Source organism: Schistocerca piceifrons, chromosome 3, assembly GCF_021461385.2.
Source record: "Schistocerca piceifrons isolate TAMUIC-IGC-003096 chromosome 3, iqSchPice1.1, whole genome shotgun sequence".
NCBI lineage: Eukaryota > Metazoa > Arthropoda > Insecta > Orthoptera > Acrididae > Schistocerca > Schistocerca piceifrons.
Window position 1 is genome coordinate 376,797,632 of NC_060140.1, and position 72,089 is coordinate 376,869,720.

Below are 72,089 nucleotides of genomic sequence, written 5' to 3' on the forward strand. Positions count from 1 at the left end.
CTCTACCATTCGCATGTAATGCTAGTTTTTACGTAAATATATTCTGAATAATTATTTCTAGGGTACAAAATTAAACGAACAGGGTGATTCGACTGCGCCCACAGTGTTATATCCCGCTTTCAAGAAGCCACATGAGAGATTTTCATATTCTCTCGCGCGCTATATGCAAAGTAGTAATCCTACAGAAAGAATGATCAGGGTCTTCTTGTAGAAAATTTAATGTAGTTAAATTTTGTGCTGGGATTCGTTTTCGCTGGAGACCACGGTTTCTGAGACATTCAAGAAAAAACCGATCTTCAAACGCATCTCTACCCCCACATTCATCCCTCAGCAGTCAGGATTTCTCCCTCCTACCACTGTACAAAAATTTCCATCACCATAAAGTATTCCCGATATTCTACTTTTTGTATCCTCTATTGACTAGTCTACTATGCCACCAGTGCAGTCGGCTATTTCGTTAACATTATTAATTTAAACGTGCCCCTGAGGGTAATGAAAGGTAAACAACTTTTATAAACATTACACTAAAATTAGTAACGTTCACAGTTCGATCCAAGCTTAACCCTTACAAACACAGTAGTTTCGCAGTCAGTAGGCCTGACGAATGCAACGATGTAACTGTTTATTTTATGCTGTTAAAATTCACAAAACTGTTAAGTAAAATTTACACAAACGTCAATTTTACAATTTGAAAGTGCTCGACTAAGACGGTGGCATAATAAGGCCCGTCAAATATGACCAAAAAAAGATCGAATGTGGGAAATAATTCGTGCAGTTGTAAATTTTTATGCACTAGTATGTGCCTCATCGGTCTAGAAAGGGCATTTGACAATGTGATTTGGGATAAGCTGGCGACTATAATGAGGGAAAAGATAGTGGACTGGAAAACCAGAAAACTTATAAACTCATTATATCTTAATCAAAAAGTTTCAATTAAAGTGAGAGGAGAAAGTACTAACTGGATCAGACTAGGAAAAGGAGTAAGACAAGGATGCTGTCTATCATCTACTCATTTCAACCTCTACTTGGAAAATATGATTGACGAATGCTCATTAGATGACAAAGGAGTAGAAATTGGAGGAAGAAGAGTAGGGTGTTTGAGGTTTGCTGATGACATGGTCCTTCTAGCCACAGGGGAAAAAGAATTACAGGTTTTAGTGGACACCATTGAAACTAACGGAAAAAAAATATGGAATGAAAATTAACACAAATAAAACAAAAGTATTGGAACTAGGAGGAAATAAGGAAATAAAAATTATGCTGAATGGAGAAATACTAGAACAGGTGCAAAATTTTAAGTTTCTTGGAAGAGGATAGACACCGACTGGAAGTGCACCACAGAAATTAAAATAAGGATAGCAATGGGAAAAGAGGCGTTTTATAAGAAAAGGAGAATTTTCTGCAATGGTCTGGACAGAGAACTCAGGAAGAGACTCATAAAATGTCTTGTATGGAGTGTTCTACTATATGGCGCTGAAACATGGACTATGAGGAAGAAAGACAGAGAAAGGCTGGAGGCTTTTGTGATCTGGACATGGCGGCGGATGGAAAGAATAAGTTGGATGGACAGAGTAAAAAATGAAGAGGTACTGAGAAGACTGGGAGAGAAAAGACAGTTACTAGATGTAATAAAGAGAAGAAAAAGAAATTGGATTGGGCATATATTAAGAAAGAATGACGGGCTGATAAAAACAGTTTTAGAAGGATATGTAGAAAGGAAAAGGAAGCGAGGAAGGAAGAGATTCCAGACACTGGATGACATGATGGACGGTACAACATACAGCAGACTTAAGAAGGAAGCAACGGGCCGCAGAAAATGGAGAGGCAAAGGACCTGCTAATGTAGCAGATAACTGATGATGATGAGTAGGAGAGAGTGCCCTGAACAACGTACTAGAAATCCTGACTGGTGGGGTTTGAGTGTGAGAGTGGGGTTGAGTTTGAAGGCCACTTGTGTATGTTTTTCTTGAGTACCTCGAAAACTGCGGCTTCCAGCGAAAACGTATCCCGGTTGACAATGTATATACGTTAATTTTCCTACGAAAAAGGCCTTGTGGGACTAATAGTCGGCGCGTAGCTAACGAGAGAATAAGAAAATCTCGCGATGGTTTTTGTAGGTCAGATATAGCATTGCCCGTTGCATACAATGACGACATCGATAGGGACAGCTGACTCACCATGTACAACGTGTTGGAACTAAATGATAACAATTGGAATTTCAGCATATAGTTTCAGAAGGCTGTGTTCTTCCGGCGATAACGAAACAGCTTAATTTGGTTGTTCCTCTGCTGAGTCACATAGGCTCTGGAATCCCAAGTTATACTTCTGATACCAGTACGGAAAATACAGGTGCAATAACGATAGCCTGTCTTAGTTATGTATCCTATGAGCAATAGATCATGAGGGTGAGCAGTTTACGAAGGTTCGCTGGAACCACATTGCTCCGCTGTGTATCCAGGAGGTGGTTTGGGTTTCCAGCTCCAGTACGGGCGTTCTTTGCCGAAGAGCGCTGCATCCTGCAGTGTTTCTGGCAATCGCTGAAGCGCAGATTCTGGCAAAAATGAGACAGCGAGCGCTGTTGCCAAGTTGAGAGCAGTGAGAACGGCGAATGGTTGGCGCTTGTCCTTCTGCAAAGAGAGAGAACGTCGATAAATGAGTTGACAATATAAAATAATAGAAATAATACTAAAATGGAGCAGAATCAAATGAAGTATAGAGAAAACGAACGATACATTATATGTATCTGACCAGTATGTCTTGTATTATTAACGAATGCAGTCGCAACTGCTGTTTTGTTCATCTTGAACATAAACAAGTTTCGGGTGATGTGTACTCAGTTGCTGAAATACAGCGACTACCCAAATGAGTTCTTATTATTTATTTGTAAATCATATTACCATAGCGTATCTAAGGCATTCGCCCGTCGTCACCTTTCAAAAAGGAGTTGTTTTTCTACTGCATTGTGAATTCTACAACTGTCCTGTATGAAATAGTAACAACTTTAGCAACAAATTTATTCGAATCGACTACTTATATTTGCATTATATATCGGACACCTTACTCGAGAGATTAATAGGCTATATAAGAATACATAATAATGCTATAACTCGTGTAAACAGACACTGATGATCGGATACATTAGGAGCACCTGCTAAATAAAAGGTAAGTCCACATCTGGAGGTCAATACAGCAGCGATTCAGTGTGGAAAGGACTCTGAAAGTCATTGGAAGGTTTCCAATGATATATAGCACCAGATACCTATGCAAATGTTACGCAATTTCGGTAAAGTATGGGCCGGTGGTTTGAAAGGCGCGGAATTGACACCTTTTGAGGTACCATATGTGATTCATCGGTTTATCATATGAATTTAGTGACCAAGACATCAACGTGAGTTCACTATCACGCTCCTCAAATGGCTTTGTGATATGGGCAGTTATCTAGCTGGCAGATTCCATAGCCACTGGGAATACATCAAGCACAACATGGCCAATAGTTTTGACGTAGTCCACAGTAGCCATGGTGCCTTAGATTACTATCACAGGTTCCATGAAAGCCCAGGTGAATGACCTCCATCGCCTATTACCGTCGCAACCAAACAGCGTCCGTGATGCGGTGCATGTTTTAAGCGTCTGTTCTCCTAAACGATGGCGTATCTAGACGCGACCCTTAACCTAGTGTAATACGAAACATGATTCACCCTGCAGGGTGACCTGTTTCCTTGATCCACCGTCCAGTCTCGATAAACCTGTGACCACTCTTCGTCGCAATTGTTGATGTCATTGGCTCAGTATGGGAATACCTAAGAACTGTCTGTTGTGATGGCCCGTGTTCAGCAGTATGTGCTGAACACTTCGAAATACTTGTGCCTGCACCAGCCCTATATTCTGCCGTGAAATGTGCTGTGCCACAGAGCGCCGCAAATCCTGCTTTACCGAGGCAGCGGGTCTCAGTGGACGTCAAACACCTTGTCGCCTAGTTGTGGTTCATCATTCTCCAGTCACTCTGTGCAGATGCTCGCGACAGACGCATGCAGGCAGCTTCACCGTCACTCAGATGCTCGTTCCCAGACACCAGGCCATAACAATCTCCCCTTTGCCAAAACCACTTATGGCAGTGGATGTCCACATTTGTGGCCCATAACATCAGTAGGGTGATTCCCCATTCCACTATCCTCCACTTATATACTTTCCTTCCCACGTTACGTGCCCGCAGTACGTCCAGTCTGCCTGTGGGTAGTGGTTATAATGGTTTGGGTCATCAGTGCATGCCGATAATGCCTTCTTTGGTCCTGATCTCCAAGGATAACAATGATACAGCGTTCCTCAAAACGGTTTATCGTCTATGGCAGAGACATCTTTCGTGATTAAAAACCAGTGGTTCCAGTACGATGTTATAGGGCCTTTTAGTGGGGATTCCATGAAAGCTGCAGTCGCAATAGAAGGGACCACGATAGCTGTTGTCTACGTGTACATTACTGCGGACCATCTGCATCTCCTCACACTTGATGGCTTTCTCCACAGCAATGCTATCTTTCAACAGGATATATGTCTGTGTCAGAATGTCATAATCTTATTACAGTGATTTGAGAAGGATGATAGTGAACTTATGTTGATTTTGTTGGTTACCAAATTCGCCAGTTTTGAACCAGGTTGAACACATACAGGACGCTAAAGGTGCAAGATCGATACCTACCAACCACTGGCTCATAATTTACGTGAATGGTGTTACCTACGCTTAGACCTCCGGTGTCATATATCTCCGGTAAACTACCAAGCACTTGTGGAATGTATGCCATACAAAGTCTCTGCTGTATTACGTTCCTTGGGTGGACCAATATGCTACTGAGCAAATTGTCATCCATCTCTTTTTTAAATCAACAGCTAGGTAATTTCATTCCTAAAAGAGGAGTAATTAGATTTATTACGCACTGCCTGGCATAAAAAAAGTGCAGCGCCCAGAAGGGGAGGAGGAAACCAAATATAACTTCACGGGCTGAGAGGGTATGTGATATTTTTTCAGTGATTACAAATTCGATTCAGATTTGCAAAGAACTTGGCAGCGGTACGTCGACGATATTCTGCGCCCCGTTTTGTTGCCTTCACAACAAGCCAACCTGAGCTTACATTTCACCGAGATAATGCCCGCCTGCACATGGCGAGAGGTTGTACTGCTTGTCATCGTCCTTGCGAAACCCTACCATGGCCAGCAAGGTCACTGGATCTCTCCACCATTGAGAACATTTGGAACATTATGGGCAGGGCCCTCGAGCCACCTTGGTATTTTGATGATCTGACTCGCCAATTGGACAGAATTTGGCACAGTAGCCCTCAGAAGGACATCCAACAACTCTGTCAATCAATGCCAAGTCGAATAACTCCTTGAATAAGGAACAGGTGGACTAATGCAGTATTGACTTGCTCAGTCTGTGAACCTCTTTCTCTTTAATAAATTATCTAATTTCTCTGAAATTGTAATCACTGCTTTGTCTGTGCATGTACAACACATATACTAATTTCCGTTCCATTTGGACAATTACTACGTGGTGCGTCGTTCTTGGTCTTAGGGTGTATACTGTGAGTCACCGAATGTTGCAGTAAATTGGCCTTTTGCGTTCAATAACCGTATAATTAGGTGACTTATCGTCTTGACGCTTGAACAATAACGTCATGAGCCACAGGCTAGAAGTTGATACCACAGCTGAAGGTAGGCATTGTCTGCCTGTTACAAGTGGATGCACGATGTGGACCATGTATGTTATTTGTTTAGCGGCCGGTGTATGGGTGTGAAACAGTTATTTGTGTTAGCAATACAGTTTTCGTGCATGTTGACATTTCCGACTGTGTCAGTGTTAGCATCTATTACATTTTTTAGGTACAAGTAAGTTAATATACGGGGTGTTCAAAAAGTCTCTGCGCAGTGCCGTATGATTGTTCGCCTGCCTGGGTTACTTCCCTTCAAGTGAACTCTCCCCAACATTCCACTGTTTCGTTTATCTCAGCCAACGTCAGTAGTATCGTTGGTGTGTGTCGTTACGTGTTGACGTGATGGTGTAAGTTTAGTTCCTTTGTTCGTTTGCTTCGTTTTTGTCATTGTTAAAATGCTAACCATTGAAGAACGCGTGTTTTTAGTCGAACAAGTGTTCAAAGCTGGCGGTAAATACACAGATTCAGTTCGTCAAAAATTTAATTCAGTTTTCTCGGAGACAACACTCCCACATAGCGATATTGTGCGACATTTGATTAACTAATTTCGGAGTACGGGTTCAGTGACAGGTGCACCGAGAAGTGGTCGTCCTAGCGTTTTGTCTGAGGATAAACTACTCGATATTTCCGATAAAATGTCCATGAGTCCGAACAAGTCAGTAAGGAAACTCGTCCAGGAAATCGATGTTAGTGTCGGAACGGCCCACACAGCTATAAGGAAAAAATTAGAACTTTTCCCATACAAAGTGACAGTCGTGCAAGAACTGAAAAATACTGATCGTGGCAAGAGACTGCATTATTGTCAATGATTCAAAAATTTCGTTCAACAAAATGGAAGGGATATTCTTAATGAAAAGTATTTCATTGATGAAGCGTGGTTTCATTTATCCGGGTACATCAACTTGCAAAATTCTCGTATGTGGAGTACTGCAAATCCATTGTGTATTCATGGTGAACCACTTCATTCTGTGAAAATAGGAGTCTGGATTGCAATTTCTAGACGTCGGATCGTGGGTCCCATATTTTTCAACGAAACAATAAACGCACAACGATACTGCAGTGATATTCTGTACCCATTCATAGAAGAACTTGTGTTAAGTGAAATACTGAACAGATATTTTCAACAAGATGGTGCAACCGCGCAAACAGTTCGCGTTTCAGTGTCACTGCTTGCTGATATTTTTGGTGATTGCATAATTTCACAGGGACTTTGGCCTCCACCATCTCCTGACCTAGCACCACTTGACTTTTTCTTCTGAGATGCAGCGAAAGCAACTGTACAAAAACCGTCCAAAACCCATCGATGAATTGAAAACTACAATATCCACTTTCTCTACTTCTGTTACAGAGGAAATGTTACAGCTTGTCTTTGGAAACATGATTAGATGAATTGAATTGTGTATTCAACAACAGGGGGAACACTTTCAACATTTGATGTGAAAATTTGTAAGTATATTCACTGCGGCATACGGCACGTGCTGCTAACAATCATACGGCCCTGCGGAGAGACTTTTTGTACACCCCGTGTCATATAGAGTTAGGTATAATAATAAAAGCAGCCTCAAAATATATGAAAAACGCCGCAGCCCTTCCCCACCCCCACCCCTCCCACCATTAAAAGAGACAACGAAGTGGAAATTTTTAAAGATATGTGTGATATCTGCAAAAGTCTTGGATTTTTCAGTCTACAAGTTAATATTAATCGAAGATCCAAAAACTTGCCAGAAAGCAAGAAACGTTTAGTAGATCGTAAGTGACATCATTGCCCAATGACACCACGTTACAATCGTTAGACAACACTACTTCTATCCAACTGCCAACAGGTCTTGGCTAGCAAAATGGCAAGAACAAGTGACTGCCATGCTGTGGCTGCTTTCAGTCACCTTCAGTCTCTGAGTTGAATTAAGAAACATAAGGCACCATTAGGTGAAACACTTATCAACACAGGGGATCATTCATCTGTTAGTCAGCACTTTGACTGTCACAAGATTAGCAACGAGTAATTAGGAGATAAGTGGAGAATATTCGGGTACACTGTATCATTTATATGACAGAGAGCTTGTGATCCTGTCAGTGGTTCTCGTGGGAATGAAATATGGCACATGATGTTTCTGCGTCGAATACCAGTGAATGAAGGAAAAAATCACAAGAAAGGATATCTTCACAATGCTTCGAAATTTATCCTAACTCATAGCTACCGAAATTTGTAAAAAAAGTCTCGAGGAACACTCGGCGATCACGAGGTTGGTTGTGTGGCTAGCAGGTCAACCCACATGATCGATGCTGTTGTGAAAATGGTGCTTCCCATGCACCCAGTTCCGAAAGTTTTGGGCAATGTTTGAGTGGACCCTGATGAGGATATCTCCCCACCATTTTGTCGAAGATCTGGGAGTTCCCTAGGTCCTCATGTACGACATTATTGTGAATCACAGAGCACCACTAGATAGCGGAGAAGTTTGTCTGTCCAAATAAGTTTTAAAGATATCCTCGTGCTGCACCGTTGCTTACAGAAAGACACAGATAATTGTCTTAACCAAACATTTTTGCGTTCATAACACTGGAAGACTTGCTCACATCTCATACAGTGACTTTCCCACATATTCACAACTTTCATACACAGTGAACATATTCGAAAACAATTTTAATTTTTGTCTCGGCCCATGTAGAGCTCTGTCCGTGAAGTAAATGAAAATAGTTTCAATCCTCCTGTTTCCAAGGACTTTGGAAGGTTTACCTTGGCTGTCAAAAAAATGCCGAAACTGTTAAGCACTTCTCATTTATTTTCACACCTAGAAGAACCACGACTCTAGAATGGGCCGCTCTACACCTTGACGTGGAGAATCAAAAAAGAAAACCTACTCATTTGTCTATCAGATTTTTGGGCCTGAGAGCGATACTGACATATAGGCCGAAACGTTATGACCATTTGATTAATAGCATTTTGGTCCACATTTGGAGCGCAACACAGCAGTGATTCTGAGTGGAAAGGATTCGACAAGTCCTTGGTGGGTTTCCAGACGTATACTGCATCATACGTTCTACGTACCGGTCACCCAATTCCCACTAATTAGTGACTGGTGGCTTGAAGACGCGGAGTTGGCGCCCGATACTGTACCAGACGTGTTCCATGGGTTTCACATCAAGCGAATATGGTGACCAATACATCAACGTGAGTTCACTGTCATGCTCCTCAACCAACTGTAGCACCATTGTGGCTTTGTGACCGATGCAGTTATCATGCTGGAATATGCCACTACCGTCGAGGAATACATCAAACACGAAGGGATGTAAGTGGTACGCTAAATCGTTCACGTAGTCGATAACTGTCATAGTGACTTCGATTACTACCATAGGTTCAGTCTGGAACTGCGCGACCGCTACGGTCGCAGGTTCGAATCCTGCCTCGGGCATGGATGTGTGTGATGTCCTTAGGTTAGTTAGGTTTAAGCAGTTCTAAGTTCTAGGGGACTGATGACCTCAGAAATTAAGTCCTATAGTGCTCAGAGCCATTTGAACTACATGTTTGAACTACTACCATAGGTCCCATGAAAGCTCATGTGAATGACCCCCATATACTACTACCTCCACTTGCCTGCACCTGTGGTGTGGTACATGCTTCGAGCAGCCGTTTCCATGGATGACGGCATATCCAGACACGACCACCAACCTGCTGAACAGGAAACAGGTGACATGCTTTGACTGATTCACAGTCCAATCTCATGATCCCATGCTCACCACAATAGTAACTGTCGTGTTGTTGAGTCATCATGAGGGCACATAAGAATGATCTGTTGCGGAGCACAACAATACGCACCGTACGACGTGCTTCAAAACACATGTGCCTGCACTAGCATCGTACTTTGTCGTCAGATCTCATACAGATCGCAAATGCTGGGATGGTTCCCTTGAAAGGGCACTGCCGATGTCCTTTCCCGTCCTTCCCTAATCCGATGAGACCGAAGACCTCGCTGTTTGGTCTCTTCCCCCAAACAACCCAACCCAACCCTCATACAGATCGCCGCTTATCCTGCTTCACACAGCGAGCAACCCTCCGACCTCCATGTTCTGTGATGAGTCGTGTGCGTCAAACATCTTGAACTCTACTCATGGTTTCACCGACGTTTAACCATTGTCCATAGATTCTCAGGACAGCAGAACATGAAGAACCAACCAGTTTTGCTGTTTATGAGGTCATTTCCAGGCGCCGAGACAAAACAGTGTGACCTTTGTCAAGGCCGCTTATTTTAGCAGATTTCCACATTTGCGCACCATATCGTTGATAGAATGATACTCCATTCGTCTTTGCTCCTTTTACGTACGAGGGTCACTCCAAAAGAAACGCACATTATTTTTTTAAAATCCATCTTTTATTCTACATGTTTGAAAGTTTTACAGTGTGTACATACATCCTTTAGGAACAATATTTTCATTTCTCCACATAATTTCCATCCCTCTCAACTGTCTTACGAAATCTTGGAACCAGCGCCTGTATACCCGCACGGTAAAATTCTGGACCAACCTGTTGGAGCCACTGTTTGGCAGCGTGCACAAGGGAGTCGTCATTTACAAACCTTGTTCCACGAAGAGAGTCTTTCAGTTTCCCAAAGAGATGATAGTCACATGGAGCCAGGTCAGGACTGTAAGGCGGGAGTTTCAGTGTTGCCCATCCGAGTTTTGTGATCGCTTCCATGGTTTTTTGACTGACATGTGACCGTGCATTGTCGTGCAACAGCAAAACATCCTGTTTTTGCCGATGTGGTCGAACACGACTCAGTCGAGCTTGAAGTTTCTTCAGTCTCGTCACATACGCATCAGAATTTATGGTGGTTCCACTTGGCATGATGTCCACAAGCAAGAGTCCTTCGGAATCGAAAAACACCATAGCCTTCCAGTAGAAGGTGTGGTTTTGAATTTTTTTTTCTTGGGTGAATTTGCATGATGCCACTCCATTGATTGCCTCTTCGTCTCTAGTGAAAAATGATGGAGCCATGTTTCATCACCTGTCACAATTCTTCCAAGAAATTCATCTCCACCATTCTCGTACTGTTCCAAAAGTTCGTTGCATACAGTTTTTCTTGTTTCTTTGTGAGCCACTGTCAACATCCTGGGAACCCCCCTGGCACAAAACTTTTTTAACGCCAATACTTTCAGTACTCTGCAACACTTCCTTCCCCTATCCCAACATAACGTGACAATTCGTTCACTGTGATGCGTCTGTCAGCAGTCACCAATTCGTTAACTCTCTGTACATTACCGAGCGAGGTGGCGCAGTGGTTAGCGCACTGAACTCACATTCGGGAGGAAAACGGTTCAATCCCGGGTCCGACCATCCTGATTTAGGTTTTCCATGATTTCCCTAAATCGCTCCAGGCAAATGCCTGGATGGTTCCTTTGAAAGGACACAGCCGACTTCATTCCCCTTCCTTCCCTAATCCGATGAGACCGATGACCTCGTAGTTTGGTCTCTTCCCCAAAACAACCCAACCTCCCTGCACAATGTCTGGAGTGTGTGCAGAACGAAGCCTACCGCTGCGAGGACAATCCTCAATATTGCCGTGCCCGCTTTCATCACGCAACCTGCTTGCACACCGACTAACTGTACTGCGATCGACAGCAGCATCTCCATAAACCTTTTTCAACCTCTTGTGGATGTTTCCCACTGTCTCGTTTTCACAGCACAGGAATTCTATGACAGCACGTTGCTTCTGACGAACAAGTGTAGCAGCCATCTTGAAGACATGCTGTGACGGCGCCACTCACGGGAACAGGTTGAATTAAGTTTGAAAACAAGCGGGAAGGATGTATCTACACACTGTAAAACTTTCACACATGCAGAATGAAAACTGTATTTTTACAAAAATAGTGAGCATATCTTTTGGAGTGACCCTCATTTCAAGTGCCCATAGTGCCATCAGATGGCAGTAATTTCGCGGTGAACAGTGCTCATAGTAATTTGGATCAGCGGTGTAAGTACTCAACACATGTCGAGCAAGTCATCAACTTTGCTCACTATATACCTACTTACAAAAAAAAAAAAATACACTTCCACACATACTAGCCTTTCGTAATTTTCCAGAATTAAACTAAAAGCAGTTCCCATCTGCGGTTGTGATAAAGGTTTTTATGGGGTTTCTGAGCCAGAACTGGAAAACCCCTTGTTCCAAAATTTGGATCCTTCAGACACCATTTCCAGCTGGCCTTATGTTTGGTTGAAAAGTTGCTGACTACTTCTCGAGCACACTACTATACTTGGACTTAGAGAATGAAAAATATTTAAAGAAAAATATTTACCTTAAAGCATAAAACTTTTTCTACGACAGCTCAATCAACTGTCAAGAGCAAAGAATGAAAGATGTGAAAAAAAGGCACTGAGGTCCACATGTACACAGTACCCACACTGAATGTTCAAATTTAAAAGAACGCAAAATCTCCAAGACTGCAAGTTTTACAGAATTTGGAAATATACTGCATACTTCAATGCGAGATGCTTTTAATAATTTCCATAACGAAACTCTGTCTCGAAATATGGAAGAAAACCCAAAGACATTCTGGTCATACATAAAGCACACCAGTGACCAGACGCAATCAATACCTCCACTGCGCGATAACAACGGGGAAGTCACTGATGACAGTGCCACTAAAGCAGAGTTATTAAACACGGTTTTCCGAAACTCCACCACCAAAGAAGACGAAGTAAATATTCCTGAATTCCAATCAAGAACAATCGCCAAGATGAGAAACGTAGAAGTAGCTATACTCGGTATTGCAAAGTAGCTTAAATCACTTAATAAAAGCAAGGCTTCTGGTCCCGATTGTATACCAGTCAGGTGCCTCTCAGAATATGCTGATACAATAGCTCCTTATTTAACAAATATTTACAATCGCTAGCCAAGAGAAAGATCCGTACCTAAAGACTGGAAAATTGTTCAAGTCACACCAAAACTCAAAAATGGAATCCGTTGAATTACAGGCCCATATCACTAACGTCGATTTGCAGTAGGGTTTTGGAACGTATACTGTATTCGAACATTTCGTATTACCTCGAAGACCAGGTAGGACTGACGGATGACATCGATAAAGTACAAAGAAGGACCGCTCGCTTTGTATTATCGCGAAATATGGGAGATAGTGCCACAGACATGATACGCGAATTCGAGTGGCAATCATTAAAACAAAGGTATTTTTCGTTGCGGGACCTTCTCATGAAATTTCAATCACCAGTTTTCTCCTCCGATTGCGGAAACATTCTGTTGGCACCCACCTACATAGGGAGAAATGATCATCACGATAAAACAAGAGAAATCAGGGCTCGCACAGAAAAATTTAAGTGGTCGTTTCTCCTGCGCGCCGTTCGAGAGTGGAACGGTAGAGAGACAGCATGAAGGTGGTTCATTGAATCCTCTTTCAGGCACGTTATTGTGAACAGCAGAGTAATCACGTAGATGTAGATGTTCAGCATCCAATATACGATAGTTAAAATTCAAAATACACACGCATCCGTACAAACACACAAAATGTTTCTTTTCTTTAGTAGACTTTCTCCAGTATTTATGGTCGAGTCAGTATAAGAATATCCCTGACAACAAGCAACACCGCTGTCAACCTTAAGCTGCGTAGTGCTCTTGGCTGTAGGCAAAAACAATAGTCGTCTGTACAGCTACGTTGCCATAGAGACGTTTCCAAAATCGTATTGCATTACTGGCTGAGATAGGCGCGCATGGTGCAGGGAATGGCAATTCAATCTCAATGTAGAAAAGTGTAATGTGCTGCGAATACATAGAAAGATATATCCCTTATCATTTAGCTACAACATAGCAGGTCAGCAACTGGAAGCAGTTAATTCCATAAATTATCTGGGAGTAGGCATTAGGAGTGATTTAAAATGGAATGATCATATAAAGTTGATCGTCGGTAAAGCAGATGCCAGACTGAGATTCATTGGAAGAATCCCAAGGAAATGCAATCCGAAAACAAAGGAAGTAGGTTACAGTATGCTTGTTCGCCCACTGCTTGAATACTGCCGCGCTCAGCCCACTGCAAATGACAAGGCTCTTCTTGTGCCGGCTCGACTGTAGATTGACACCGGACAGAGAGAGAAACGTGTCGCGCGATCTCGCACACAACATAGAGAACCAAGATTTTACGTTTCACCTAACAACAAATGCCCTTTCTAGACCTCGTCCTGACAGCAGAATTATTTCATCCAAAAGCTTATCACTAGAACTGAAAAGACAACCGACGCAGATACGGATCTTGTAAGACTGTAGACCACGCTAGTGCTAAATGGGGACCTTTAAGTTACAACAGAGGGGCCTTAGCTTTAACTTTTGTCTGCCCAGAAAAGTCTGGTTTGTTGGAAATTTATGAACACTCCAATGCTGTCAGTGTGGAATCTTACAGTGCTTGTCAGACGTGTCACACGAGGTCGAAATTTACGACACGTGTATTTACTCGTGTCCTTGAAGATAATGAAATAACTGACACAACTACTTGTTTTATCAGCACTTCACACGAAATTTGTCATTTTAAATTTATCTTTTCTGTGAAAAACAAACGTTGCACAGTTTATGCAAATACTTGTAATTACATTTTGCCGATAACAACTGTGACAACGTTAGTGTGGAATGCACTGCATTTTTAAGTGACAGCTCTATGAAACTTCAGCTTGTTCATTGCTTTGAATGAGAACCCGAACGAGGTGGGGATGTGGTTAGCAAACTGGACTCGCATTCGGGAGGACGACGGTTCATATCCTCGTCTGGCCATCCAGATTTGGGTTTTTCCGTAATTTCCTCAAACAGCTCAAGTCAAATACGGCGACGGTTCCTTTGAAAAAGGCGCGGCCAATCTAGTTCCCCATCTTTTCGTAATTCGACCTTGTGCTCCTTCTCTAATGACCTCAATGTGGACAGTACGTTAAACTCTAATCTTCCTTCCTTTGATGTATGAGAGAGAGAAGGAAAGAGGGGAGGGATGTAATTGAGATGTCGCTTGTGTGGAAAAATGGAAAAGGGTGGGGTGGGGAGAGGCGCGTGGGGAAATATTCTCGAATATGCCCTACTGATACTGTGACAATCAAGATTATGTTTTAACGATTTCGGTGAGTGAATGGAGGATAAGACTTTTCATTACGTACGTGGTGTAAAACATCTCTGAAGTCCCTGTGTGAATGAGAATGAAAAATGTTAATGATTCGTGCAATTTTAGGCAGAATGAGCACCAAAGAAGGCTGACGTAACCTCTCTGAACATTCACAGCATGTTGCTAATTTCTGTGCCACAGTTCTTCAACTTGATGCCAGTTACCTGTGCATAAGTGTGGAAATAAGCGTATTTAAAACATTGTTATAGAGCGCCAGGTGAAGACGACGTATTAATTGAGATGTGGAAACTGGGAAGGAAGCAGGCAACTGTAGCCATTTATGAGTTCATTAAAGATTTCTGGCAGAAAAAAAAGAATACCGGGAGACTGGAAACAAGTCATAATCCATCCGATACATAAGAAGGATACATAACAGACACCAACAATTACCGAGGAGTATCTCTACTTCCAGTCACCTACAAAATTGTGTTCAAAGCTCAACTGAATAAGACAGATGATCAAGCAGAACCCACAATTCATCTACATCTACATCTGCATCCATACTCCGCAAGCCACCTGACGGTGTGTGACGGAGGGTACCCTGGGTACCTCTATCTGTTCTCCCTTCTATTCCAGTCTCGTATTGTTCGTGGAAAGAAGGATTTTCGGTATGCTTCTGTGTGGGATCTAATCTCTCTAATTTTATCCTCATGGTCTCTTCGCGAGATATACTTAGGAGGGAGAAATATACTGCTTGACTCTTCGGTGAAGGTATGTTCTCGAAACTTTAACAAAAGCCCGTACCCAGCTACTGAGCGTGTCTTCTCCAGAGTCTTCCACTGGAGTTTGTCTATCATCTCCGTAACGCTTTCGCGATTACTAAATGATCCTGTAACGAAGCGCGCTGCTCTCCATTGGATCCTCTCTGTCTCTTCTATCAACCCTATCTGGTACGGATCCCACACTGCTGAGCAGTATTCAAGCAGTGGGCGAACAAGCATACTGTAACCTACTTCCTTTGTTTTCGGATTGCATTTCCTTGGGATTCTTCCAATGAATCTCAGTCTGGCATCTGCTTTACCGACGATCAACTTTATATGATCATTCCATTTTAAATCACTCCTAATGCGTACTCCCAGATAATTTATGGAATTAACTGCTTCCAGTTGCTGACCTGCTATGTTGTAGCTAAATGATAAGGGATATATCTTTCTATGTATTCGCAGCACATTACACTTTTCTACATTGAGATTGAATTGCCATTCCCTGCACCATGCGTCAATTCGTTGCAGATCCTCCTGCATTTCAGTACAATTTTGCATTGTTACAACCTCTCGATACATCACAGCATCATCTGCAAAAAGCCTCAGTGAACTTCCGATGTCATCCACAAGGTCATTTATGTATATTGTGAATAGCAACGGTCCTATGACACTCCCCTGCGGCACACCTGAAATCACTCTTACTTCGGAAGACTTCTCTCCATTGAGAATGACATGCTGCGTTCTGTTATCTAGGAACTCTTCAATCCAATCACACAAGTGGTCTGATAGTCCATATGGTCTTACTTTGTTCATTAAACGACTGTGGGGAACTGTATCGAACGCCTTGCGGAAGTCAAGAAACACGGCATCTACCTGTGAACCCGTGTCTGTGGCCCTCTGAGTCTCGTGGACGAATAGCGCGAGCTGGGTTTCACACGATCGCCCTTCTCAAAACCCATGCTGATTCCTACCGAGTAGATTTCTAGTCTCCAGAAAAGTCATTATACTCGAACATAATACGTGTTCCAAAATTCTACAACTGATCGACGTTAGAGCTATAGGTCTATAGTTCTGCACATCTGTTCGACGTCCCTTCTTGAAAACGGGGATGACCTGTGCCCTTTTCCAATCCTTTGGAACGCTACGCTCTTCTAGACACCTACGGTACATCGCTGCAAGAAGGGGGACAAGTTCCTTCACGTACTCTGTGTAAAATCGAAGTGGTATCCCATCAGGTCCAGCGGCCTTTCCTCTTTTGAGCGATTTTAATTGTTTCTCTATCCCTCTGTCGTCTATTTCGATATCTACCATTTTGTCATCCGTGCGACAATCTAGAGAAGGAACTACAGTGCAGTCTTCCTCTGTGAAACAGTTTTGGAAAAAGACATTTAGTATTTCGGCCTTTAGTCTGTCATCCTCTGTTTCAGTACCATTTTGGTCACAGAGTGTCTGGACATTTTGTTTTGATCCACCTACCGCTTTGACATAAGACCAAAATTTCTTTGGATTTTTTGCCAAGTCAGTACATAGAACTTTACTTTCGAATTCATTGAACGCCTCTCGCATAGCCCTCCTCACACTACATTTCGCTTCGCGGAATTTTTGTTTGTCTGCAAGGCTTTGGCTATGTTTATGTTTGCTGTGAAGTTCCCTTTGCTTCCGCAGTAGTTTTCTAACTCGTTTGTTGTACCACGGTGGCTCTTTTCCATCTCTTACGATCTTGCTTGGCACATACTCATCTAACGCATATTGAACGATGGTTTTGAACTTTGTCCACTGATCCTCGACACTATCTGTACTTGAGACAAAACTTTTGTGTTGAGCCGTCAGGTACTCTGTAATCTGCTTTTTGTCACTTTTGCTAAACAGAAAGATCATCCTACCTTTTTTAATATTTCTATTTACGGCTGGAATCATCGATGCAGTAACCGCTTTATGATCGCTGATTCCCTGTTCTGCGTTAACTGTTTCAAATAGTTCGGGTCTGTTTGTCACCAGAAGGTCTAATATGTTATCGCCACGAGTCGGTTCTCTGTTTAACTGCTCAAGGTAGTTTCCAGATAAAGCACTTAAAAAAATTTCACTGGATTCTTTGTCCCTGCCACCCGTTATGAACGTTTGAGTCTCCCAGTCTATATCCGGCAAATTAAAATCTCCACCCAGAACTATAACATGGTGGGGAATTCCCCACAGTACAAGTGTACTGTAACCTACTTCCTTTGTTTTCGGATTGCATTTTCTTAGCCCTATGGCTACCAGGCAGGGTTTAGAAAAAATAGATCGTGCCCAGCAAAATTTGTAACTTGAAAACTACCCTCAGGATCTGGACAAGGCGGAACCTTAACACAGTCGTTACAGTCATTGATTTCAAAAAATGCCTACCATTATGTAGGTAGATAGACAGTATTCCTAACACTGGAAGAGGCGGGTATCGACAAAACCACCAGACAATTAGTCGAACAGGCACTCACAGACTACAAAAATTAAATTTCTGGTTGGAGTTTCTGAACCCTTCACAATTAACACAGGTGTTCGGCAGGGCGATGGTCTCTCACCGATACTGTTCAATCTGGTCTTAGACAAGATCATGAGGGAGTGGGTTAAAGAACTACAAGAGAAAAACATGTAAGGAATCCATCTAGGACAAGGAAGAGGAAAATCTGTGGTGAAATGTCTCCCTTTTGCTGACGGCAATGCAATAATTTCTAAGGACAAAACAGATGCAAAGATAATGATAGAAACACTTCAAAAAACTGCAGCTAAAACGAGATTACTAATATCATATGAAAAAACGGATCAAACTGAACATAAACGCAACAGAGAAGAATGTATGCAAACGCAACATGGAAACATCAAAAGAGTGGATAAGTTCAAGTATTTGGAAGGGGTTAGATAACATCACAAGTAAGGAAAGATCGAAGAAAAGGGAATTACCATACCGACTCACCCAAAACCGATATAATAAAAGATCAGTAGCATTCCGGGCAAAAATTAAACAGTACGCAACAGTAATTAAACCGCAAGCTCTTTACGGATCCGAAAACCTAACGCTGAATAAAAAAAGGTGAACAAGAAGAACTGGAAAAGGAAGAAAGGAAATCACTCAGAAAAATTTTGGGACCACAAAAGAACAGCCGGCCGGGGCAGCCGAGCGGTTCTAGGCGCTACAGTCTGGAACTGCGCGACCGCTACGGTCGCAGGTTCAAATCCTGCCTCGGGCATGGAAGTGTGTGATGTCCTTAGGTTAGTTAGGTCTAAGTATTTCTAAGTTCTAGGGGACTGATGACCTCAGAAGTTAAGTCCCATAGTGCTCAGAGCCATTTGAACCATTTTGAACCACAAAAAAACAAATAAAACTATTGGACAAAGAGGCGCAATGAAGATCTACATAGAAACACAGAAACAATTACAGACAAAATAAGAAAGAGGAGATTAAAGTTTTACTGTCATGTACAGAATGAATGTCTAACCCCGCCATTGCCGGTCCCAAGCCCGGGGACCCATCTCGCAAGTCATGGGGAAGTAGGAGGGAGAGGAGTAACAACCTCGTAAAAAAACCTGGGTCCATCTGGCTCCCGATGGTAGCACCCAGTTAGGGCCCCTACCTAGGGTTACAGGCGAAGACCGGCCAACCGTCTCGAAGGCGGAAGAGGAACGTCGTTTCCCAATGGCAGAGAAAGCGGAAGAGCCAATGAAACATATCAGGTAGCGGCTGTACTCGCTGTTAGGGGCGGCTACCAAATGCGTCTGTGTCCCCATGTCAGGGGCGGCCTGAACACATCTTCTGCGGCTAACAACTTCAGTCGTACAACTGGACGGACATGAGTCGTCCCATCAAAAAGTCTTTTTAGCTCATGGAATGGATCGCACTATGGAATCGAGATTTCCCCAGGGGTACAATCCCCCGTTGACTAAGGTCGACGCAAGCAGGCATTCGGATTCTGGGGACCTGCCAAAAAGTGCATAAGGGAAGATTCGGAGCTCCCAAGAACCTCAAAGAAGATTAAAACTAAAAAGACTTTCCGAATTTGAACCATAAATGTACAGACAATGATTAAGACTGGTAAACTTAAACAGGTAATAGATGAGATGAAAGAGAGAAGCATTGGAATACTAGCGATGCAAGAAACAAGATACACTGACGAAGAGTCAGAAGGCTTCATAATTCTGAAGGGGAAACCAGGAGTTAAAGTGGGAAAGGAAAGACATGCACCTAGATGCTTTGGTACAGGGTTCATAGTAGACATGAGATACGAGGATGGCATAACTGAAATGAAGAGCAGGTCAGAACGGATATCAACACTGACATTTCAAGCAGGGAACGTACTTTACGTAATTAAACCGCAAGCTCTTTACGGATCCGAAAACCTAACGCTGAATAAAAAAGGTGAACAAGAATAAATGGACATGCACCTACAAATGACAAGAACAGGAAAGACAAGAAAGCTGCAGATAGTTTCTGGGAAGAGCTAGATGATACACTGAAAAACATACCATATAGACATGTGAAGATACTCGTAGGAGATTGTAATGCACAGATTGGAAGAGAGAAGCAACATAAAGGAGTAGTGGGCGAATATCCTTCACACCAGCGGACAAACAAAAATGGAGAAAGACTAATTGAACTGTGTCGAGAACACAAAATGAGATTGATGACAACACACTTCAGGGCCAAAATGTGTAAGAAAAAGACATGGGCAAACCCATGCACCCACCTTGGGGAATTCCAAATTGACCACATAGCAATCAGCTGGACAAATGCTGAAGAGGTCATGAACACAAAGGTCAGGAAGAACACAAGAATAGAATCGGACCACTATCTTACAGAAGTTAAGTGCCTTTGGATTCCAAACGGGGACAGACTGCCACAGACGAATAGAAGAACAGAAAACATAAAGGAAGATAGAGACAAATTAAGACACAATCGATCCAGATATGAGGAACGAATTGAATCATTCAATGAATGGGACGACATGAAGCGAAATATGATGAAACAGGCTGAACTACGGGGAAAGGAAGAAAAGAAACGGAAGTACTGGTGGTGGAACAAGGAATGTGAGGAACCGGTAGAGACGCGCAGGAAAGCCTGGAGAGACTGGAGCAGCAAGAAGGGCCCGGAAAAATGGGAAGTTTTCTTAGGAGCAAGAAAGGAAGCGCCCGAACAATAAGATGGACCAGAAGACAGTAGATGAAGCAGGAACTGGACGAGATTGAGACCAACTTCAGGAAAAACAACAGCAAACACTTTTTCGGGAAATTCAGAAAGAGTCTGATTGGATAAAAGGGTAGAGAACTGTTTATAAGAGACAAGAAAGGGGAGCTAGCTGTCAGTGCGAAGGAGAACTGACGGATTTTTGCAGAGCACTTTCACGACCTGCTGAACTGTGAACCACCTGAAGAAGAGCTGGAACTGGGGACTGACACAGAAGAGAGAGAGCCACGCCCTCCAACCAGGGATGAAGTCGCGCATGCCATAAGCGATCTAAAGAATAATAAGGCAACTGGAGAAGATGGTATAGCAGCCGAGATGATAAAGTGGGGAGGCAACAAAGCAATAAACAACATGACCAACATAATTCACCAGATATGGAGAACAAAGAAATTGCCAGAAGGATGGAAGAATGCAATTGTAGTACCAATACATAAGAAGGGGGACAAGAGAGATGCAAACAACTACAGAGGAATATCGCTGCTAGAGGTCGGATACAAGGTGCTGTCAAAACTCTTGCTCAGGAGAGTAGAAGAACAGGTAGAAAGTACAGTTGGCGACTACCAAGCGGGATTCAGGACGGGAAGAGGTTGTATAGAACAGATATTTATCCTGAAGCAACTTATAGAACATAGGGCCTTAAAAAACAACAGAACAGTAATAACCTTCGTGGATTTCACAAAGGCATGTGACTCCATCGACAGACAGACTCTTGTTAGGATACTGAAGAACAGAGGACTTGATGGAACAACACAAGAACTCATAAAAGAAATTCTGACAGACACAAAAGCAAGGGTGAGATTCAGATGAGCACTGTCAGAAGAATTTGAGATCAAGACTGGTGTTACAGGGAGATGGATTGTCACCACTGTTGTTCAGTATAGCACTGGACGAAGTGATCAAGCAGTGGAGAGCAATAAACGAGGAAATGGGAATACCGAAGACACATGTGGGGGAGAAAAAGGACAACAGGGCTCAAGTGGACTGCCTAGCCTTTGCAGATGACATAGCAATAATAAGTGAGACAGAAGAAGACGCAACATTAAGGAGAAAAATACTGAGAAAAATTCTAGGTCCCAAAAGAGCGGGAGAGAGGTGGATGCGAAGATCTATGGAAGAATTGTACCGGAACATGAGAACAATATCCAGGGAAATCAAACTCAAACGGGCAAGGTTTGCTGGACATGTAGTTAGGATGAGTATAGACAGAATGACGAAGAGAGTGTGGGAAACAACAGGGAGGACAAGGGGAAAGACAGGAACCAAGTAGGTTGTTGAACTTCGGAAGGACTGGTTGGAATTGGGGATCAAGGTCGAAGGAAAGGAAAATTGGAGGAACAAATATACACCGACCAATATGCCGGAGATCAATGACAGAGAGGAATACAGGAAAAGATTAGAGTGTCACCAGTGAAGCCGACAGGAGAAACGCAAACTGAAGATCTCGGAAAAAGAGCGGGAGAGAAGAAGAGAAAGAATGAAGAGGTTCTGGGAGAAGAAGAGGAAAGAAGAAGAGGAAAATGTAGTCCACGAAGGGGCTACCCGTGGTCCTACAGAGGCCGTAACGCAAGAAGAAGAAGAATGAATGTCTATAGGCTAACGAAGAAAATTTTCAAGTTCATTTAAAAAAATGGTTCAAATAACTAAGCACTATGGGACTTAACATCTGAGGCCATCAATCCCCTAGACTTAGAACTACATAAACCTAACTAACCTAAGGACACCACACACATCCATGCCTGAGGCAGGATTCGAACCTGCTGTCCGTAGCTGTCGCGTGGTTCCGGACTAAATACATTCTTTCCAAATTAAAAAAAAAAAAAAAAGAAAAAAAAAAAAAAAGAAAACACCGCGGGATGGCTGGAAGAGACAAGAAAGGACTCGAGAAAAATTAACGTCGCAGGAAACACTACGCACAACAAGGAAAGTTTCAGGATACTGACCAATACTGCAAAATTTCCTGTAAAACAACGAAATTCACAACCAAGGAGAGTGATGTTAAATGAACAGTCAGGCCATCAGCCAACGCATGAACAAGTTCTGGGAAGGATTCTACCTTTGTCATGGGATCTAAGTGGTCTATGATTGGTCGAATTCTGTAATAAAAAAAAGTTGTTACCTTTATTGTTTATCGTTGGCCGATGTCTCACTTTAGCGCTCGCTCTTTATAGGGATTTATTTCGTTTATGTGTGGACTGCTGTCTTGTGCATAAAAATGGCTAGATCAGTGAAATACTTGAAAAGTCTGTAAAGATGTGGCGGTCACAGGCGAGAACACATTTTTGAAAATAACACAAAGATCATGTACACAGACTGTCTTGGGATATACGTAATGTAAGAGTGGTCACTGTCAAGACTTTGCCCACTTATATTTCATGATATGCTACTTGCCATCGTATCTTCAGTCCTATGTTGCCCAGTTAGGGCTGCCATACGGTAATTGAGAGAGCCGCGTATATAAGAATTGCCTCCCAGTTATGGGAATGGCAAGCACATATACAGGGCTATTACAAATGATTGAAGCGATTTCATAAATTCACTGTAGCTCCATTCATTGACATATGGTCACGACACACTACAGATACGTAGAAAAACTCATAAAGTTTTGTTCGGCTGAAGTCGCACTTCAGGTTTCTGCCGCCAGATCGCTCGAGAGCGCAGTGAGACAAAATGGCGACAGGAGCCGAGAAAGCGTATGTCGTGCTTGAAATGCACTCACATCAGTCAGTCATAGCAGTGCAACGACACTTCAGGACGAAGTTCAACAAAGATCCACCAACTGCTAACTCCATTCGGCGATGGTATGCGCAGTTTAAAGCTTCTGGATGCCTCTGTAAGGGGAAATCAACGGGTCGGCCTGCAGTGAGCGAAGAAACGGTGAAGGCAAGTTTCACGCGTAGCCCGCGGAAGTCGACGAATAAAGCAAGCAGGGAGCTAAACTTACCACAGCCGACGGTTTGGAAAATCTTACGGAAAAGGCTAAAGCAGAAGCCTTATCGTTTACAATTGCTACAAGCTCTGACACCCGATGACAGAGTCAAACGCTTTGAATTTTCGGCGCGATTGCAACAGCTCATGGAAGAGGATGCGTTCAGTGCGAAACTTGTTTTCAGTGATGAAGCAACATTTTTTCTTAATGGTGAAGTGAACAGACACAATGTGCGAATCTGGGCGGTAGAGAATCCTCACGCATCCGTGCAGTAAATTCGCAATTCACCAAAAGTTAACGTGTTTTGTGCAATCTCACGGTTTAAAGTTTACGGCCCCTTTTTCTTCTGCGAAAAAAACGTTACAGGACACGTGTATCTGGACATGCTGGAAAATTGGCTCATGCCACAACTGGAGACCGACAGCGCCGACTTCATCTTTCAACAGGATGGTGCTCCACCGCACTTCCATCATGATGTTCGGCATTTCTTAAACAGGAGATTGGAAAACCGATGATCGGTCGTGGTGGAGATCATGACCAGCAATTCATGTCATGGCCTCCACGCTCTCCCGACTTAACCCCATGCGATTTCTTTCTGTGGGGTTATGTGAAAGATTCAGTGTTTAAACCTCCTCTACCAAGAAACGTGCCAGAACTGCGAGCTCGCATCAGAGATGCTTTCGAACTCATTGATGGGGACATGCTGCGCCGAGTGTGGGAGGAACTTGATTATCGGCTTGATGTCTGCCGAATCACTGAAGGGGCACATATCGAACATTTGTGAATGCCTAAAAAAACTTTTTGAGTTTTTGTATGTGTGTGCAAAGCATTGTGAAAATATCTCAAATAATAAAGTTATTGTAGAGCTGTCAAATCGCTTCAATCATTTGTAATAACCCTGTATATCACGCATATATATTTCAACCGATTTCAATCACTATAATCTTTACTTAAACAACATGGATCTTCATTATATTTACTTTAGAAGCTGGCAAATTAAGAGAGATGATTCCTTAAATAAGTGAACATATTCCTATTCTCCTCAATAAAATTCGGTGGTACAACAGAGCGTTGACTATCCTTATAACGGTCACCGTAAACAGCGATTAACCCAAGACAGTCTAGTGGCAAATTCAAATTTCGGCGCAGGTCATGTAGAAACTCTGCTAGCGCTGGGCGATCTGTTCCGCTGATGTAAAGTACGTACGGGACAGTACGACGCGGTATCTAAACAAATGCAACGCGCATTTGGTTGTTAGGACCTACCTTAAAGAGTCGGTATCACACGTCTCATTGAAAAGGATAAATTTAGGAAAGATTTTTTTCTTTAAAATAATGGAGATCGATCTGGATAGCAGCTGGATTGAGTTAATTTGGGGCTTTACAGCAGCACTCCTGTCATTGATTATTGCACAAACAAATTAAACTTGATTGTAGGAACACCAAATATACGTGTCCACATGCCGAAAAGTAGTTTGTTCTGCAGAAATGCGCTGAAAAGTCATACGATTCGTTAACATTCGTAAAACTGTTAGAATGGTGTGCACCCATTACGGACACATTGTAATATTCTGAATGTCCCAGTTCCGCAAATGTGGTATTTGAGTGGGCGATGGGAGCTGCATTTGTTGCCTACAGACAACAAATGCGTGTTTCGAGAAACTGTAATTTAATCCAAAGGAGTTCTAGCGCCGGATTGTAACTCTGTAGTGGACTGAAAAAAGGGACACTTATTCTGTCAATGGAAAAAAGTGATGGCTATTGTTTTCCATATTTCAAAGAGTATGTATATCTTTACTGAGCTTTTTGAAAGAGGGAATAACAGTGGACAGACGTAATTATGCTATGATGTTGAAATATTTGCGTAGTGTGTTGAAGCAGAGGTGACTAGAATGAGCATGCAAGAAAGTATTATCGCTTCAGCACAATGTGCACATGTACTGTCGATTATAATGGTGAAAGCGTACGAACTGAGCTTCAAAATAGTTCCCCAATCATACCAATTCTAATATTTGGTCCCCACTATCTAATATCAAAAGATGGCTCAAAAAAGAAGAAATATTCATGGAGTGGATCAGATAGATCTACTGCAAATGAGTATCATACGTGGGTGGAAATAAATTTATTTTGTGAGTGAATAAATATACAATCTAATATTCAGCATTGTTCTGTAGCATCACATGTCAAAATTTTATTAATCTCTTCTTTTTTAAATTATTTATCGTCCATGTTTCACTTCCATACATGGCTACACTCCATACAAATACTTTGAAAAAGTACTTCCTGACACTTAAATCTATACTCGATGTTAACAAATTTCTCTTCTTCAGAAACGCTTTTCTTGTTATTGCCAGTCTACATTTTATATACTCCCTACTTCGACCATCATAACTTATTTTGCTTCCCAAATAGTCAAACTCTTTTAGTACTACTTTTGTTGATGTTCATCTTATATTCTCCTTTCAAGATACTGTCCATTCCGTTCAACTGCTCTTTCATGTCCTTTGCTGTCTCTGACAGAATTACAATGTCATCGCAAACCTCAAACTTTTTATTTCTTCTCCATGGATGTTAATTCCTACTCCAAATTTTTCTTTTGTTTTCTTTACTGATTTATCAGTATACAGACTGAATAACATCGGGGATAGGCTAAAATCCTGTCTCGCTCCCTTCTAAGCCACTGCTTCCCTTTCGTGCCCCTCGATCACTGCCATCTGGTTTCTGTAGGAATTGTGAATAGCCTTTCGCTCCCTGTATTATACCCCTGCCACCTTTAGAATTTGAAAAATAGTATTCCAGTCAACAATGTAAAAGCTTTCTCTAACTCTACAAAACCTATACACGTAGGTTTCCCTTTCCTTAACCTGTCTTCTATGAGATGTCGTAGGGTCAGTATTGCCTCGCATGTTCCAACATTTCTCCGGAATCCAAACAGATCTTCCCTAAGGTCGGCTTCTTCCGGTTTTTCCATTCTTCTCTACAAATTTCGTGTTATTATTTGGCAACCGTCACTCATTAAACTGATAGTTCGGTAATTTTCACACCTGTCAGCACCTGCTTTCTTACGAATTGGGATTGTTATATTCTTCTTGAAGTCTGAGGATATTTCGCCTGTCTCATACGTCTTGATCACGAGATGGAAGAGTTTTGTCGTGGCTGGCCATCCCAAGGCTTTCAGTAGCTTTAACGGTAAGTTGTCTACTGCCGGGGCCTTATTTCGAATTAAGTCTTTCAGTGCTTTTTCAAATTCTTCAACCAGTATCATGTCTCCCTTCTCATTTTCCTCTACGTCCTCTTCCATTTCCATAATATTGTCGTCAAGTACGTCGCCCTTGTATAGACCCTCTATATACTCCTTCCACGTTTCTGCTTTCCCTTTTTGATTAGGACTGGTTTTCCATCTGAGCTCTTGGTATTCATAAATGCGATTCTCTTTTCTCCAAAGAGCTCTTTAATTTTCCTACAAGTAATATATATCTTACCGCTAGTGATATATGCTTCTACATCCTTACATTTCTTCTCTAGCCATTCCGGCTTAGTCCTTTTACACTTCCTGTCGGTCTCATTTTTTGGACGTTTGTATTCCCTTTCGCCTGCTTCACTTATTGCATTTTTATATTTTCTCATTTCCTCGATTAAATTCAATATCTCTTGTGTTGCCCACAGATTTTTACTAGCCCTCGTCTTTTTACCTACTTGATCCTCTGCTGCTTTCAGCTTTCACTGTTTAATCCCGCAAAGCTTCTTCTGTTGTATTCCTTTCCCCTGTTCTTGTCAATCGTTCCCTAATACTCCCTCTGAAACCCTCTACAGCTTCTGGTCCTTTCAGTTTATCCAGGACCCATCTCCTTAAATGCTTATCTTTTTGCAGTTTCTTCAGTTTTAATCTGCAGTTCATAACCATTAATTTGTTTGTCAGAGTCCACATCTGCCCCTGGAAATGTCATACAATTTAAAATCTGGTTCCTAAATGTCTGTCTAACCATTATATAATAAATGTGAAATATTCCGGTATCTCAAGGCCTCTTCCACGCATACAACCTTCTCTCATGACTCTTAAACGAAGTTTTATCTATGATTAAATTATGCTCTTTACAAAATTGTACCAGGCGGCTTCCTCTTTCATTGCTTTACCCCAATCCATATTTCCCTACTACTTTTCTTCCTCTCCCTTTTCCTACTATCGAATTCCAGTTCCCAATGACTAATAAATTTTCGGCTCCCTTAACAATCTGAATACTTTCTTTTATCTCGTCATACACTTCGTCAATCTCCTCCTCATCTGCGGAGCTAGCTGGTGTATAAACTTGTACCACTGTGGTGGGTGTGGGCTTCGTGTCTACCTTTTGCTACTATAACGCGTTCACTATGCCGTCCGTAGCAGCGTAACCGCATGCCTATTCTTTTTACTCATTATTAAATATACTGCTGCACTGATCCTATTTGATTTTGAATTTATAACCCTGTATTCACCTGACCAGAAGTCCTGTACCTCCTGCCACTGAACTTCACTAATTCCCACTATATCTGGCTTCAATCTATCCAATTCCCTTTTTAAATTTTCTGACCTACCTGCCCGATCAAGGGATCTAACATTCCACGCTCCGATCCGTAGATCGCCAGTTTCGTTTCGCCTGATGACGACATCCTTCTGAGTTGTCCCCGCCCGGATATCCGAATAGGAGGTTATTTTACTACCGGAATATTTTACCCAAGAGGATGGTATCATCGTTTAACTATACAGTAGAATTGCATGCCCTCGGGAAGTATTACGGCTGTAGTTTCCTATTGCTTTTAGCCATTCGCAGTACCTTCACAGCGAGGCCGTTTTGTTGATGTTACAACGCCAGATCAGTCAGTCACCCAGACTGCTGCTGCAACTACTGAAAAGGCTGCTGCCCCTCTTTGGGAACCACACTTCCGTCTGGCCTCTCAACAGATACCCCTCCCTTGTGGTTGCACCGGCGGTACGGCTATCTGTATCGCTGAGGAATGCAAGCCTCCCCACCAACGGCAAGTACCGTCTTCATGGCGGGTGAGGGTAGGGGGGGGGGGGGGGGGAAAGAAACTACTGTTCCGGAAAAAAATGTAATCTTCATTGTAAGGCGGCAAGATTTCGTTGCCATTTATTTAATATTCTTGTAGATTTATATTTATATTAGATCACTGTTTACAATGTATTGAGAGGTAATGTTTTTGTAACATAACTGGGATTCGTCTCCAGCAGCGCAAACATAGACCCTGTGTGTCCAGGAGGGAGCGGAACTTCTCTCCAGGGATCGATTGACAGCAGTTCCCCGCTGGGAAAGACGGTTCCCTCCAGGCACCGAGCTAGAATCATTGCTGGCGAGAGCCACAGTGGAGAATCTGGTGGTTATATTTTAAGAAGTGTTGCTTTCGACACAGTGAGAGCGTGAAGTCGTTTCTCCATGACAGAGCTGTTATACTGTTTGCTCGATTGAAATTCTTTAGCGTTCTGTGGAGTCTGTCACACATTAAAGTGCTTCTTTGTGAGAGAAACCTTGAGTCGAATTTCTGTTCTGTCTTGTATTGGGTAATTTCAGCCCTAGGAGTATTCGGACTGCGTGTTGCTTCGACTGTGTAGGTGCACAATTGCAAATGCACCACTGCATCATCTGCATAGAGGCCAACGCCTCACCGAACAGATCATGAGAGCAGTACACCTGCTTTCTGTACTTCAGTAAGTGATATGCGCGTTCCTGTTCGGCAGATAGGGAAACACTCACAGTACATGTGTTGAATTCCATTCTCTTGCCCACTGAGCCCACTCAGTGTGCAGGTCTGCTATTTCTCGCCACAAAGCAGTATCACCCAACACTGTGTCCGTCTGTTAATGCGGAGGAAGGCATGGTTTCAAGGAAGTCAAAGATACGGAATCACAGTTATTGAACTATATGAAAAAAAACGTAAATTATTCACAAACTACGGTGCGTACACACTTTATTCAACATGAAAACGTCACTACAGGTATTCGGATTTAGGTTAAGATATGTTCGATATGCCTGCCATCATTGGCGACTATGTGACGCAGACGAATAGCGAAATTCTGCATGACCCGCTAAAGTGTCGGAACATCGATTCTGTCGATGACCTCGTGAATGGCTGTTTTGAACTCAGTAATCGCTTTGGAGTTATTGCTGTCGTTAATATAGCCCCACAAAAAGGAGCCGCATGTGTTCAGATTCGGAGAATATGGCGGCCAATCGAGGCCCATGCCAGTGGCCTCTGGGTACCCCGGAACCAGAATGCGGTTCCCAAAGTGATCCTCCAGGATATAAAACACTCTCCTGCTTCGATGGGGTCGAGCTCCGTTCTTGAATGAACAACATCTTGTCGAAATCAGGGTCTATTTAGATAATGGGGATGAAATCATATTCCAAAACCTTCACGATTATTCCATGACTGGACATTGAACATCACACAGTCACCCCCTGAGTGTGAAGAGACTTCTCGATCGCGAAATGCAGATTCTCAGTCCCCCAAATGCGCCAATTTTGTTTACTGACGAATCCATCCAAATGAAAGTGGGCTTCGTAGCTAAACCAAACCACGCGCATGCATATACTAATTCCCATCATGCTACGCGGCCAACCATGCAGTTTGAGCGCCCTAACGCGTACCGTTCAGAAGCTACGACGATTTTATTACACATAGTTTAATAATTGTCACTCTGTATGTTCTGCTAATCTCTAAATTACATACAGGGTAGAATCCGAGGTTTTGTATTTCATATTTATACAATTTTTCGCACTCTACATGTTTTTTGAGAGTAAATAATATACGGTATTTACATTGTGATTCACACTAGTAGCATCCCGTTTGGAATCATTGTTCTGATGCGTTAAACTTCGGTTTATAGAAACGCCTGAGTGTAGGTTGTCAAAGGCAGGGTCATCTTAATAATCTGTTGTCGTGAAAATTCTGTTGTGGAGAGGACATTAAGAACCAAAAATACAGACGCCATATCTTACATACAACACAGGGTTTTAAATAGAATAATGTTGACCCTGTCAGGATAGTTCACAAAATCAGGGTTTTGAAAGTAGTTGGGGACTTATCCTTTCTGCATAAATTTGTTGCTGTCAGAATGTGTAGGAAAACTGGCCACTATCAGTTATTAAATTAGATTTCAATTGTATAGAACTACAACTAACTTGGTCACAGTTGCAATTATGTTCTATAATTCACGTAGAACAATTATTGATATATGTTTTGCGGTTTGCTAATCTTTTCTTTTCGGAATTTTTGAAGTGGAATCTGGCTCCACACATTTTTTTCCAATGGTGTTTTTTGTTTTGGAAGTTATGTTAGTACAGAAATTCGTATAGCTTAAGATTAGAGAAAGTTAGAATGCTGTAATGTGTCAGCACATATAGGTACTATCAGTCACATTTGAAGTCCAGATAGTGAGTCGTACTTTATATGTTTTATGATTACTCTTATTATATCTATGTACGTGAGGAGAGTTGGAAGATGTGTCACTGCTGAAACGAAGTAAAGCATGTAACGCTAGTGAATAGAATAAATCAGGAAACGGCGACTACCTGGCACAAAAACGCTAAGTACAGAAAAATATTTTGCGTGATGTGGACAATACCATTCTGGCTGGATGGGCAGCTCCAGTTGCAATGTGCAGACGATACCGGTTATAATAATGCAGTGGGGGGAGGGGGGGCGGGGAGGCGCACTCAGATGCCAAAGAAGGGAGACGTAGACACGTGGGGATGATCCGTAACTACCAGGTAGATGAGTGGACGGGTCCTATAGCCTAAAAAACATCGAGGAGAAATTTTTGTAGGTCACCATCATCCATGTTAGTCCTGTAGAAAAACAGTGCCTCGAAATGTTTAATCGGGAACAGGCAGGATCACCAGAGCGAAGACTTCAGCTCACCGGTTTAGGTGGAGCCAGAGAAACATTCAGTAGAAAGATAAGGAATGACGCACTGCGCATTCTCGATTACTTAGGAGGGATGAAGCAAGACAGAGCAACAACCGCAACACGTTTGCAGACAAAAATCGAAAATCTTGGTAAAGTAATACAGGAAAGACAGAAACAGATAAAGAAAGAGGGGCAAGAAACGGGAAATAAAATTGTACAGATGGAAAACCAAATGATGGTGCTCCATACTGAGTTAAAACGGAAATCTTGGAGGCTAGGAAACAGGCGAAGAATGTAAAAATTATCGCAAGAGGTGCTAACCGAATTGCACAACAGACCCGCGAGGAAACTCGGAGTATTACCAAAGCTGGGAAAACGGTGTTAAACAAAATTCAGACCGAATAAAGGAACTGGAAGGAGACAGAACAGCATTTAGGCCAACTGACGGCTGAAGTTCGAGACACGAAATAGAAGGATATAGAGAAACGTCCAGAGAAGAGACTCCCTCAGCCACGCGGGATTAGCCGAGCGGTCTCAGCCGCTACAGTCATGGACTGTGCGGCTGGTCCCGGCGGAGGTTCGAGTCCTCCCTCGGGCATGGATGTGTGTGTTTGTCCTTAGGATAATTTAGGTTAAGTAGTATGTAAGCTTAGGGACTGATGACCTTAGGAGTTAAGTGCCATAAGATTTCACACAATTTGAACATTTTTGACAGACTCCCGCAAATCTTTGAGAGAAAAGAATCCTCCGTGGAATCAGTGTCAAATGTACAGGAAATGGACACGCGTGGACGCGGTGTCATGAATACAGAAGCAAACAATGTGACCTCGACATAACTTGCCAGTGGTATTTTGCGATAGTAAATGTTCAGCGTACAGGGATCTGACAATTGTCAGAAGCTAACTCATTAAGTGAAAGTCCGATTTCGATGTGCCCACACGATACTGAACCGATACGAGAAATTCGGTCGAATCGGGAATCAAAGCACCACCAAAACGGCATTCCATTACGAAGATGTGACCCGAGCATCACGGGCATGAGTGGGTCACACCACCAGGTGGACGAAGCAAGCGTCCTTGAGAGACACACGAAGCACTGTGACTGACAGACAAGACACCGAAGTGGCGTTTCACTATGAACTTTACCTCTCAGTTAGCAAGTTACAGCACTACAAGGAAGACGGGAACAGTCTACATCCTCTCACATTCCTAGAGAAGTTCGAGGATGCTTTACCTTCATACTGGCCAGCGCAGAAAAAGTTAGATTATGTGCACACCTAGAAAGTGTGATCGCAGATATCATATGAAAAATGTCAAAAAACATGCACAACATAAAACGAGTTTACACAGGCGTTCTTGACTTGCTACTGGTCACGCACCACCCTAAACACAATAAACACGAGCTTCAGATACACAGAAATATGAATTCTTCTGGATTTAAAAAAAGGCTCTGAGCACTATGGGACTTAACATCTTAGGTCAGAACTTAGAACTACCTAAACCTAGCTAACCTAAGGACATCACACACATCCATGTCCGAGGCAGGATTCGAACCTGCGACCGTAGCAGTCCCGCGGTTCCGGACTGCAGCGCCTAGAACCGCTCTGGATTTAAAAGCCTGGTAAAGTTTTTCGATCAGATGACTAAGGAGATCAGTGCCTGCCGTACCGTGTAGCGACTGCGACATCATCCGCTTATGCTTCACAATACTGCCGCTACCACATGAACAAGTATTGACAGGCAGACGTGGGGACTACGTCGAAGCATTCAGGGAAATTTTCCTTGAGGAAGAATTAGTGCTGAATGAAGAACAGGCATTTAGCAGAAGACAGCGAGAGGCAAACTTTGAACAACCGTGAAATTACAATAACCAGGGCAATTTTAAGAAGTCAAACAGCTGGAAAGCTAACGAGAGCAGGCCACGCCTTAACATTCCACAATTGCGGAACCAGAACGACAACGGGCGGAACTGGAATGGCATTCAACGAAATAATGGGTCACATTTTCAGTGTAATGAGACTGTGCAAAATGAGACGCAGTTAGCGGTTCAGATCATGGAGGTCAGTTCAGCGAACCTTGGCTGCGCACAGCGGTAAGAAGGAAGGCAAGTTTGATTAGAAAGCGAAGAGGGCAAGACTTCAAACAGACCTGCAACGAAAATCAGAAGCAGTCATCTGCAAATGTTAGACTGCGATGGCATTTCAGATATAATAATAGAGGTAACTGCGACAAAGAGCAACCATGACTCGTATCGTAACTGATCATACAAAGCTCAGATGGTGAGATCATAGTGGGGGCAATTTTAGATTGTGACAGTCAGCTGTTAGCTCCGAAGAATGATATAACACAGGTTATATATATATATATATATATATATATATATATATATATATATATATATATATATATATATATAAGAAGAAGACTCCCAAATTAAATGTTCAGAAAACCAAAATGCGTGGCGCGCGATATTAGGAAAATCTATTGAGATCAGTAGGCAAACCAGGTTGGAATTTACATGCCAAGGGCACAGGCTAGAAGCACACTTCTTCTTGGTATGTACATTAGGCACAGGAATAGTTATAGGACTGGACTTCTTGAGTGAAAAGAAAGCAGTAATGGACACGGTGACACTAGGAGTGAAGGGTGATGTCAATATTCGGTTTGAGGGGCAAGTTACGAAGGAAAAGATTCCTTCGAGCTGTCTCAAAATGGAGAATGAGAACACGGTTAAGACTTACTCGACCAGCGTCCGAGGTATAACAGGCGAAAAAATGCGACAGATGGGGACAAGGTGTCACTGTTAGACATTCACCAGGATATAGACGTGAAATTAGCCGAGCTTACAGGGATGACAGAGACTGAGATGTCGGAACTGAGATGTCAGAACTGAAATATTCTTGTCAAAAACGTGGTTCTATTAAGAAATTCCATTTGACGGTTTAGTGTACAAACACAGAAACCTTTCCGAATACTGCCATATTCAATCCCACTAGGTTACAGAAAGGTTTCTCTGGAGCTGCACAAGTACACAGTACAACGCTACTCCCATCGAGAAGAGTGTTGAAAAACAAACACCCGCCGGAGTTGATCAAGGCTCTAGTGGATTTCCCACCCGGCACTCGGCTGCAACACAAAGTAATTGTGAAGCAAGCACTCCGCAATATCCGTGTTATAGGACACAGACGAAAAGCAAAGGCTGACAATACGGCAACAGTTAGGAAATTTCACATTGAACAAATGGTTCTCCCGAAAGCCCATCGGTTGTCGCATCATCTTTACTGACATGACCTGCCCGCCTTTTACTAAACATACTTGTGCATATCGTGCAGTTTCACTGCAAAAAAGGATGGCCAGGTGAATCTCATAATTATGTAAGTGTAGCGGAAATTTCAGTTATCGGTAATCAATTCAAACTACTAATGTACGAAATGGGTCAAAATGATAAGCTTACGATGGAACACGACGATTTAACTCCCACAGTCGATAAACAGTGGACATATATTCTAATTTACATTATTAGTAATGGTCAATGTTCAAAAGATGATACTGGAGAAAGCGACCGCTGGCGGAGTTTCCAGATGAGCACATTTTACGTACCATGAGGGCCAAGTAGGGCAACGCAGACATGGCAACTCCGGCGATGGCCCATTCGACGCAGGCCGCTATCTGGCGCAGGCATGTGGGGTGCACCTCGACGCTCTGCAGGTTGGCAACACTGAAGCTGATTGTTGTGCTAAACTGCATCACCATTATCATCGCCACGAGGGCTGGACCAGCGATGTCCACTGTGAAACAAGCACAGTACTGCCAACAGCAATGTAATGCCATACAAGTGTCGCAGCCGTATGATGAAGACACTTCAAAAAAAAAAAAAAAAAAAAAAAAAAAAAAAAAAAAAAAAAAAAAGAGCAAGTAACTCCTCAAGTGCAAATAAGAGTATCTTACAGCACTGAGTGCTATTCATAGCTAAATTACTTAAAATCATAATTTAATATATTATTGTCAAGATGATTGCATTATCCGGCTGTGTACCGAGAAGAATATCAACAGTCAATAAACCAGGAAAATCTAAGTAATCAATATACATTTTCTTTACCGCATTCGTTTCTCACCACTCATCAGATATTAACTATGCCACTGAGTTTCTGAATTTACTAACTTAATCAAACTGAATTTAATCACCATCAACCATTTGACATATACTGCTTGATAATGTCCTCCTCCAGGATTTTCCATACTTTTTTCATGTCATGTACCCACGTGCCTCTTGGTAGCTGTTTTGGTCCTCTATCTCCTCTTAGAATCAATTGAAATAATTGTTTTGGGCTATCATCAATTCCCCTGCTACATGTCTCACCTACCTACATTTTATTTTCATCACAAAATTATGTCTCACACTCCAGCCTGTCCCCTTCTCCACTTGTTTGTTTTCATGTCCCTTCTAGTAATTCCCAATAATACATCTATACATCTTCCCCTCAGAAACTACAGGGTTTTGAAAGATTTCGCATTAATATTTAACATAAGTGAAATTGGTACTGCACACTGATGGTAAACTTTACGTTTCGGACACATCGAAAACCAAAGTTTCAAAAACTGTTCAAGTTACCAAAGGACTTGAGATAACTTTTATTCTTCTGTTTCTTTCGTTTGCTAGCAATGTATCCAAATATTAGCAAAACCAAGGTGATTCAGGTATCATTTCCTCTGCAGTCTCTTAGTTTAGGAACCTTGAAGCTTCTTTTAGAGCTGCTAATAAGAGTTTCTGTTGCGAGTTTATTATTCTCCTATGTCTTGCTGTTAACTGTTGCGCAAGTTGTTGATATATACACTTTCGATGTATCTTTTTTCAAATTATACCGTAGTAATCACTCTTTGCTCAGTCAGTCGGCTGTATTTTGTCCAGGCATGTTGTATGTGAATGAAATGAATTAAATTGCACTCCTTCAAACGTCACCAAATAGTAAACCAGAATTTATCAAGAGGTTATGGGCCCAGATAACTCAAGTAGCAAACTGGATAGGCTTTCTGTCAGTTTTATAAAGGAGCTCACAAACAGTTCAGTGACGTACTGCATATCAACAAATAGTCCGAAGCAGCACCAATTTGTTGTTAGTAAATGAAAGTCGTGGAACTATTTTATTATCAGTCGAAGTATATAAGAAAGGTCATTTACGTGCTTTTAACTTAACACATAGTAGATTTTAGTCTGATATCTATAGATTCTATTATCTCGCAGTTGGAAATTTTTTCAGACGATAATCATCGAAATGACAATAACGTGTCTTGATGCTTTAAACTACACTTAACATTGAAGTCAGTGAAGTTGTATTCAATAGCAACCGGACAGGAAACTGACAGGAAGAGAAACTGAACGACATTTCTTGTACTGAGAAAGGCCTCGAGAATAAATTTTTGTAGGTTAGAATGTCAGCAGCAACATAACCAGCAAAGAGTGAATTGCAAGTCTGCTAGCCAAATTCTTCAAAAATTAGAAAAGCTGTGTGGGGAAGAGATCAGATTTAACAGCGTAGGTTTGCAGAGAAATTTATTCAGTTACAAATACGATTCTGGTAAGTCGGTTACTCAAAACTCTATTTAGATTCCAGAATACGAGGATGATTAGGCAGCAGAAGGCGAATCTCAGAAAGAAAGGTGGTTTATTTCTCGAATTATTGTAATGTTGTCTTCGAAACTTCACTTACGTAGTGCATGGTATAAGGTAGCAGCATCCAACAAAAATTTCGTCTCATTATTTGAACGCTTGCGCCTGCAAGAAAACAGATCAAAGGAGACAGAACCGTCAAACATATGCCCCGATGCTTTTATCTCAAAACAAAATAAATAGTTTGTCAAAGCAAGTCAGCAGGAAAAGTTTACGATTCAATGTTTTACATGCGGCGAAAATTTGTATGTAAAGAAATATCGCAGGAATAAAGCACGTGCGAAACGTTTGGCATATTGTAGACAAAATTATTCATTTAACAACTGAAAACAAAAGGGTCATTTTGCCATGAATGCCCACACGCAACATTAAAAAGAAATGCGACAAGTGAAAATCCCGACAGCTAATAATCTAAAGGTTTCAAACTTCAAGCACTAGTCACCGTTGGATTATCTATTGTCACGTAAATGACATAAATTTGCACTCAGATCCAGAAAATATTTGTAGCAAGATTTTGGCATTACGCAACACAAGACGTTTAGATGGGACTGATTAATAAATTACGTAAAATTAAGTCAATGCAGGAAAATGTTGACTGTTGATGCTACTGAATTAGAAGCAACTGTAGTGAGAGATGTCGATTAGAGGCTTTCGATGGAGAGCAGCATCATTTTTTCAAATTTTATTTACACGTCTAGTTCCGTAGGACCAAATTGAGGAGAAAATCTCCAAGGTCATGGAACGTATCAGTACATGAAATTGCAACATAAAAGTAAGAACAGGTAAAATAAAATGTTTATGAACCCAAAAAAAAAGTCAAGCCATAAGTTTAAGTAAACGCAGTCAAAAATATAACATAAGAATCAGCACAATTTTTCAAGGGACTCCTCAACAGAATAGGAGTGACATATGGGGAAACTCTTCAGTTTCGATTTGAAACCGCGTGGATTACTGCTAAGATTTTTGAATTCTTGTTGTAGCTTATTGAAAATAGATGCAGCAGTATCCTTCACACCTTTCTGCACAACGGTTAAGGAAGTGCGATCCAAATGCAGATTTAATTTCCGCCGAGTATTAACAGAGTGAAAGCTGCTAACCCTTGGGAATAAGCTGATAGTCTTGACAAGAAACGACAATAAAGAATATATATATTGAGAGGCCAATGTCAAAATACCCAGACTAGCAAACAGGGGTCGACAAGAGGTTCGCGAACTTACACCACTTATTGCCCGACCTGCCCTTTTCTGAGCCAAAAATATCATTTTAGAATGGGAAGAGTTACTCCAAAAGATAATACCGTACGACATAAGCGAATAAAAATAAGCAAAGTGACTAATTTTCATGTCGAACGATCACTTACTTCAGATACCGTTCGAATAATGAAAATGACAGCATTAAATCTTTGAACAAGATCCTGAACGTGGGCTTTCCATGCTATCTGAACACCTAGAAATTTGAATTGTTCATTTTCACTAATCACAAACCCATTCTGTGAAATTAAAACGTAGGGTTTTGTTGAATTGTTTGTAGAAACTGTAAAAACTTAATCTTACTGTGATTTAGCGTTAGTTTATTTTCTACAAGCCATGAACTTATGTCATGGACTGCACTATTTGAAACCGAGCCAATGTTGTACTCAATGTCCTTTACTACCAAGCTAGTGTCATCAGCAAGCAGAAATATTTTAGAATTACCTGTAGTAATAGAGAGCATATCAGTTGTATAAATAAGGAATAGAGTGGTCCCAACATTGATTGTTGGGGCAACCCCCCCCCCCCCCCCCCCCTCTTCTCCATTTGACCATGCCCCACTCAGACCCCACATCACGGCCATTCTCAACACTGTGAATAATGACCATTTGCTGTATGTTGTTAAAGTGATAGGTGAACCAATAGTGAGCTACTCCCTGTATTCCATAATGGTCAAACTTCTGGAGCAAATTTTGTAGTCAACGCAACCGACCGCCTTAGTTAAATAATAATAATAATAAAAATATGCCTAGCGTTCGAAACCTTTTGTTTAATCCACCCAGTACATCACAGAGAAAAGAGAATATAGCATTTTCAGTTGTTAAACGGCTTCTAAAGCCAAACTGTACATTTGATAGCATATTATGTGATCTAAAATGATCAATTATCCTTGCACACACAGCCTTTTCAATAACTTTAGCAAACACTGATGGCATAGAAATAGGTCTACAATTGTGTGCATTATCCCTTTCTCCCTTTTTATAGAGCGGCTTTACTGCCGAGTACTTTAATCGTTCACGAAACTGACCATTCTTACAGGAACAATTACAAATATTGCTAAATAGAGGGCTAACGTGTGCTGCACAGTACTTTAACATTCTGCTAGGCACTTTGGGCACTTCATCATATCCATGACAGTCCTTAGTCTTCAGTGATTTAATTATTGACTGAATTTCCCCCTTGTCAGTATCACAGAGGAGTATTTCAGACATCAGTCTCGGAAAGGCATTTTCCAGGAGAGTTATCTGATTCCCTGTAGAAACTAAGTTTTTACTTAATTCACCAGCAACACACAGAAAATGATTATTAAATACTGTACATATATCTGACTTATAAGTAAGAGAAATATTTTTACTATGAACTGACTTTATATCATCGACCTTGTGCTGCTGACCAGACACTTCCTTCACAGCTGACCACATGGCTTTAATTTTATCCTATGAATTAGCAATTCTATTTGCGTACCACATACTCTTTGCCTTTCTAGTAACATTTTTAAGCACCTTACAACACAGTAATGAGCTACTGTAGCTTCATTGTGACTACTTCTAACATTCTGATGTAATTCCCGCTTTGTTCTACGTTATAATGCAGATGCAGTTCTACAGAATGTTTTATATCTAATGAATATGACATTTATTTTCCGTTAAGGTTATGTTCAGACTGCAAATGCCAACGTTGTTTCGTACAGTAGAATCTAACAACTATATAACAGCAATCTCAGTTAAAACGTGGCGTGAAAAGTTAGCATATCAAAATGTCGCATATATCAGAGATGTACTAAAAATAAGTGTCAGTGATTACGTTGATGACTGGAAGGAATATGTATGTGTTAGTTGTATCTACGGCAAAGAACATCATTAGTCTCATCTGACAAATGAGAAAGCTGCTGAAAATACTCTGGCTGTAATTCATGCTGACTTATGTGAAATGAATCTCATGTTGTTAAGAGGAGTAAAGTATTTTTTGTAGTTTAAATATGATTTTTCATGAACCCGCCAGGGTAGTCGAGAGCGCTAACGTGCTGCTTCCTGCACTTGGGTAGACGCACTGGCCCCGGATCGAATCCGCCCGGCGAATTAACGACGAGGGCCGGTGTGCCGGCCAGCCTGGTTGTGGTTTTTAGGCGGTTTCCCACATCCCACCAGGTGAATACCGGGCTGGTCCCCACGTTCCGTCTCAGTTACACGCGTCGCAGGCATTTGAAACATGTTCGCACTATTTCACGATTTACACTCGATGCAGACAGCTGAGGTACACTGATTCCATCCGTGGGGATACCGTGTGGCGTCAGGAAGGCCATCCGGCCACCCCTACAACTAACCTTGCCAAATCCGTTCTAACCGCGCCAACCCTGCGATCGCTGCGGGACTATGGCGTAAGTGAAAGAAAGAAGGAAAGAAAGAAATATGAGTTTTCACATTTCCGAACTATTTTCTGAAGAAGAAAGATGAAAATGTTCCCAAATTAGAAACTGTCATGAAAATGGTAGAAAATAAGTCTGGGAAGAAAGTAAAACGCTTAAAGTCAGACAGCGGAACCAAAATCAAGAATGCTTGCACTAAAAAGCTTCTAGGTGAACTTGAAGTTTTCTACATCACAACCAAATCGTACACGCCTCAACAAAACGGAAGAATTGAAAGAGAAATATGTACTCTGTCGGGTCAGCACAATCAGCAATATATGCACGAAACTGAATGAAAATCTGTGGGCTGAAGCAATAGATTATGCAGCCTTTACGTAAATCAGATCAATAAAAGGAAAAAGTCCCACTAAATTCTGGTTTGGACGAAAAGAGATCTCAGAAAGTTGAGAAGTTTTGGGTGTCACTGCTATATTCCAATTGATGATCACAAACGAAGAAAGACTGAAAAAGAAGTCAAAGAAAGGTGACATGATTTAGATTCGACTTGCTGTAGAATCTCCCTAGCTGAAGAAATGGACGTTGTTGTCTCTGATAATATTATATTTTATGGAAGAATAGAAGGTAAAGAAGGAGTTACTGTAGTTAAGACTTTCGCAAGAGAAAAGAAGAATGAAACAATCATAAGAAATCCAGAAATCGTAAACCGGCTCTACTTTGACCGATTTTCAAATTCAAATGTGATTACCACGACTGTTTTTTTTTAACTTCTGTAATAATTGTGTTATTTAACATAGGGGCTTGTATGAAATGATTACATACTAATTAATACAACACATTTTCTAAAATGCAGAGGAAATAATGGAAAAAATGTAGATGGTCAAAGTTAGCATGGATTAGTGGACACAATGATGGGCCTATACTTCCATCACAACTGTCAGCTATCGTTCCATTGGTGATCAATATTTCAAAACCACTGTGAAACTTTGACCACCAGAAATAAAAATATTGATGTAAAGTTTTCTTAAGTACTTTATAAAGTCTCATAAAAGAAAAAAAACTTACTGCAGTACTTAAATCAAACAGCTTGATCCATCATCAAAATTGTAAACAAACGGAAGGAAGTATTTGGTAGGGCCCTACTTTCTTCCTCCGAGACTCAACGGACAAAGATATCATAATTTCGTAAGGAATGTTCTATTTGATCTGTTAACAGAACAGTTGTGCGACAATACATGTAATTCATGCATGATGGAGGACCCCATCATTTTATTGTTAATGTCTGTTGGCTTCTAGAGAAGACTTTGTTGACAGATCGGTAGGTAGAGTTGGACTAGTTGCCTGCTCTTCAATTTCTACCGATCTAAACCGACTGGGCTTATATTTGCGGGGGCTTTTGAAAACTCTTGTGTGTGGAAACCCAGAACAAATTTTCAGACAGAAGTGCAACCCTTCCGCAAACTGCTGCTATTTCAAAGCTGGGCCATCAAAAAGTGTCCGCGTGCGAACCATTCAACGAAACATCATCGGTATGGAGTTTCGGAGCCGAAGGCCCACCTGTGTACCTTGATGACTGCGCGACATAAAGCTTTTTGATTCACCTAGGCCCGTCAACACGGACATTGGTTTGTTGATGACTGGAAACATGCTGCCTGGTCGGACAAGTCTGCTTTCGAACTACATCGAGCGGATGGACATGTACGGGTACGGAGAAAACCTCATGAATCCATGGACCCTACATGTCACCAGGTGACTGTTCAAGCTGGTGGTGGCTCTGTAATGGTGTGGGGTGTGTGCAGTTAGAGTGATATGGGACCCCTGCTACGTCTAGACACGACTCTGACAGGTGACATATACGTAAGCATCATGTCTGATCGCCTACATCCATTCATGTCCATTGTGCATTCCGACGGACTTCGGCAATTCCAGCAGGAAAATGCGACACCCCACACGTCCAGAATTGCCACAGAGTGATCTCAGGAACACTCTTCTGGGTTTAAACACTTCCGCTGGCCACCAAACTCCCCAGACATGAACATTACTGAGCATATGTGGGATGCCTTGCAACGTGCTGTTCAGAAGAGATCTCCACCCCTCGCGCTTTTACGGATTTATGGACAGCAATGCAGGATTGATGGTGTCAGTTCCCTCCAGCACTACTTCAGACGAACCCATGTGACGTCGTGTATCGGCACTTTCGCGTGCCCTACACGGTATTAGGCAGGTGTACCACCTTTCTTTGGCTCTAAAGTGTATAAAAAGTAAAAGTTATGAATAACGGTGAGACTAGAACGGCATTGATAGATTTTGTAGTGACACTTTGGCACCTTACCAGTTAGCATACAGAAGATGACTCCACTTGCAATTGCCGCCAGTAATGGAGCGGCTACACCAGACCATCGTCGACCGATGCGGGATGCGCAGAAGTTCGCCACACAGTAGGAGACGAACTGCGCGCCACCCTGCGCGGCCACTGTCAGGAATGGGTTCACGCTCAGACTGCTCACAGCCAGCACTGGAGAGAACATGGTGAGCAGGTACACCGACCTGATGGGATGGATCAGAATGAGCATTTCACCAGTGCGTCGAAAATACTTGTCATTATAGAAAGGATCCTTTAAACGAATTCAAAAATTGTTCAAATGGCTCTGAGCACTATGGGACTTAACATCTGAGGTCATCAGTCGCCTAGAACTTAGAACTACTTAAACCTAGCTAAACTAAGGACATCACACACATCCATACGATTCGAACCTTCGACCGTAGCGGTCGCGCGGTTCCAGACTGAAGCGCCTAGAACCGCTCGGCCATTCCGGCCGGCAAACGAATTCAGCATACACACTTTCAATCCAAAGAATTCGAGAATCGCGAAGTCGTTTTTCAGATAAAAGAAAATTTCTGGGAGACTATACATAAAAATATTAATTTGTGATGATTACAGCTGTATTTAAAAATGATTAAAGAAATAAAAATCATTGATTCGATTATGATCCTTAAAATGGTCTTAAAAACTTACAAATCAGATCCAATTGTTCCATTACAACAAATCAGTGAAATAGTTTATAAGGATTTTTAGGAAACTCATTTTTAATAGAAATAATTAATAATGATATATTCTCTTAGACAGACTCAACTACCGAAGGCCTCATTTTTTATTGCAGTCACAGTTAAAATAGAACAAAATGTTCAAATGTGTGTGAAATCTTATGGGACTTAAGTGCTAAGGTGATCAGTCCCTAAGCTTACACACTACTTAACCTAAATTATCCTAAGGACAAACACACACACCTATGCCGGAGGGAGGACTCGAACCTCCGCCAGGATCAGCCGCACAATCCATGACTGCAGCGCCCAAGACCGCTCGGCTAATCCCGCGCGGGTTAAAATAGAAATAAAGCAGTAATGATAACCAACAAGTAGCAACAAAAAGTTGTGATACATAAAAATAGTGTAGTAACTGTTACACTCACTTTTATTAATAGAAAACTACTATTGTTGCTTTTTGTAGATACCCAACCTTTCAACAGATGGTGAACCATAGATGTATGAATATAAAGCCATACTACAATCAGAATTGTCACAAAATTACAAAAATTAGGTGCTAATATAGAGATATTTTTCTAACTCGATTATTTCTGTGACCAGACGCATAACTACATCATAGAGAAACGGTGTAACTACAGACTTTCAGTGAAATTGAAAGTTAGTTAGGCAACAATGAATAACGAGTGTAAACCTTAATGCTACGTGTTGTGGTTGGGAGAGCCAACACCGGGTTACTAGAGGAAGCCGAAAGGCAGGCGTTTTAGCTCACACAGGCTGGCGTGAGGTCTGGAACAGGACAAGGAAATTATAATTTAGAAAAACGGACGTAGCTGGTGGAATACTTAACTTTAATCCATTAATGATGAGCGTCGCTCTTGACGGTACATGATTACCCTATCAATAGTAACTGGTACTGGCGCCTTGCTAGGTCGTAGCAAATGACGTAGCTGAAGGCTATGCTCACTATCGTCTCGGCAAATGAGAGCGTATTTTGCCAGTGAACCATCGCTAGCAAAGTCTGTTGCACAACTGGGGCGAGTGCTAGGAATTCTCTCTAAACCTGCCATGTGGCGGCGGTCGGTCTGCAATCACTGATAGTGGCGACACGCCGGTCCGACGTATACTAACGGACCGCGGCCGATTTAAAGGCTACCACCTAGCAAGTGAGGTGTCTGGCGGTGACACCACACTACGATGACGGTGAATGGTTAAGGAAAGAGACAATTAAAGTGTACTATTAAGTCAATTGTTTGAGTTTGATAAGAGTTTTTGAACGTCCATGTATGAAACTAAAATAAAACTGAGGTAAAGTAAATCAATTATCTTTTCTTAGGGTTTGCTTATCTATATCTAAGATGCTATTCTGTTAAAACGTGAAGAAATATTTTGACATTAAGAAATTGGAGAAAACTATCAGTTACAGGTTCTATTACACTTTTATGAAAATGTGAGCAGTCACTTAATTAAAAATGTGTAATCTCGCTTCACATTGAATTAAAATTGTGTACACTTATTTTTAAAAAAAGTATTGCCCTCACAAATATCTAAAACACTAAACTCTTCCACGTTATTTGTTAAGGAATGTTATAAGTACTTTAAAAACAATGAAACCATTGACAGACTTGATCTATAAAATAAGACGGTTGTTTTTGAAATATAAAAGCAACATGAGTTACTCCTCGGGTAGTACAACACCACTGACTTGTAAGATGATCCTTATATCTTCAGGCAGTTCTGATAACAGCTCGTTCGCCTTCCTGATGCTGAACGTAACATATGACTACTGAAAGGAACGTTTCTAAATTCTTTTAGTCGGGTAATGTGTGTTTTCTTTTTCCGATGTTAATGTGTTATGTTTCTGGATCGCAGATAAGAAAAGAGAAAACCAACTCATCACGGCCGTACACTACTCGTAGACTGTTGATAGGCGATGGTGGGACCTGAGGAGAAGAGGTACTGCCGGAAGTAAAGCTGCGATGACGGGTCTTCAGTCGTATGTGGGTAGCTGTGTCGGTAGAGCAGTTGCCCGCTAAAGACAAAGGTCCCGAATTCTAATCTCGGTCTGGTACGCAGTTTTAATCTGCGAGGAAGTTTCGTATCAGCGCACACTCCGCTGCAGAGTGAAAATCTCATTCTGGAAACATTCCCTAGGCTGTTGCTAAGCCAGCTAGTTCTGGAAGGTTCGCAGGAGTGCTTCTGTCAAGTCTTGAAGGTAGGAGAAGAGGTACTGGCGGAAGTAAAGCTGTGTGGATGAATCGTGAGTTGTGCTCGGGTAGCTCAGTCGCTAGAGCGCTTGCCTGCGAAAGGGAAAGGTTCCAAGTTCGAATCTAGGTGCCACACACAGTTTTAATCTGTCAGAGAGTTTCATACTTGTGGACTGATGGGCGAAGCCAATAATCGTTATTATATGCACGCAACCATTCCGATTTTGACCCACCACCTGGTCACATGGAATAATATTAAAAACATTATGCTGTATGAGATGATACTCGAAAAATTATCACTGTCGCTGTTTAGTTAGTACCTTAGAGAAGGAATGAATCAAATATAACAGAAATTGTGACAAAATAGAAAGTTGGAAGATACAGTAAATTCCCTTATGTCATTATATTTCTTGTTGCAATACCGCATACGACCAATGAAAAGTAGAATATGGAAGAGATGTATTCAGTTTAATAATAAAGGAAAAAATGCAAATGAAAATATGCTATGGCAGAAATAACAATTAGCTAGAATTAGAAACTGGGTTAGATTCTGTTGACGAAATGGATCATTGTTGCTCTTCATTAATGTGCACTAGCAAGACGTACTAAGCAAAGAGGGCATTTGAAAGTACAGCAGAAGAGAACAAACAAGCCGGTTCTGGTAACAGAAATCTGCAGATATTAACCATTTACCCAATACTTCAATTGTTTTCCTAATTTAGCTTAACAATAAATGGAGAAAATAAGAAATGTGAAGAATGAAAGTCTCAAAGACGAATCATCAGATGATTATGAAATGAAGCGTTGGTGGTTAATACCAAAAGTCAGAATACAGAAAAATAGCATACCGGGGCAAAAGTTCCGCGAAACAATCTAATTGGATGCAGCAGCATCAGATGCTTGAAAGCAGGCATGCTTCAAAGCAAAAATGCTACATACACGATCTGATCAAAAGTAACCGGACATCTCTATGTTATGCGGAATCTATCACTATACGTTGCGAGAGAGGGCCTCCCAGCAAAAAGGAGGCAGGGTGTATCGTGTTGTCAGAAGAGAAAAAGAGTAGCAGCAGAATGAGTCGATCAGGAGAACACACTGACTTCCGGCGTGTACTAGTCATCGAATGTCACCCGAGTAACAAATCCATCAGAGAAATTTCAACCTTTCTAAAGCTGCCCAAGTCAACTGTTAGTGGTGTGATTGTAAAGTTGAAACGCGAAGGAATAACCACAGTTAGACATACTCATCTACTGACGGCTAGGGACCATCGAGATTTGCGGATGGTGGCTGTAAAAAAGCGCACGAAATCAGCGGAAGGAAACACTTGTGAGTTCCAAAGTGCTATTAAGACTGCAGCAAAGGCAATGACTGTATGTAGGGAGTTAAAAAGAACGGAGTATTGTGTAGCCAATGCTAAGCGACGCTTGAGGTGCTGTAAAGATCGACACCACTGGACAATGGAGGACTGGAATCGAGTTATTTGGAGTTATGAGTCACACTCTATCCTGTGGCAGTCCATGGAAGGTTACGCATTTGGCGAATGCCTAGAAAACGTTACCTGCCATTATGTGTAGCGCCAACAGTCAAATATGGAGGAGGTGGTGTTATGGTATGGGTCTGTGTTTTCTTATTTGGATGTGGAACTCGTAGTCTGGTTAAGAAAACGTTAAATGTGGAAGGATATGAACTCATTTTAGAGGATTCTGTACAGTGTACAGCAGAGGATAAGTTAGGAGTCGATGATTTTTCATATACACATGACAATACACAAGTCAGCATCTATGAGGCAATGGTTCATGCATGATAACATTCCTGAAATGGACTGGTCGACCATCAGCCCTGGCCGGAATTCAATGGAACACATTTGCTATGAATTACATCCTCGACTTCGATCCAGACCGCAGCGTCCACCATCACTACCTTCTATGGTTATGCATCTTCAGGCAGAATGGGCTGCCATTCCTACATAGTACGACGGTACTGGGCACTACGCACTGTAGATTGAGTAATTACGAGGGTCACTCCAAAAGAAATGCACACTATTTTTGTAAAAATACAGTTTTCATTCTTCATGTGTGAAAGTTTCACAGTGTGTAGATACATCCTTCCCGCTGGTTTTCAAACTCTGTTCAACCTGTTCCCGTGAGTGGCGTCGTCACAGCATGTCTTCGAGATGGCTGCTACATTTGACGTTCGTCAGAAGCAACGTGCTGTCATAGAATTCCTGTGCTGTGAAAACGAGACAATGGGAAACATCCACAAGAGGTTGAAAAAGGTCTATGGAGATGCTGCTGTCGATCGCAGTACAGTTAGTCGGTGTGCAAGCAGTTTGCGTGATGAAAGCGGGCACGGTAATATTGAAGATTGTACTCGCAACGGCAGGCCTCATTCTGCACACACTCCAAACAATGTGCAGAGAGTTAACGAATTGGTGACTGCTGACAGACGCATCACAGTGAATGAATTGTCACGCTACGTTGGGATAGGGGAAGGAAGTGTTTGCAGACTACTGAAAGTGTTGGCGTTAAAAAACGGTTTATGCCAGGTGGGTTCCCAGGATGTTGATAGTGGATCACAAAGCAACAAGAAAAACGGTATGCAGTGAACTTTTGGAACAGTATGAGAATTGTGACAGGTGATGAAACATGGCTCCATCATTTTTCACAAGAGACGAATAGGCAATCAATGGAGTGGCATCATGCAAATTCACCCAAGAAAAAAAAATTCAAAACCACACCTTTTGCTGGAAAAGTTATTCCGAAGGACTCTTGCTTGTGGACATCATGCCAAATGGAACCACGATAAATTCTGATGCATATGTGACGACACTGAAGAAACTTCAAGCTCGACTGAGTCGTATTCGACCACATCGGCAAAAACAGGATGTTTTGCTGTTGCACGACAATGCACGGTCACATGTCAGTCAAAAACCATGGAAGCGATCACAAAACTCGGATAGACAACACTGAAACACCCTCCTTACAGTCCTGACCTGGCTCCATGTGACTATCTTTCATTGGGAAACTGAAAGGTCGGCCTGTGTGGCCGAGCGGTTCTAGTCGCTTCAGTGTGGAACCGCGCGACCGCTCCGGTCGCAGGTTCGAATTCTGCCTCGGGCATGGATGTGTGTGATGTCCTTAGGTTAGTTAGGTTTAAATAGTTCTAAGTTCTAGGGGACTGATGACCTCAGATGTTAGGTCCCATAGTGCTCAGAGCCATTTGGACCATTTTTGGAAACTGAAAGACTCTCTTCATGGAACAAGGTTTTTAACATGATGACTCCCTTGTGCACGCTGCCAAACATTGGCTCCAACAGGTTGGTCCAGAATTTTACCGTGCGGGTATGCAGGCACTGGTTCCACAATGGCGTTAGGCAGTTGAGAGTGATGGAAATTATGTGGAGAAATTAAAATATTCTTCCTAAAGGATGTATCTACAAACTGTAAAACTTTCAAACATGTAGAATAAAAGATGGATTTAAAAAGAAATAGTGTGCATTTCTTTTGGAGTGACTCTCGTAGATCAAGCCCCCACGTTGTATGGCATGAATATATAAATATATATATATGTGTTACACTCAACAGTCAGCTTAATTGAGCGGCCCAGAGATGTAGCTGGTCTCAGTGTTTGGCTACGTTTTTCGTCATAGGGTGCCAGCTCACACCTGTCGTAAACTCAATTTTCAAGCTGAAATAAAATATAAAATATGCAATGCAGGCAGCTATTGCGGTGAAATTTAAAAATATTGTGTCACTCAAGTTGGTTTATAATTTGAACAAGCAGTTTATTTCTATTTTTCCACGAATATTCTTCAGTATATTGACTAAACACTTAAAATGCAGCCTGAGGGGCTTTTACGCAAGGGCGGCCGTTAATAACTGATGCTACAACACTTCACTACAAAATTCGTATATCGTGATCACGGCACTCGACAGTATGTTCACAATTCACAAAATACACTATTGTCTGCCGTCCTGAACCACTATATTGAGCTCAACTTGATCGTTGTCGAACGTCGCTACATACATACTTGTCCCCGATCGTGGCTACCAACCCACTACTATCCCCAGATGGGCGGCAATTCGGCTCTTAGCGTCGCTCCTACTCCACTCCGCAAAGATGGCCGCCCTATACACCTTCGAAGCGACTGCATATCTCAAAACAATGTTTGACAAAAAAATTGCGAGTATTCTAAAATTAAACACATATGATACATTGAAAAATATGGAAATTTTCTGGGCAATAACAATTTAAAGTCCAGTTTTTGTATCTGCCACCGTTTTTTCACAATTAACGTTCTTGTGGTGTGATTTGCTTTTCCCACTTTTTGATACTGAACATAAATAAACAAATAAAATACATACTTAATTACTCACCTACCTCTTTAAACTTTAGAATGCTGCCGTTACTTTAGTCTCTTTAAATTTATTTATTACCAGTCTCTCAGTTGACTCCCATATTCCGACCTCTCATTCAAAAATGGTACATACTCTGCTAAATCGGCTGTGATTGCTCGATGCATCTCTACTAGCCGCTTCCGTAGACACTTCGTTTATATTAATCGTCCAAAGCACAGCCGAGATATTAGTTTTTAAACTTTCATAAATTTACAATTTCAAGAGTATAACTTTTAATCTATTATATATTTTTTGTGGCGCGTCTAGATAATTAAGCTTTACATATTTTTCTGTCCATGAGTGCCGACTCGCACCTCCGTGTCACTCTTAGTTCTGTTTTTATCAATTTTTCTCTGGCAAATAAACTCCTCCAAGCGCTTCAACACGGCCATACGCTCCCTACCAAGCTTCCGCTCTGGTTTTTCTGAGCCCGCTAGCTGCTCGCCACGAACCCATAGCACCGCCAGCTCTGCAGCGGAAAACTGTCGCTCCAATCTCGCCCCACAGCTTGTACGCTCACAACAGACATTCAGACGCCTCATTTAAAGTGTTCACCACAGAGTTCAAGCGGTTATAAAGGCGAAGGGTGGGCACAGCCCATATTAATGTCCGCTAATAGATGTCCAGATACTTTTAATCAGATAGTGTACATTGCACCAAAAAAGAAATGTTTCTCACATGATTGTTTTTCAACGAAGTAAATGAATATTTTTATCCACATTTTTTCATTTTATTTTTTGTTCACTAAACTGTATTTGTCATTTCAATTTCACATGTTACCTAATTCAAAGCCAAATGGCTTTATCTTCAGGGAAAAAATGCAGTAATCGATGTACATTCCCAACGTATACTGTCTGGTGGAGAGCACGTGGAGACTGGTCTGAAATGAGAACCTGATGAATGAGGAGTGTGATAAGCATGTTACAGGATATTTGTACTGGGCCATTTACATTTACTTTATGTATCCACACAGCAACAAGTTCTAACATATTTGGACTTATTGATACATGAATGGCTTACACATATAACAGGAGTACTCGTTGTTTATTACTGAGATTCTCTAACTTGACAAGCAAAATGCTCGTTCAATAAGTTCTCATTTCTGTGCACTTTCCACATAGTTTTGACCAGTTAACGTAAGCTGCTGATGTACATAGTTTCCTGCATCCTGGTTCCTCAAGATCGAGCAATTTTGCTTTGTATTAGGTAACATGTAAAACAGAAAATAATAAATACAACACGATCGATAAACGAAACCAAATGAAAAGAGACGAGTTAAGCGTAGCTGTTATCCACCATGAAGTTCTTACTAGCTGATATCCTCAGCACACTCCATCACAAAGGAAGTTACAAGATTGGTGTTAAGAAATGAATGATGGATTATAAAGGTATTACTGCAGTATATTCAGGGAGGACAGAAGCTAGTAAAATTTTTTCTGAAAGATTGTTTTACGGAATATGCAAATGTAGGAAAGACGTCAAAAATAGAAGGAAAATTGTGCATCATAACATGTGAGAATGTGACATATATACGCGGTCGGCAGCGCTAGCAGTGAAGGGTATACAGCGCTGTAAAGGGGGCGCGGAAAACAGTGCAGTCATTGACGTAATGCGGAAACGGAGCGGTTTATCTGATGTTACAAAGGGTATGATCATTGGCTTTCGGGACAAGTGCGGAAGCATTTCCGAAACGGCTAAGTCTGTGAACTGTTCGCTTCTCGCCGTGGTTAGAGTATACCGTTCTTAGTAAAATGGCGCTGTCCAAAAGCGGCTCCAAGTCGACTGTAGTTGACCACGGGCCATAGATGACATGGGTGGACGACGGCTGCGGGGACGTGCAACCGCTGAGCACCTGACCGCCCGTTGAAGCAAGAGGCTACTAACAGTGTCTCCTCAACGACGGCTCAGCGAACGTCGCTGCCTATGGGCTTCGGCAACAGCCATCTGGATCATGCATTCATGCTGACTATGCCGACTGCTGTTCATCAGCGGCGGAGGCCGAAATCTGTGCATCAATACCGCAACTGTACGTTCACTGAGTGGCGACTGATGGCCAGGATGAATTACGTCTTATGGTCCATCGGACAGATGGCCGTTGGAGCGTACGACGTGCAACGTCTGAAAGCAAACACCGTGCGACTATTGTAGGAAGAATACAAGTCAGAGAGGATTCTCTGGATGATCTTGTCATTCTGCAAGGCAAAATGGACCATTATAAGTACACTACTGGCCATTAAAAGTGCTACACCACGAAGATAACGTGCTACTGACGCGAAATTTAACCGCCAGGAAGAAGATGCTGTGATATACAAAGAATTAGCTTCTCAGAGCAATCACACAAGGTTGGCGGCGGTGGCGACACCTACAACGTGCTGACGTGAGGAAAGTTTCCAACCGATTTCTCATACATAAATAGCAGTTGACCGGCGTTGCCTGGTGAAACGTTGTTGTGATGCCTCGTGTGAGGAGGAGAAATGCGTACCATCACGTTTCCGACTTTGATAATGGTCGGATTGTGGCCTATGGCGATTGCGGTTTATCGTATCGCGACATTGCTGCTCGCGTTGGTCTAGATCCAATGGCTGTTAGCAGAATATGGAATCGGTGGGTTCAGGAGGGTAATACGGAACGCCGTGCTGGATCCCAACGGCCTCGTATCACTAGCAGTCGAAATGACAGGCATCTAATCCACATGGCTGTAACGGACCGTGCAGCCACGTCTCGATCCCTGAGTCAACAGATGGTGACGTTTGCAAGACAACAACCATCTGCACGAACAGTTCGACGATGTTTGCAGCAGCATGGACTATCAGTTCGGAGACCATGGCTGCGGTTAACCTTGACGCTGTATCACAGACAGGAGCGCCTGCGATGGTGTACTCAACGACGAACCTGGGTGCACGAATGGCAAAATGTAATTTTTTCGGATGAATGCAGGTTCTGTTTACAGCATCATGATGGTTGCATCCGCGTTTGGCGACATCGCGGTGAACGCACGTTGGAAGCGTGTATTCGTCATCGCCATATTGGCGTATCACCTGCCGTGTTGGTATGGGGTGCCATTGGTAACACGTCTCGGTCACCTCTTGTTCGCTTGACGGCACTTTGAACGGTGGACGTTACATTTCAGATGTGTTACGACGCGTGGATCTACCCTTCATTCGATCCCTGCGAAACCCTACATTTCAGCAGGATAATTCACGACCGCATGTTTCAGGTTCTGTACGGGCCTTTCTGGATACAGAAAATGTTCGACTGCTGCCCTGGCCAGCACATTTTCCAGATCTCTCACCAACTGAAAACGTCTAGTCAATGGTGGCCGAGCATCTGGCTCGTCACAATACGCCAGTCACTATTCCTGATGAACTGTGGTATCGTGTTGAAGCTGCATGGGCAGCTGTACCTGTACACGCCATCCAAGCTGTGTTTGACTCAATGCCCAGGCGTATCAAGGCCTTTATTACGGCCATACTGATTTCTCAGGATCTATGCACCCAAATTGCGTGAAAATGTAATCACATGTCAGTTCTAGTATAATATATATATACTTGTGCCTTGCAGAATGACAAGATCACCCAGAGAATCCTCTCTGACTTGTATTCTTCCTACAATAGTCGCACGGTGTTTCCTTTCAGACGTTGTACGCTCCAACGGCCACCAGTCGCCACTCAGTGAAAGTACAGTTGCGGTATTGATGCGCAGATTTCGGCCTTCGCCGCTGATGAACAGCAGTCAGCATAGTCAGCATGAATGCATGATCCAGATGGCTGCTGCCGAAGCCCATGGGCAGCAAGTATATATAGCTAGTATAATATATATACTATTCTAGTATAATATATCATCTGCATTTCTTCTTGGTGTAGCAATTTTAATGGCCAGTAGTGTATCTTCTATGCTTGGGGACCATGTCCTCTGTTCTTCCTCGGCACAATGGCATTCACTGGCAGGATAATACAACTTGTCACACAGATCCCAATGTACGTTCGTGGTTCGAAGAGCACAAAGATGAGTTTACCGTACTCCTCTGGTAACCAAACTCCCCGGATTTGAACCCAATCGAGAATCTGTGTGTCCATGGATCCTCAATCGACTAGCCTAGCGCAGCTGGCCACAGTTCTGGAGTCGGCATGGCTCCCCTGTCGGTATTTTTCAATTGAAACATGGACGATAACTAGTTTGGACAAGAAGAGAATAGAAGCTTTCGAAATGTGGTGCTACAGAAGAATGCTGAAGATTAGATGGGTAGATCACGTAACTAATGAGGAGGTATTGAATAGGATTGGGGAGAAGAGAAGTTTGTGGCACAACTTGACTAGAAGAAGGGATCGGTTGATAGGACATGTTCTGAGGCATCAAGGGATCACCAATTTAGTACTGGAGGGCAGCGTGGAGGGTAAAAATCGTAGAGGGAGACCAAGAGTTGAATACACTAAACAGATACAGAATGATGTAGGTTGCAGTAGGTACTGGGAGATGAAGAAACCTGCACAGGGTAGAGTAACATGGTGAGCGGCATCAAACCAGTCTCAGGACTGAAGACCACAACAACATATTGACTCTCCTCCTGGACGTCTCGCAGCAGTCCGGGCTGCACAAGGCGGTTATCAGGCTTTTGACAGGTGGTCAATTTAATGTGACTGGGTAGTCTATATATGATTATCTCAGTGAAAACCGTGGAACGAAGATATCCAAGATAAGTGTAGATAACACTATGCTATTATAAAAGTCAGATTTAGCAGAAAATGTGTATCCTCAACTCGGTATTTTCTGCATCCTTTTCCAGAGCAATGTTACCACATAGTTTACAGATGGGTGATTAGAAAATATTTAAACTAAAGAATTGCCGCGAGAAAGATGAGAGAGTATATGAATAAATACCACGTAAAAGAGGAAAGTTCTGAACTAATGCGAGGAACTCCTCTACAGAATAGAAGGATTGTGCCATAAGGAAACATTTGAGCTTGAATTTCAAGACTTGGAGATTAGAACTCAGTATTTTCAGTTCTAAGGGAAGTCTGCTGAAAATGAAACCTCTTGAATACTGAACACTTTTCTGTACAATAGTTAACGAAACGTTATCCAAATGCAAACAGCTTTGTCGGCTGGTGTTTACTCAATGAATGTTGCCATTTCTCTTGAATGTTGATGTTGTTAACAGCAAATCCCATGACGCTGTGTATGTGCGGGGATAACACAGTTACCATCCCGAGACACCAAATCAACGTCCTACACGAATTCCGCGAATTGAGGCCGCAGATATGCCAGGCCGTCTTTTTCTGGGCAACCCAGATCTGTATCCTCGTAGGTAAAAAGGAACAGAGGAAGGTCAGAGCGAAATCGTTAAGTGTGGAAGCAGATTTTATTTTATTTTATTTTTTTTTTTTGCCACTTACCTTGCGATGATCAGCAGCACAGAATTCTTGAAGACATTCGGGCTGGAGAAGAGGCTCAGGAACCCCCTCCTGTCTGTCTTGCTCTTGCCCAAGGTCCGAACCACAGACAAGGCGAGCGGAGGTACTGTAGTGGCGTTGGTGGCCGCGATGCGGCGCAACAGTCGCATCGTCTCCTGCTGGCGGCCTCTGCATGCCAGCCAGCGTGGTGACTCGGGAAACCAGCTGAAACACCGTAAGCATCCAAAGAGAGGAATCTTAGTTCTGCACTCGAGAAGTAATGGGCCTGTAATACCGGTGAAAATATGGTGGAAGAGTCAAAAACTGATTGTCAGTCACGAGCCTCCTGACACTCCACATTAGGCAATTTACTGTCTCCTACGGAATGTTTCTTTTCCTTTGTCTATCAGGGCACCTTTTTGTTTTGGCTTAAAATGTTTGATCTTGATAGTTTACTTCCATTGTTCCGTTCTTGTAGATGTTTAGCCCAACTCCAGACTACCTTTGACCATTGTTTTTCTCTCCTACTATCGAGTTATAAGCTAGGATAAATATATCTATTTCTGTTTATTATTTTACTGTCCTTGATAATTTCTAATAACATTATGTGAAATGTGCCGGTTCACGTGAGATCACCGAAGTTAAGCGCTGTCGGGCGTGGTCGGCACTTAGATGGGTGACCATCCAGGCCGCCATGCGCTGTTGCCATTTTTTCGGGGTGTACTCAGCCTCGTGATGCCAACTGAGGAGCTACTCGACCGAATAGTAGCGGCTTCGGTGAAGAATACCATCATAACGACCGGGAGAGCGGTGTGCTGAACCCACGCCCCTCCTATCCGCATCCTCTACTGAGGATGACACGGCGGTCGGATGGTCCCGGTAGGCCACTCGTGGCCTGAAGATGGAGTGCTTTAGTAAGAGAAATGTAAAATTTCACAAAAAGTGAGTAACTGTACTTTTTAGAAAAAAATCTACAATCAATTTTTGTACAACAAAATTCATTGACCGTCTACGTCACATAAACGTACTCTTATAAGCCAAAACATTACGACCAATGCCCACCGCGACGTTGGATGCCGCGTGGTGGCACTGCAGGCACGTGACGCGGTAACAAATGTATGTAAGCGGAGCAGAGACAGACGGAGGATCACCCTAGCGAAGATATGGGCTGCAAATGGAGAAATCCATTGAGATAAGCGACTTCGACAAAGGGCAGATTATTATTACGCAGAGCCTGTGAACGGGTATCTCGAAAACGGCGAAGTTGCTTGAACGATCACGTGCTGCTATCGTGAGCATCTATAGATATAGATATAGAAGGACAGTGAAACTATCACTAGGCGCTAAATGGTTGCACGTCCACGACTCTTCACAGAACGTGAGTTACGGAGGCTTCTCCGCTCTGTAAAGTAGGATAGATGGTGGTCTGTGTCATCTCTGCCGAAAGAGCACAGTGTTGTTGCACGAACAAGCGTTTCGGAGCACGCCGTTCATCGTACATCGTTCATCAAAGAGCTCAGCAGCAAACCATCCCCACGTGCTCATATGTTAACCCAACGACATCGTCAGTTACGACTGCAGTGAGCACGGGACCATCGGGATTCGACCATCGATCAATGGAAACGTGTCAGTTCTTCGGGTGAATCACATTTCTGCTACATTAGGTTGATGGTCGTCTCCACACACGCTGCCATCGAGGTGAACGGCAGCTCGAAAAGTGCTGCGCACCATGGATACAGTCTGGTGGGAGCAGTATTATGCTATGGGAGACGTTCTCCTACCCGTGAACGGGTGGTAGTAATCGAAGACACGCTGACAGCTGTCAACTACCTGCATCCCTTCAATGTCTACATCTACATCTACATCCATACTCCGCATGCCACCTGACGGTGTGTGGCGGAGGGTACTTTGAGTACCTCTATCGGTTCTCCCTTCTATTCCAGTCTCGTATTGTTCGTGGAAAGAAAGATTGTCGGTATTCCTCTGTGTGGGCTCTAATCTCTCTGATTTTATCCTCATGGTCTCTTCCAGAGATATACGTAGGAGCGAGCAATATACTGCTTGACTCCTCGGTGAAGGTATGTTCTTGAAACTTCAACAAAAGCTCGTACCCGGCTACTGAGCGTCTCCCCTGCAAAGTCTTCCAATGGAGTTTATCTATGATCTCCGTAACGCTTTCGCGATTACTAAATGACCCTGTAACGAAGCGCGCTGCTCTCCGTTGGATCTTCTCTATCTCTTCTATCAACCCTATCTGGTACGGATGCCACAATGGTGAGCAATATTCAAGCAGTGGGTGAACAAGTGTACTGTAACCCACTTCCTTTGTTTTCGGATTGCATTTCCTTAGGATTCTCAATCTGGCATCCACTTTACCGACGATCAACTTTATATGATCATTCCATTTTAAATCACTCCTAATGCTTACTCCCAGATAATTTATGTAATTAACTGCTTCCAGTTGCTGACCTGCTATATTGTAGCTAAATGATAAAGGATCTTTCTTTCTATGTATTCACAGCACATTACACTTTTCGACATTGAGATTCAATTGCCATTCCCTGCACCATGCGTCAATTCGTTGCAGATCCTCCTGCATTCCAGTACAATTTTCCATTGTTACAACCTCTCGATATACCACAGCATCATCCGCAAAAAGCCTCAGTGAACTTATGATGTTATCCACAAGGTCATTTACGTACATTGTGAATAGCAACGGTCCTACGACACACCCCTGCAGCACACCTGAAATCACTCTTACTTCGGAAGACTTCTCTCCATTGATAACGACATGCTGCGTTCTGTTATCTAGGAACTCTTCAATCCAATCACATAATTGGTCTGATAGTCCGTATGCTCTTTCTTTGTTCATTAAACGACTGTGGGGAACTGTATCGAACGCCTTGCGGAGGTCAAGAAACACGGCATCCACCTGGGAACCCGTGTCTATGGCCCTCTGAGTCTCGTGGATGAATAGCGCGAGCTGGGTTTCACACGACCGTCTTTTTCGAAACCCATGCTGATTCCTACAAAGTAGATTTCTAGTCTCCAGAAAAGTCATTATACTTGAAAATAATACGTGTTCCAAAATTCTACAACTGATCGACGTTAGAGATATAGGTCTATAGTTCTGCACATCTTTTCGACGTCTCTTCTTAAAAACGGGGATGACCTGTGCCCTTTTCCAATCCTTTGGAACGCTACGCTTTTCTAGAGACCTGCGGTACACCGCTGCAAGAAGGGGGGCAAGTTCCTTCGCGTACTCTGTGTAAAATCGAACTGGTGTCCCATCAGGTCCAGCGGCCTTTTCTCTTTTGAGCGATTTTAATTGTTTCCCTATCTCTCTGTCGTCTATTTAGATATCAACCATTTTGTCATCTGTGCGATAATCTAGAGAGGGAACTACAGTGCAGTCTTCCTCTGTGAAACAGCTGTGGAAAAAGACATTTAGTATTTCGGCCTTTAGTCCGTCATCCTCTGTTTCAGTAGCATTTTGGTCACAGAGAGTCTGGACATTTTGTTTTGATCCACCTATCACTTTGACATAAGACCAAAATTTCTTAGGATTTTCTGCCAAGTCAGTACATAGAACTTTACTTTCGAATTCATTGAACGCCTCTCGCATAGCTCTCTTCACATTACATTTCGCTTCGCGTAATTTTTGTTTGTCTGCAAGGCTTTGGCTACGTTTATGTTTGCTGTGAAGTTCCCTTTACTTCTGCAGTAGTTTTCTACCTCGGTTGTTGTGCCACGGTGGCTCTTTTCCATCAAATGGTTCAAATGGGTCTGAGCACTATGGGACTTAACATCTGAGGTCATCAGTCCCCTAGGCTTAGAACTGCTTAAACCTAACTAACCTAACGACATCACACACATCCATGCCCGAGACAGAATTCGAACCTGCGACCGGAGCGGTCGCACGGTTCCAGACTGTAGCGCCTAGAAGCGCTCGGCCACCCCGGCCGACGGCTCTTTTCCATCTTTCACCAGTATAATTGTCTGTCTCTCTGAGCCAGAAGCGTGCTACAGTAGTTTCAGGACGATTTTAATGAACTTTCGTTGACGCCTAATGTGATTTCTATGAGAGCGACCACTGCATACGCAAATCAGAGGGCCGTTATTTACGTGAATTACATGACCTGATCCCCCCATGAACATGGACCTTGCCGTTGGTGGGGAGGCTTGCGTGCCTCAGCGATACAGATAGCCGTACCGTAGGTGCAACCACAACGGAGGGGTATCTGTTGAGAGGCCAGACAAACGTGTGGTTCCTGAAGAGGGGCAGCAGCCTTTTCAGTAGTTGCAAGGGCAACAGTCTGGATGATTGACTGATCGGGCCTTGTAACAATAACCAAAACAGCCTTGCTGTGGTGGTATTGCGAACGGCTGAAAGCAAGGGGAAACTACAGCCGTAATTTTTCCCGAGGGCATGCAGCTTTACTGTATGATTAAATGATGATGGCGTCCTCTTGGGTAAAATATTCCGGAGGTAAAATAGTCCCCCATTCGGATCTCCGGGCTGGGACTACTCAAGAGGATGTCGTGATCAGGAGAAAGAAAACTGGCGTTCTACGGATCGGAGCGTGAATGTCAGATCCCTTAATGGGGCAGGTAGGTTAGAAAATTTAAAAAGGGAAATGGATAGGTTAAAGTTAGATATAGTGGGAATTAGTGAAGTTCGGTGGCAGGAGGAACAAGACTTCTGGTCAGGTGACTACAGGGTTATAAACACAAAATCAAATAGGGGTAGTGCAGGAGTAGGTTTAATAATGAATAGGAAAATAGGAATGCGGGTAAGCTACTAAATGTCAGGAAGTCATTTCTGAAAGTATTTGTATGGAGTGTAGCCATGTATGGAAGTGAAACATGGACGATAAATAGTTTGGACAAGAAGAGAATAGAAGCTTTCGAAATGTGGTGCTACAGAAGAATGCTGAAGATCAGATGGGTAGATCACATAACTAATGAGGAAGTATTGAATAGGATTGGGGAGAAGAGAAGTTTGTGGCACAACTTGACCAGAAGAAGGAATCGGTTGGTAGGACATGTTCTGAGGCATCAAGGGATCACCAATTTAGTACTGCAGGGCAGCGTGGAGGGTAAAAATCGTAGAGGGAGACGAAGAGATGAATACACTAAGCAGATTCAGAAGGATGTAGGTTGCAGTAGGTACTGGGAGATGAAGAGGCTTGCACAGGATAGAGTAGCATGGAGAGCTGCATCAAACCAGTCTCAGGACTGAAGACCACAACAACAACAACACATGACCTGTGCGTAGACATCTAATCCCACATACACAATGTGATCAAAAGTATCCGGACACCCCCCAAAACATACGTTTTTCACATTAGGTGCATTGTGCTGCCACTTGCTGCCAGGTTCTCTATATCAGCGACCTCAGTAGTCATTAGACATTATGAGAGAGCAGAATGGGGCGCCCCGCGGAACTCACTGACCTCGAATGTGGTCAGGTGATTGGGTGTCACTTGTATCATACGTCTCTACGCGACTATTTCCACACTCCTAAACATCCCTAGGTCCACTGTTTCCGATGCGATAGTGAAGTGGAAACGTGAGGGGACACGTACAGCACAAAAGCGTACAGGCCGATCTCATCTGTTGACTGTCAGAGACTGCTGGCAGTTGAAGAAGGTCGTAACGTGTAATAGGCAGACATCTATCCTGACAATCACACAGTTTTGCATTTGCTACGTGCTGTACTGCATACTGATAGGACAAACTGAACACGCTGTGACAAAAGAGTACGTGTTTCGTCTGGGGATTGTTGCATTACTATGTGTTATGTGTTTTACATTTTGAGTTCTGGTTCCCACTAATCAAAAGTATCCGAACACCAGCCAAGAGAGCTCAGTGGTTTGCAGCGTGAAACCTGAACTAGTTATTGGATTTCACCTGAGGAGTAAATTCATCACCGACATTTCCACCCTTCTACAGTTGCCCAAGTCGAAGTTGATGATGGTGATGTTGCTATGTGGAAACACGAAGGAACGACCATAGCTAAACCGAGACCACGCAACTTCATGCCTGACGGACAGGACCTGTCATACACTGAAGCGCCAAAAAAACTAGTATAGGCCTATGTATTCAAATACAGATATATGTAAACAGACGGAACACGGCGCTGCGATCGGCAACGCCTATTTAAGACAACAAGTGCCTAGTGCAGTTGTTACGTCGGTTACTGTTGTTACAGCGGCAGGCTATCAAGATTTAAGTGAGTTTGAACGTGGTGTTACAGTCGGCGCACGAGCGATGGGACACAGCATCTCCGAGGTGGCGATGAAGTGGGGATTTTCCTGTACGACCATGTCACGAGTGAACCATGAATATCAGGAATCCGGTAAAACATCTCCGACATCGTTGCGGCCGGAAAAAGGTGCTGCAAGAGAGGGACCAAAGACGACTGAAGAGAATCGTTCAACGTGGCAGAAGTGCAACCTAGCCACAAATTGCTGCATATTTTAATGCTGGGCCATCAACAAGTGTCAGCGTGCGAACCATTCAACGAGACATCTTCGGTATGTGCTTTCGGAGCCGAAGGTCCATTCGTGTACACTTGATGACTGCACGAAGCAAAGCTTTACGCTGCGCCTGGGCCCGTCAACACCGACATTGGACTGTTGATGACTGGAAACATGTTGCCTGGTCGGACGAGTCTCGTTTAAAATTGTAGCGAGCTGGCGAACGTGTGTGGGTATGGAAACAATACCATGAATCCATGGACCCTGCGTGTCAGCAGGGGACTGTTCAAGGTGGTGGAGGCTCTGTAACGGTGTGGGGTGTGTGCAGTTGGAGTGATATGGGATGTCTGATACGTCTAGATATGACTCTGACAGGTGACACGTACGTAAGCATCCTGTCTGATAACCTGCATCCACTCTTGTCCATTGTGCATTCCGACGAACTTGGGCAATTCCAGCAGGACAGTGCGACATCCCACACGTCCAGAACTGCCACAGAGTGATTCGAGGAACACTCTTCTTAGTTTAGACACTTTCACTGACCACCAAACTCCCCAGATACGTACGTTATTGAGCATATGTGGGATGCCTTGCAACGTGCTGTTCAGAAGAGATCTGCACCCCCTGTACTCTTACAGATTTATAGACAAGCCCTACAGGATTCATGGTGTCAGTTCCTTCCAGCACTACTTCAGACGAATCCATGCGTGCTCGCGTAGGGGAGGGGGGGGGGGGGAGTGCCTACACGATATTAGACAGGTGTACCTGTTTCTCTGGCTCTTCATTGTATATTGCGGAGAGTGGTTGTAAAAAAATTCGCATGAAATTAGCTAAAGGAACCGCTGGTGAGTTCCACAGTGCTACAGGCAGGCCAGCTAGCACAACGACTGTGGGTGCGGTGTTAAAAAGAATAGGGTACAATGTCTGAACAGCTCCTCATAGGCCACACACTACCGCAGTCAGTGCTGAATGGTGGTTGAAGTGGTGTACACGCCGACACCACTCGCCAGAGGATGGCTGGACACGAGTGACTTGGAATGAAGAATAACGCTACGTCCCGTGACAATCTGATGGAAGTGTTCGGGCTTGGCGAATACCTGGAGAACGTTACCTGCCAATCTTATGCAATGCCAGCAGTGGCCTACAGAGGAGGAGTTATTGGTATGGGGGTGCTTTTTGTGGTTAGGGTGTGGTCTCCTTATTATGCTTAAGAAAGCGCTAAATGCGGAAGAAGCCATTTTATAGCATTGTATATCACTGTCAACATATGATACACACTGCCGCAAAAAGACAAACGCGAGACAGAAGATCTACGCCTACAAATTAGTCTGCATTTCACAATTAAGTGCCTGGCAGACGGTTCATCGAACCACATATGAGCTATTTCTTTACCGTTCCACTCTCGAATGCCGCGCGGCTGGGCGGGGAAGACGAGCACTTAAATCTTTCTGCGGGAGCTCGGATTTCTCTTATTTTATCATGACGATCATTTCTCGCAATGTGGTTGGCCGCCAACAGAATATTTTCGCAATCGGAGAAGAAAGTTGGTACACACATCAAAAAAGGTTTTGTATCTACCCGATTCCCAGAACTCCTGAAGGTAGACGTTGACTGTGGATATTGTACCACATAGACAGTCTCTTTGACTGTTCAGAGATGTCACTAAACCCGCACAAAGATGTAAACAACCATGCATGAGCAGCACCTATTAGACGGAGGGGGTCCGACAGCCGATCAGTTCCAGTCATTCCACCAGGAAGGAGGTACACGGGTCGTGTTGTCTGTAGTTCAACCATGCCTAGACGGTCAATACCGCTCTCAGCAAGGGAAGTGTCCAGGCGTCTCGGAGTGAACCAAAGTGATGTTGTTCGGACATGGAGGAGATACAGAGAGACAGGAACTGTCGATGACATGCCTCGCTCAGGCCACCCAAGGGCTACTTCTACATTGGATGACCGCTACCTACAGATTGTGGTTCGGAGGAACCCTGACAGCAACGCCACCATGTTGAATAACGCTTTTCGTGCAGGCACAGGATGTCGTGTTACGACTTTGTGCGCAATAGGCTGCATGATGCGTAACTTCACTCCTGACGCCCATGGCGAGGTCAATCTATGCACCCACAAAACCATGGAGCGCTGTACAGATGGGCCCAACAACATGCTGAATGGACCGCTCAGGATTGGCATCACGTTCTCTTCACCGATGAGTGTCGCATATGACCTCAACCAGACAATCGTCGGAGACGTGTTTGGAACAACCCGGTCAGTCTGAACACCTTAGACACACTGTCTAGCGAGTGCAGCAAGGCGGAGGTTCCCTTTTGTTTTGGGGTGACATTATGTAGGGCCGACGTACGCCGCTGGTGGTCATGGAAGGCCCCGTAACGGCTGTACGATACGCGAATGCCATCCGACGACCGATAGTGCAACCATATCGGCAGTATATTGGTGAGGCATTCGTCTTCACGGACGACAATTCGCGCCCCCATCGTGCACATCTTATGAATGACTTCCTTCAGGATAGCGACATCGCTCGACTAGAGTGGCCAGCATGTTCTCCGGACATGAACTCTTCGACCATGCCTGGGATGGATTGAAAAGGGCTGTTTATGGACGACGTGACCCACCAACCACTCGAAGGCATCTAAGCCGAATCGCCGTTGAGGAGTGGGTCAATCTGGACCAACAGTGCCTTGATGAACTTGTGGATAGTATGCCACGACGAAAACAGGCATGCATCAATGCAAAACTTTTTTTGATGTATGTAATTAAAATTTTATGAGAACATCTTGCCGCAATGAAGAACTCTTTGTTTTAATGATTACCACCCCAATTGCGTTCTCTAAGTGTTCTGTCAATAAATAGGAGTCTTTGGTCTGCTTTATCCACAATATTACCTATGTGACCCCGTTCCAGTTTAAATTATTCGTAATCGTACTCCCTAAGAAATTTACTGTATGTATAGCATTCAGATTTATATGATTTATCGTGTAACCGAAATTTAGCAGATTTCATGGGGACGACTTCATCACACTTTTCATCATTTGGAGTCAGTTGTCACTTTTCGCATCATACAGATATCTTGTCTGAATTATTTTGCAACTGGTTTTGTTCATCTGATGACTTTAAAAGATAATAAATGACAGCATCATCGGCAAAAAATCTAAGAAGGTCACTCAGATTGTCTCCTAAGTCGTTTATATAGATCACGAGCAGTAGAGAACCTATAACACTTTGTTGGGGAACTTCAGATACACTTCTGTTTTATTCCTCGACTTTCCGTCAATTACTCGTACTCCGAACTGTACTACAGTATCGAGTAGTACACTAAAGAAGTTCAAGGGTTAAAAGAAAAATGGGCAGTACTGTTTTTAGCAGCACGTACCTTGAATGAATGGCCTAAGTTTTGTTCTCAAAGACGATGCACTACTTGCACTGTCGACATTAGTGCGGTTGCGCTGATATTTGCAATGCAGATACAAAGGGGGATAATTATTAAATTAAGTGCAGTCACTCTGTAGCGAACCGCAGGATACCACGAGTACGTTGCATTAAAATACTCTGGAAATAAGAGGTGTGGCTATAAAACAACGTGACATGCTGTCACAGAGTAAATACGCATGCGCTGAATGTAATGTCTCTTGCAGCGGTCTCTCCGCGATATTTTCAGAAATTTTATAAATTATATAACTCAGTACATATCTCGAAATATGTCTTCTTATCTTACCGATTATCAATGCAAAGTAGTTTCAAGCCCAACTATTCCTTGGAGCGTCCATTTACTCCATGGAATAGCTTCTGTGCTATCTATGTTTTCTCTAATGAAAAGAATGAAGAAATGCTTGCCGATTAGTCGTGAAAGAAGGAGGATGTATATGTATGTGTTGTTGAGCTAGTCACCATCTTGATGAGATTCTGTATGAGAAGGAATTTAATACATGAACTAAACTAAAGTAAGTGTGTTCGCGTATTATTTAACTGATTATTATTGTCAGTGTCTGCTTACTACGCTGTGTTGCACGGGATCAGTGTGGAACGTCTGATTTACATTGGACGAACCTGCCGTTTTGTATGCTCAAGATATCCAGTTACTTCAAATAAATAGGCTAACACGGTCTTACCAGCAGATCTCCGGTCTTTCCCATGTGATCACCGAAAGTTAATAATTATTACAAATGTTTCCAGGAGATCGACTGACAATTTTCTTCGCACCGAGACTTCGAAATTGCTTCACTGCCTTATGGAATTTAAGTTAAGCTCAATTTAATCAGGATAGAACAGTATTGAACTGTGTGAATGTGATAAGCCTGCTTTGTGAATGAAAATTTCCTTAACATACGCATGTTTTTACTATCCTGACCAGTGAAGCTAAGTCAGGCCGGTGTGAGAGAGGTTTTTTAAATTTTAGATACACAAAACAAAACAAAAAAATTAAATGAAGATGAAAGAGTAACTGCTGTGAAACGTGAAAGCTTCTCAGTCCAATGCGACACCTCTAGTATATGTATACAAATCAGTGTGGCCATAGCCTTCACTTGTGTAATAGCTGTCATTTTGTTTTGCCGAAAAAATTATAAGTATAATAACGGAACAAGGAATTGTCATGAAGTTTCACACGAAATTTGAAAAAAAACTCTACTGACATCTGTCTTTTACTAAAAGAAGTGTATGATGAACACTATTTATCACGTACGCGAGTTTCTGAGTGGTATACAGCGTTTCCAAGATGGCCGACAGGACGTTGAAGATGACACACGCCCGGGACACCATTCAGCATCAAAAACGGATGAAAATATCGAAAAGTAGGTAATCTGATTCTGTCTGACCGTCGGTTGAGTATTCGATAGATTTCTGAAACTGTAGGAATTGACAAAGAATGTGTGAGTAAAATTTTACGTAACCGGTTCAATATGGGAAAAGTGTGTGCGGAACTAGTGCCGAAAATTCTCACAATCGAGCAAAAAGAAGTTCACGAAAATGTTTGTACTGACACTTTAAATACCACTGAAAATGATCCTAATGTCTCAGCAAGAGTGACACATATGACGTATTTTTTTTTTTCCAATTACGATCCATGCATCGGAAGGACCCAGATTGATCAAAACGAAAAAGCTCGAATGAGCAAAAAAAGATTCAAAGGGATGACGATTGCTTTTTTTTCGATATTCAAGGAATTGTGTATCTTCAGTGGTTTCCTGAAAGTAACCTGCCAGGGTAGCAGAGAGAACTAACGCGCTGCTTCCTGGACTCGGGTAGGCGCGCCGGCCCCGGATCGAATCCGCCTGGCGGATTAACGACGAGGGCCGGTCTGCCGGCCAGCCTGGATGTGGTTTTTAGGCGGTTTCCCACATCCCACTAGGTGAATACCGGGCTGGTCCCCACGTTCCGCCTCATTTACACGCGCCGCAGACATTTGAAACTCGCCCGCACTGTTTCACGATTTACACTCGACGCAGACAGTTGGGGTACACTGATTCCGTCCTGGGGGGTACGGGGTGGCGGCAGGAAGGGCATCCGGCCGTCCCTAACACTAACACTGCCAAATCCGTTGTAACCACGAGGACCCTGTGACTGCTGCGGGACTATGGCGTAAGCGAAAGAAAGAAAGAAAGAAAGAAAGAAAGTGGTTTCCTGAAAGTCAAAGTATTAATCAAAAAGTATTAATCGACATTACTACCTTCAAGTTCGTGTTCAACGACCCGAATAGTGAAAGAACTAGTAATAGGTTCTGCATCAAGACAATGCACTGGCACACCCCGCACTGTCTGTAAAGAGGTTCCTAGTGAAGTGCAGGAGCCCAGTATCAGGCCAGCCACCTTATTCGCCTGTCCTAGCACCACGTGACTTTTATCTATTCACCAAGGTCAAATCTGGATTAAAAGGAACAAGAATCCATTCCGTTGAAGCAGTGAAAGGAAAAGTAGTATGCGTCATTAAGGATCTCATACAGGCAGACTTCCAGCATTGTTTTCACCAAAGGGAAATTTGCGCGGAGAGTTGTAAGGATAAAGGAGGGGAGTATACTGAGGGTGACAGAAAACTACATATACCATGTTTTCGAAACAAAATTTGGAAATTTGTGGTAAGATCTTATGGGACCAAATTGCTGAGGTCATCGGTCCCTAAGCTTACACACTACTTAATCTAACTTAAACTAACTTACGCTAAGGACGTCACACACACATACACATGCCCGAGGGAGGACTCGAACCTCCGACGAGGGGAACCGCGCTGACGGTGACGCCTCAAACCGCGCGGCTATCCCGCGTGGCCGAAATAAAATGTTTACAGCAACAGTCCCATTATTTTATAGCCACACTTCGTATCCCTGAACAATCTTTGGATCTTGTCGGTGTGGTTCGCGTTCACACTGTGTACAGATGCTGGGCGCTCACTGCTGCGATGCGTACAAGGACACTGTGCTGAGGGTCCACGACTGAACACCACGTGTTTACATGTGGGCATCCAACAGCAACTTTGACAGGAAAACACTTCCGAAGGGATCTACTGTCACTGGTGTGTCATTAAAGTGTCGTTTAGGTTGAGACCGAGTTGTGAAACTCGTTTTTTGAAATCAGTGTTGCATGGTTGTGTGCACATTATCAGTGTGCATTTCAGTTTCTTCATTTTATGGGTAGAAGAACCATTTTTATCTCTGAAGTGTTAGTTTTGACCATTACATCGATGGTGGTCGTGTTGAAGCTTGTCTGCTTAAAATCAGTGCAAAAGAGAAGCACATGCATGTTTGAATTCATGACTGGATAAACAAAAGATGTGAGCTACAGCGTCCAGCTACTAAATTTTGGTAAATTACTTCAGAAGCTACTTCAGCCACATAGGAGTGACGTCAGAACGATTCACAGCTCTTAATAAAGATCCAGATGCTGTAAGGACAATAAATTCGTTAATACGTGAAACGTTTTTGTCGAAGTTGAAACTGGAGAGCACACAGTGCTCCTTTTTGGTAAGTGGAGCTTCTTGTTTTTCGTCCCTACTGTATCCCCATCATGTTCCAAAGTCTATAGCTGCCAAATATATTGTAATCTTTGCGATGCCACCTATTTGGGAAGTTCCTTATGTAGCTTACTGGGAGGTCTTTATGCCTGCATGTTACCACTCTAGTGGTCGACATCGATGCCAACGTCTGGCTGCATCAGTAACGACCCCATCATCCACGTACTGCCTCCCGCGGAGTGCATCCTTCATCTGGTCGAACAGATGGACATCGGAAGATACGAGTCTGAAGATACGAGTTCCAGGCTGTAGAGCGGACGAGGAAGAACAGTCCAATGAAGTTTCGTAAGGCCCTCTCGGGTGTGCAGATTTGTGTGTGGCCTTATGTTTTCATGGAGAAGGAGAAATTCGTTCGCATTTTTGTGGCGACGAACACGTTGAAATAGTTTCTTCAATTTACTAGGGGTTGAACAACACACTTCAGAGTTGATCGTTGCACCAGGAGGGAGGACATCAAACAGAATAACCCCTTTAGAATCCCAAATGACAGCCGTCATGACTTTAACTGCTGAGGGTGCGGGTTTGAACTGTTTTTTTTTTTCGGAGGAGAGATGATGTGATGCCACTCCATGGATTACAGATTTGTTACCGGGTCGAAGTGATGAACCAGTGTTTAATCACCTGTGACTATTTTCGACAACAGAATTGTCATGATCAGCCTTCAACACGCAAGCAACTCCGCACAGATGGTCCTTCGTTGCTCTTTATGGTCTTATCTTGGGGGGCGAGGGTCAGATCACCGAAGATAAGCGCTATCGGGCTTGGCAGGCACTTGGATGGGTGACCATCCGGGCCGCCATGCGCTGTTGCCATTTTTCTGGGTGCACTAAGCCTCGTGATGCCAATTGAGGAGCTACTCGACCGAATAGTAGCAGCTCCAGTCAAAGGAAGCCATTGTAACGACCGGGAGAGCGGTGTGCTGACCACACGCCCCTCCTATCCGCATCCTTAGCTGAGGATGACACGGCGATCCGATGGTCCCGATGGGCCACTTGTGGCCTGAAGACGGAGTGCTTTAGAGGGTGAAGAGCCCAGTGAGCACACACCTTTGAGTACACCAACTGGAGACGAGTGTGTCAGCACTACCAACCGAGACGTCCAGTTGAGCAGCGAGGTGCTTGATTGTGAGCCGTCTATCACCTCGCAAGTGAGTGTCCGGATGTTCCAAATTGCGGGAGTCACAGCGGAAAATCGACAGGTTTATGCAATCTTGTTGCGGTGAGGACAGACGCGTCGCCCAACGACTCTCCTCGCTTTTGTTCACTGCCAGGTGTCCCCACACATTGTGCAAACGCCTATGAATATCTTCGATACTGCGGTTTTCCGGCAGAACAGCAAACCCCGTTGCAGGCGCCATTTTGAAGGCTATGGATAGCGCATCAGAGCTTCACGACACTACAGGGACTAAATCGGGAATATTCCACGGTGTCCCACAAACTCGACATTTTTTCAACCGAAATGAGCCGAGAAAAAAAAGTGTTGGATTACTTACTGAACGGCCCTCGTGTATTGCCGGCCGGAGTGGCTGTGCGGTTCTAGGCGACACAGTCTGGAACCGGGCTACCGCTACGGTCGTAGGTTCGAATCCTGCCTCGGGCATGGATGTGGGTTATGTCCTTAGGTTAGTTAGGTTTAATTTGTTCTAAGTTCTAGGCGACTGATGACCTCAGAAGTGAAGTCGCATAGTGCTCAGAGCCATTTGAACCATTTGAACCCTCGTATATTTCAAGCTGAAAAGAATATTTTCTCTTTAAAATTCAGCATCGACGGCTTTGACAGCTCGTGCAGATAGGCAGACAATATGCCGTTTAGTTTACTGCCTCGTTAGCAGTCGGCTGAGACTTATTGCACTGGCTGCTCACCCTGACGTGTGTTTTTGTTCAAGACTGCATGACAACGCCCTTGATAGTGGAGACGTTTCTCTTTTCCACATTCGTTCTTAAATATCATAAAAATTGACATACTCTAATTTAAATTGTAAGTAGGCTGTTTAGGTTTTCATATTGGTAACGCCACGTAGCGCTCTGTTCTGTGTGCAGTCTGTGGCTGGTTAGCATTGTTGTAACATTCGTTATTGTAGTCTTGGGCAGTTGGCTGTTAACAGCGCGTAGCGTTGCGCAGTTGGAGGCGAGCCGCCAGCAGTGGTGGATGTGGGGAGAGAGACGGCGGAATCTTGAGAGCGGACGATCTGCACATGTGTCAATCAGAGACAGTAAATTTGTAAGACTGGATGCGATGAACTGCTATATATATTATGACTTTTGAACACTATTAAGGTAAATACATTGTTTGTTCTCTATCAAAATCTTTCATTTGCTAACTATGCCTATCAGTAGTTAGTGCCTTCAGTAGTTTGAATCTTTTATTTAGCTGGCAGTAGCGGCGTTCGCTGTGTTGCAGTAGTTCGAGTAACGTAGATTTTTGTGAGATAAGTGATTTGTGGAAGGTATAGGTTAATGTTAGTCAGGGCCATTATTCGTAGGGATTATTGAAAGTCAGATTGCGTTGCGCTAAAAATATTGTGTGTCAGTTTAGTGTTGATCAGAATAGGTAAAGGGGGAAATGTCTGAGTACGTTCAGCTCTGCTCAGCTGTTTGAAAATAAAATAACGTAGGGGGTTTACCAGCACAGTAATTCATTAATTTTTCTAAGGGGACGTTTCAAAATTACATTGGATTTAAACATCCTC

At 42.9% G+C, this 72,089-nt stretch overlaps 1 protein-coding gene across 1 annotated transcript; it reads right to left on the minus strand.

Moving 5' to 3' along the window:
• Positions 1 to 2,413: 2,413 nt before the first annotated feature.
• On the minus strand, positions 2,414 to 56,072 carry LOC124788672 (solute carrier family 22 member 21-like). The gene is made up of 4 exons (XM_047255954.1): positions 55,906 to 56,072; positions 43,199 to 43,413; positions 35,187 to 35,374; positions 2,414 to 2,626 (listed from the first exon to the last, which is right to left on the minus strand). The coding sequence occupies exons 1-4, from the start codon at positions 56,070 to 56,072 to the stop codon at positions 2,414 to 2,416; spliced, it is 783 nt and encodes a 260-aa protein (XP_047111910.1).
• Positions 56,073 to 72,089: the final 16,017 nt, after the last annotated feature.

Bases quoted from the DNA above. Each gene is read 5' to 3' on its own strand.
- LOC124788672 (XM_047255954.1), bottom strand. From the start codon at position 56,072: ATGCGACTGTTGCGCCGCATCGCGGCCACCAACGCCACTACAGTACCT. The intron at 35,375-43,198 runs GTAAGGTGCCAA...CTTGTTTCACAG, and splicing joins CATCTTCTGTATGCTAACTG to TGGACATCGCTGGTCCAGCC. The intron at 2,627-35,186 runs GTACGTAAAATG...CTCTCTTTGCAG, and splicing joins TGCCCTACTTGGCCCTCATG to AAGGACAAGCGCCAACCATT.